Source organism: Anabas testudineus, chromosome 19, assembly GCF_900324465.2.
Source record: "Anabas testudineus chromosome 19, fAnaTes1.2, whole genome shotgun sequence".
In the NCBI taxonomy this organism is placed as follows: Eukaryota; Metazoa; Chordata; class Actinopteri; order Anabantiformes; family Anabantidae; genus Anabas; species Anabas testudineus.
The window spans coordinates 10699022-10758670 of NC_046628.1; the positions used below are offsets into that span (position 1 = coordinate 10699022).

General features: G+C 40.8%; 6 protein-coding genes across 8 annotated transcripts; 2 read left to right on the plus strand and 4 right to left on the minus strand.

Annotated features, from left to right (window-relative positions):
* Positions 1-4294: 4294 nt before the first annotated feature.
* LOC113156502 (neurogenic differentiation factor 2-like) lies at positions 4295-7688 on the minus strand. Of its 2 annotated transcripts, none has more exons than XM_026351680.1 (2): positions 7464-7688; positions 4295-5661 (listed from the first exon to the last, which is right to left on the minus strand). In XM_026351680.1, the coding sequence occupies exon 2, from the start codon at positions 5650-5652 to the stop codon at positions 4591-4593; it is 1062 nt and encodes a 353-aa protein (XP_026207465.1). In that variant the 5' UTR covers positions 5653-5661; positions 7464-7688; the 3' UTR covers positions 4295-4590. The 2 variants fall into 2 exon arrangements, with proteins under 2 accessions (XP_026207465.1, XP_026207466.1); XM_026351681.1 differs by lacking the exon at positions 7464-7688 and adding an exon at positions 6838-7350.
* A 4607-nt stretch (positions 7689-12295) lies between these two features.
* LOC113155888 (protein phosphatase 1 regulatory subunit 1B-like) lies at positions 12296-19443 on the plus strand. Its single transcript, XM_026350612.2, has 5 exons — positions 12296-12801; positions 16323-16406; positions 16929-17004; positions 17926-18054; positions 18153-19443. The coding sequence occupies exons 1-5, from the start codon at positions 12673-12675 to the stop codon at positions 18284-18286; spliced, it is 552 nt and encodes a 183-aa protein (XP_026206397.1). The 5' UTR covers positions 12296-12672; the 3' UTR covers positions 18287-19443.
* A 526-nt stretch (positions 19444-19969) lies between these two features.
* LOC113156518 (phenylethanolamine N-methyltransferase) lies at positions 19970-22092 on the minus strand. Its single transcript, XM_026351721.1, has 3 exons — positions 21921-22092; positions 21404-21614; positions 19970-20904 (listed from the first exon to the last, which is right to left on the minus strand). The coding sequence occupies exons 1-3, from the start codon at positions 22090-22092 to the stop codon at positions 20466-20468; spliced, it is 822 nt and encodes a 273-aa protein (XP_026207506.1). The 3' UTR covers positions 19970-20465.
* A 2239-nt stretch (positions 22093-24331) lies between these two features.
* On the plus strand, positions 24332-36205 carry aldh18a1 (aldehyde dehydrogenase 18 family, member A1). Of its 2 annotated transcripts, none has more exons than XM_026350752.1 (18): positions 24332-24457; positions 24660-24769; positions 25871-26022; positions 26666-26815; positions 27257-27361; positions 27494-27646; positions 28800-28890; positions 29315-29439; positions 29620-29764; positions 30439-30512; positions 30654-30753; positions 31072-31292; positions 31456-31593; positions 31678-31873; positions 32055-32176; positions 32315-32501; positions 33834-33929; positions 34041-36205. In XM_026350752.1, exons 2-18 carry the CDS (start codon positions 24679-24681, stop codon positions 34235-34237), a joined length of 2343 nt encoding a protein of 780 aa, XP_026206537.1. In that variant the 5' UTR covers positions 24332-24457; positions 24660-24678; the 3' UTR covers positions 34238-36205. The 2 variants fall into 2 exon arrangements, with proteins under 2 accessions (XP_026206537.1, XP_026206536.1); XM_026350751.1 differs by having other exon boundaries at positions 24392-24452; positions 27494-27652.
* A 1788-nt stretch (positions 36206-37993) lies between these two features.
* On the minus strand, positions 37994-39254 carry crygmx (crystallin, gamma MX). The gene is made up of 3 exons (XM_026351448.1): positions 39246-39254; positions 38480-38722; positions 37994-38269 (listed from the first exon to the last, which is right to left on the minus strand). The coding sequence occupies exons 1-3, from the start codon at positions 39252-39254 to the stop codon at positions 37994-37996; spliced, it is 528 nt and encodes a 175-aa protein (XP_026207233.1).
* A 490-nt stretch (positions 39255-39744) lies between these two features.
* On the minus strand, positions 39745-44394 carry crygmxl2 (crystallin, gamma MX, like 2). Its single transcript, XM_026351875.1, has 4 exons — positions 44375-44394; positions 41338-41356; positions 40489-40731; positions 39745-40020 (listed from the first exon to the last, which is right to left on the minus strand). Exons 1-4 carry the CDS (start codon positions 44392-44394, stop codon positions 39745-39747), a joined length of 558 nt encoding a protein of 185 aa, XP_026207660.1.
* Between the last annotated feature and the right edge of the window lie 15255 nt (positions 44395-59649).

Genomic DNA, 59649 nt, shown 5'->3' on the forward strand with positions numbered 1-59649 from the left:
TGCCCACTGCAGTGGAGGTGACTCCCAAATTTAGCTCGGTGTGCAGCCAGACAAGCTTCTCTAGGTGTTTCTTTTTTTTTTTTTTCCACGTCCTTTCTTCAACTGGTGTTTGTAAAAAGAGACAAAACATGTTGCACATCTATTTCTTCTGTCACTCACACGCGTGTTTTTGTAGTTGTAAGCACGCTGGTTAGCATGATGAATTCCTTAACCTTAATTATCACAGATTAAAAACTAAAGGCCGACCTTTGCCCTAAACCCAGCCTAAACATAATTCAAGTCTTAACACCCTGAGGTTCTGAGGACTGTCCAAAACGTCTTCATAGTGATGATGAACTGAAAATAGACCACACAGACACACACACACACACACACACACACACACACACATTTATTTAACGTTTACATTTTTGGGGGGAGTTGGTTTATTTCTGTCACTGTCCTCTTGCGCACCACAAAGACCCCTGTGCTCAGATTAGTCCCGTGAAACACTTTTTTTTTTTTTTTTAGCAATTAATCCCACAATAAATAATCCTATAAATGTTCATCTATAATCTGGTAAATGGGTGAATAACCCTCCAGATGGACATTTCCGTACTGTGGGCCTGCGCCTACGTTGCGCATGGGACGCTGCGATTTTCGCGGATTAGCTGATCGTTTTTAAAATCGCCACTGAGCTCTGTAGTGGATTATTTAATTACAGTAATTGCGTGGTATTTGATAAACAGTCATTTGAACAATTACCCGTGAATAGGATCCCAGTTAATTGATTTTATGGACTTCAAGTCAGTTAAGGCCATTTGTCAAAGACATTTAGACTAATTATTACATGATGTTGGGATCCATCCACTTGGCTCGTCATATATAGAATATTTACTATTAAACTCGGCGAATAGGAGTAAAAATATCTCACAATGAGGACGGAATCGGATAATTCGTTCAGCAAGAAAGAAAGAAATTCACAAAGGTTTTCAAGGGTTAACAAGGGTTAATTCACTGCAGTATAGTAAACCTGTTAAAGACGTATTTGATAATAATAATAATAATAATAACAAGAATAAAAATAATATAGTAATAGTGTGTGTGTGTTTTTTATTTTTTTCAATGGTTTATGTATAAAAACCGTTTGATCTTGATCGTCATGGCTTAAATGAGCATACATAGTTTAAAAGTCTGTTACAGGTGCGACCGACGGGATTTTTCTCTACATCTCTTTGACCCTGCACCGACGACAGATCGGTTCCATGCGTCGGTTCCTCTGCAGTCTCCTGCACAAGTGCGTGACCGGGAAAAAAGTGTCCCTTTGACCCGGGCCGCGTGTGGACACTCAGTCTCCTTTAACGGCGGAGAATAATGAACAGATGCTGACTGAATTAGGAAAGAAATACTGGGTCCCTCCCACTAGGGCCACTTTGGCAGGGGCCGCCTGGCTGCCACGTGGCGCAGCTGGCACCGGGTTGGTGATGGTGGGCTTTACTGGTCTCTGGCTTTACTGGTGCTCAGACATTTAGCAACTTGGCACCGCGCTCCGTCATCAAATCCTCTGCCAGCCGCCACCCATCCTCACTAAAAACTCCACCGGCGAGCTGAGAGGTTAGAGCAGAAAATAAAATCAGAAAAACGTGTCTCTCACCTTGTCCTCCGAGACGCGCCCTTCGCGTGGGACTGGAAACCAAATGTAATCATGCCACAGAGGGATGCTGGATAATATAGAATGATAAGATAATTTAATTATATCCTGCAGCCTGCAAAAATGTTGAAATGGCCGCCCTCATCCTACTCATACAAGTGTCTGAAGAAGAGGAATTTTTCGTTTGCGTTATTGAATCTAAAAAACTGAGGACGCACTCTTCTAAAAAAAAAAAAAGCTCCAGCTGAGAACAGAGAAGAACAAGAAAAGACCTAAAATTCACTGCTTTATATTAAGAGGCGCTTCCTGCCAGGTTAACCAAAATTATAAACAATTATCGTGCACAATATTTTACAGTAATGTTTTGTCATTGTTAATGTTCGTTAAATTAAACCAGTATATTCAGGGTCGTATTTTTTTTATGCCTCTTTTCTCTCACTGATCATTACATCGACCTATTTTAAATACAAACTTCACACGCTGTGTTTAATATGAAACTAAGGTTCTGGTTATGTTACAGGAAAAGCAACAATCTTTTAGAAAACATTGTGTGAAATTGCAAAATCCAAATGCAGCTTTTTGCATTTGTACCTTTCCAATTACTACATCAGGCTTTCAAATGTGTTTATTCATCCACCCATTTATTTTTGGTGCTGTTAGTAACCATTTGGACTGTGTATGTTGTTTGTGGAGAAAGGTGTGTGTGTTTGTGTTTGCATTTGTTTGTGCATGGCTCTCTGTGTATGTGTGTGTGTGTGTGTGTGTGTGTGTGTGTGTGTGTGTGTGTGTGTGTGTGTGTTCATTGTGCCATTGCTGGCCTTTTTCATTTCAAACCAATGGGCCATTGATTCACCTGATTTTGCACCTGCTCAATTCTTTTCATTCATGTGTGAGTCACACGGGCCTTTAACTGCAAAATGAAAACCAAATTCAAAACGTAAAAACGATTTTAAAATGATTTAATAAATGCACATTTTTGCACCGGGCACCACAGGGTTTTCATCCTGTGGTGCCCGGTGCTGATTTCCCCTGGATGTCCGCAACAACATATGGGACCCAGGGCAGTGGTCCAAAGATGGTGCCAGGTTCCACTAGTGATCTGAGAAATCACCAATAATATACTGATGCCTGCATGAACTCAAATCACCAAATTTTTTTATTCAAACACGACAAAGGGTTAAAAAATAGCAGGAATGCATCTTTCTTGCCATTTTAAACAGCCTGTATTTAACATTCTCATTTTGGTTCATCAAAATATAGAAGGTTAATCAGTTTGAAATTATGTTTAATGATGTGTCGTGACTTGTTATATTATTTATTCAAATAAAACAAACACACTCACCTGAAGAATCTGGACGTTCCTGGTCAGGAACAAACCGTCGTGCTGTGACCAGGCTCAGCTCCACCTTCAGTGGACTGGAAAACAATCTGAGCACTAGCAAATAAAAATGCATTTTGCAAGTGTTAGTGCTTTTTCTTCAGCTTGCTCGGACGACTGAGGCCTTTTTAGTCGCCCTCCGACTTGTCAGTTGCATTGTTGAATGCCCCTGAAAGTGATTAACACATGGTCCACAAAACAAGAGGCAAAGAGTTTCTAAGTATGTAACTGAGGATGTCAATAAGGGGATTCTAGTGTAAATGCTAATTGTTATGATGGTCAGTTGTTGCTGTATAATATCAGCTGTACTGTCGAATGTATCAGAGCAAAAACACTCAGCTGTGTGTTTTCTTAAACCAAGAAAAATAAAATATCTCATTTATGAAGCTCATTTATGAAATTGTTGGAATGTGAAATACATTAGTAGTATACGTGACTATGAGGTTTATATTTATTCACATGCTTATAAGCTGCCAATATAATTAGCAGTTTTGCAAATGGGGTTAAGATAAATAATATTTACACATCACTAACTTAAGAATTTCACCAAGCTGACACCTGAGGAAACATGCCTCGTAAGCTGGGATGAGAGATTAGAGTATGTTCTGAATCTGACCACAGAGATCATGTGATGTTAGTGTCCACTCTGTTAAACTCCGTCTCTTTGAATATGTTTCTTTGATTTCAACATCTCAACTGGTCGATATCCTGCATTAATTTGGATTATTGGAAAGTAGGAATTATATGTGTATATTAGTCTAATCAACAAGTACAGTGGGGCTACAGTATTTTACTTTCCGTCTGTGTCTTACTCTTTAACATGGATTCACCAGACAAAGGCACTTACTGCCCTGAACCAGTTCCTGTTACGTTATGACAGTTAATGACATTTAGGTTGCTGTCATTTAAATAACACTGTAGAGTCATCATTTGGAAAACTAAAGTTAGAATTAATCTCAGGATTTTAAAACGGGTGGAATTTTGAATAGAATTGAAATAATCTCACCCGAAAACCAAGCTGAGCTGTTAAGTTCAGGCCGTAGCTGTACAACCTCCTTAAATCACTATAGACTACAAGTGTGTTTTTAATGAAACTTGATGTGCAGCTACATAGTCTCAAATTATTAGTTTTTAAACTGCTATTGTCAAATTATAGGCTCTAATTATAGGTTTTGATCATTGAAACGACTAAGGCTGCTTCAGGCCTACAAACTGTATCCAGACATCCACAAAATAAATGTTTCTCTGATGTTCACAATAAGATTTGTTCCATCATTTCAGACAATTATAAAACATTTTTTTTTATTTCTGTTGTTCGTGTCATTACATGTTTATCATAGGCCTATACATCGTTTATGTCAATTGCACTCATTCTGCATACAGGGTAATACTGGACACACTTTGATAGGATGTACAACAGTATAGGGATGACATCAGTGGAATACAGAAGGTAATCAGAGGACTCTTTGTGTCATTTCCATCTCTCATCTTTTCAGAAGTTCATCTTGTTTCCCAAATAATATTACATGTAATAGTTTTGTCTTTACAAGGGCAATAAGTCTGAATGGGTCATGACAAGGGCTCAGTTGTGGAAAAAGGCATTGAGATCCTCGTAGGGAGGAGCCCTGTCATGGTGCAAGTGGACGTCGTGGAAAGGAGGAATGTTTTCCGAGTGCGCAGCAGCACCGCGCCCTCCCGAGGGCCCAAAGGGCAGGCTGTGGCCGGGCCGGGACGTGGTCAGTCCGGTGTAATGCATAGAGTAGTGATAGTTCCTATCAGTCTCTGTGGAGTCCTGGTGCCTCCCGGACAGGCAGATGGGCGGGCTGTGCTGGCCTTCGTAGTCCGGGCTGCTGTAGTCTGGGGACGTCCCGCCTGGCGGGTACACGGCCTCGTACCCAGATCCGTAGGAATGACCACGCAAGTTAAGCGCACCGGTCCCGGGCTGGTAATGCGGACTGGAGAGGCGGGAGCAGCGGTAGGAGTAGGCATGGACGGAGAAAGGAGAGCTGGGCATGTGCAAGCGAGCTCCGTCTGAACACTGCTCAGTCAGGAAGTTCCTGGTGTTGAGCTGCAAACATCCCGCCACCAGGTTGGTCGTGGGCTGTGACAGGCCCTTACACAACATCTGCACGTAGGTCACCACATCTGGGCGCTTCCCGTTGCGCAAAATCTCCCCGAGAGCTAATATGTAATTCTTGGCCAGCCTCAGAGTCTCTATCTTGGAGAGTTTCTGGGTTTTGGAGTAGCACGGCACCACTTTGCGCAGATTGTCCAGCGCGGAATTCAAGTCGTGCATGCGCGTGCGCTCCCGCGCGTTCGCCTTTATCCGACGCATCTTGGAGCGCTCCACGCGCGCCGCCGTCATCTTGCGTTTTTTTGGGCCGCGCTTTTTGGGTTTGTCTCCACTGTTCTCGTCCCCGCACTCCTCTTCCTCGGCATCATCGTCCTCATCATCGTCACCTGCCATCTCGGACTCCGCTCGGCTGCTTCCCTCCTGCGGCTCGTCCAGATCGTCCTCGCCGAGGTGACAGGGCTCGTGCTCTTCGTCCTTGTCTTTGCAGTCCTCGTTTTCATTGTCGTCCACCCAGTCAGCCGCGAGCCTCTGGACATCCGGCAGCACCTCACTGAACAGACGGCTCAACATTGTGGCAACCTGCAAGACAGAGGAACAACAGTTCAGGGGGACTGATGCGCGCTCTGCTGCTGTTTACGCTGTAAATGGAGAAAAACATGTGGCTCGACCCTAACAAACCACCATTACATACGGAAAATGTATTATTTAATACAGGGATTATACTCAAACTGTCTTTGATATTTATTAGAGACTGATTCCCAGCCTTTTAGTTCCATATATTCATATTTAATGTCATTATTAACTCTATCCATACATTATGGCCTACATCTCTTACATGTCTGAAATAGAGGCGATGATTAAATGCAAATATTTTATCACGGTATGTGGCAAACGCAAACAGGTTTTCATGTTTAGTTTGATGTAAATCCAGTTAATTATTAAGCCAATAACAAGCGAGGCCTGGAAACAGAAAGCTGCGTCTTAAATGTTTTTATATGTTTGTTTTTCCCGTTGTGATGGTTTAGGAAAAGGTTAATTTAAATTTGTCTACTCCAGTAATAAACTCGGATTATTTTAATGGTATAAAGCAACAGTGTGGGTCGCCCTCTCGTCCTGCACATGTGCCCCCGGTCTGTCCTTTCCAGCAGTCCGGCACAGGGATGCGGAGCTGGCTTCAGCAGGTCCCCCAGGGACACATTAGGGTGCGTGTCCCTCCTCCGTCCTATAAATTAGCAACCTGGAAGAATTCCTTCACAGCCAGGGCCTCACACAGAATCCCAGATATCTTTATGCCTGTAAATTAACAGGTTTATGAGAACTGCGCATTTAAAGTCTCCAAATAAGCCCCTCTTGAAAAGGTTTATGATAATAATAATAATAATGATAATAATAAGACACGTAATTCTGTATGACTATTTAACAAAGTGGAAAAACACTGTAACGATGATTGGTGCAGTAGGAGCCCTGTGTTGGACACAACTGGAGACCACGTAGGCCAACGAAAGAAAAAAAATCTGATTGGACATTTTCCTCTACTGAACTTCAGTTTGTAGCAGCAAGTTTGAAAACAGAGTTTTGAGATCTTTGTAATTTCACTGACGTTTTTTTCTTGTCTTGATTAAAAATGCAGAATTTAGGCTGTAAAGGCCAGATTTAAACTGTGCCCGTCGATTATCACGAATAGATCCCAGCTTCATTCATTGCATATACAAAAAAATGTACAAGTTATTTACCATCACGACATTTAAAACTCACCTGTGATTGTCAAAAATCTCGTTTCCAGTATTCTGAGCTCAGTTGTGCGTGTGGAGCCCAAGGACATTTTTTTTTTTCTAATCCTGTAGGCACAGTGTAATTAATGCCAACCAATACCTTGTCAATTAGCCCGTGCAGCTCTGTGGAGAATTCAACGCCCACAGTACTCTGACACGCATTGTGCAGAACACACAGAAACATACACACATAAATTAAAATGGAATATAAAAACACACTCAGTGCCAATTTTCTCAGGTAACGTTAATGATGAAAAATGCCAGAGTGGCATCTCTTAGGAGTCAGTGTGAATTCATCCAACGAATCGGACGCAAATGAACGTGGGCAGACGTGTTCAGCATCTTCTCGACCGGCCGTAAAGAACCTGGAGAGGAGATTAAAAGCTGATCTGATCTGATCTGATCTGATCTGATCACGCCGCATGCGAGAAAGCGAGGAGATCTAGTCCCTTATTCCAAGACAGGCTCAATGCGTAAAATTATCTCTGGCTGTTAATGAAACCCTGAACCCTCCTGTTCACTACACAACAGGCATGAACCCAAAGACAGAAATAAACACAGGTCCTGTTTCTCTTTGTCTTAATATTGATTGGGAATGTGTTAACCTACCTCCGTGGTGGAGCTCAGTGACGGGGCAAAGCGGGTTTGTTTACACCATCTCTCTCCGGGTGGGCATCACATCCACACGCCCTGCACGGATGCTTGTGCAGGCGAGGCGCTGTGTTCTGCTCTCACACCTCTCTCTCTCTCTCTCTGTCTCTCTCTCTCTCTCTCCTCTCCTCTCCTGCCACCCTACTCTTGTCTGTCTTGTCTGCTGCTGATGCCGCTGCTATCGTCAACCCCGAACGCGTGGAGGGAGCCGTGTGGTACCTCAGAGGCAGGACTGGGTGGGTTACATACCAGCTCTGATGCCAGGCCCATATGGCTGGCACGTCATTGGCAAGAGCCATCACATGAGAGCCGGTGATTGACGTGCGGCCGCATTCACAGAGACTGGCTTCCCCTGAGGGAGAGGGACTCGCCATCTGTCACTGAGCTGAAAGAGAAAATGGAATAAGGAGTGAATGGCACAAAAAAAAAACCTACTAGATTCAAACCGCTTCTGTTAGCTTCTATCTTTGGGAAAAATGGGGTTAATCGCATATAGGCGGTTTAGGAAAACAATTCCCTTACGAGAAATAATTATAGTAATCCTATAATAACACATTTTTTAATGATATCATTCAAGTATCGGGTATCAAAACGAGGCTCCTCAAGCTGAATCGTTATAGGATTACTTATAGGCTGATGATTTTTATTATAGGAAAAAGAAAAATGACAAATAACCGAAATAAGCCCTTTGGGACAATTAATTAAATGTTTAATGATAGAGATGCCAAAGGGACGAATACACACCGAATCTCTACAGAAATATATGGACGTTCAAGTTTTGAAAAGCAGAACATTCACAGCATAGCACAGATAACATCTACACAAAGGCCTGGGCTAAATAAGGGACCCGCCATAAAGATCAGAGTCAGGGTGCAATTGCCTAAACGAGTCAATTGAACTGAGCTAAGCAGAGCGTGTTAGTTTGGGTTGCCAGGCTTGGCACAGGTGCCTGTGGGCGGGCTGGTGCCAAAGGTGGCAGAGGCACAGATTGCAGAGAAGGGACCAGAAGATGGGGCAAGACAAGAGAGAGGGAGGAAGATGGAGTGGACTTATCATCATCATCATCATCATCAGGTTCGTGGGGCCTGTTCGGTTTCTCCATATTCAGTAACATCAAAGAATGAGAATGACAAGTGTGAGTTATCATAAAGGCTGTGCTGATGCAGCTGTGCTGGCAGTTAACAATACAACAAATATACAGTATTACAGTATATACTACAGTATTTTGGTCAAAATGCTACTGCAGACATTGATTATATTCAGATAGCATCATATCCTCCTTAAATCAGTTAATATATATAATGATGAAATCATAAGTTTGAATTTGATATTACATTAAATACATCTTTCTCATTAGAACAATCATTTAATTGCCATTTATGTATGATGTGCTGAATTCAGAGTGCTGTGCAAAACTCTGAAGCACCATCAGATATTTTGTTTTTTGGAGTGTATCTAGAAAATATAAGAAATATGTACACAGTGTAAGAAAACACTAAAATATTACATATGATAGGTAGGCATAAGTGGTAAATACTGTGTGACCTCTGGTAGAGGAGTGTGTAGAGGTCAAGGACAGAAATAAGAGTGGCCTGAAGACCTGTCAAAATGAGAGAATGAGAGGGTCTTCTTTGAGAGACCAGCAAGGACCAACAAGGAGCTGGCTCAGCATCTGGCAGCTTCATCTGGATGCCAAGTTGATCCTCAGTCCGAAGAAGCTTGATCGGGGCGGGGGGATGAACTATGTGGAAGGAGAACAGCCAAGAATCCACTTTTTATGTTTCTAATTGTTGTAACATGAAAACACATATATGAGCACCATGGTATTGCTAAAAAAGACAAAAAACAAATGTAATTACATTCTTAATATACTATTAATTTGATTATAATATTTTTATATAATATTTCTCAAAAATGTATATATGTCATTGTTTTATAAATTACGTTACACGTTCTTATGCAAGTTATGACCAAATACTAGTTTCAATAATTTTACATTTCAAAAAGAGCTTTAATAAAAAATAAAAACACTTGACATTCCCCCAGTTGATTGCACTACATTGTAAAATGTAATTTCATGAGGTAAGTTAATGTCATCATGTGATTTGAAGGTAAAAACAAGCATACAACTTAAACTTTGTATCATTACTGCTTGTGTTGGGGCATTTGAACCTTATTCTCTTCACATTTACTGGTTCTATTGGTTGAGTCACACAGGAGCAGGCAGCCTCGTTTGATGTGCTTCGTTGAGCTACATGTGGGTGACATCTACTGGTTTTAAATATCTAATGCATGTCTGAGAGAAAAAAAGACTGAATGACATTCAAAACAAACAAAAGAATAGGAAGAGGGGATTTCAGTGTATAGTAATGTGTTGTAGGTATTGTTCTGATAATGATTAAAATAGACTTTCCATATTATAAGGCTTTTTTCAGAATAGTTTGATATAATTATTTTCTTCCAGTACTGTTGATGTTGGTGCAACATTTGGAGGAGGTGAGTTGGCGCCTCCTGGTGGTGGTGTGAACAGTGACTCTGCAGCAATTTATCGATTACACATTTGTGATCCTGTGTGATCATGACATAAGAATATGGTCTCATAGTTTTTAGCTATGTGTAATAAAAAGCTGAATGACTGTTTACAACTAGATTTGTGCATTTCTAGATAAACAAAACTGTTCCATTGTTGTTTCAAGGACATGATGCAGCTTCAGTTGTTTCTGAAGCTGCATCATATTGTATGTGTTGCTTTTAAACAGCCATGATTTCATATTGGCAGATATACAGAATACACCATACTGGATATCACCATACCTTACTCTATAGCTACATAATGTCTCTCTGTCTGTCTCTCTGCCATTTTTTGTAACGCTTGCATATGAATTTTTCCACTTATGCTTAATGCTCTCCTCAAGCAGCACTCACACACAGACACATGCATACACACTACACTTACTGCATTGCCAACACTCAACACTGTGCAGAGAGGGTGTTGCCATGGCAATGAATTTCCCAACTGACTACCTTTTACATATTTACAGTAGATATATTGTAGAGAGACGAGTTTGATTTTAATTCTACCTTGAAAAACAAGGTAGGAGGAGAAAAGTGAATTTAGATGGTCATTCAGCATTTAAGGTCAACCAAAGAGGTCTGGGTTTCAATTCAATTAAATTGTATTTATATAGGGCCAAATCATAACAGACTTATGTAAAGGCACTTTACAGGGTTTAAGGTTTAAGACCTTACACAATATAGCTGTACACAGAATGACAGAGAAAACCTAACAACTCAATTTAAGCAAGCACTAGGACATAGTGGAGAAGAAAAACTCCCTTTAACAGAAGAAACCTCCAGCAGAACTCCGGCACAACCAGGCTCAGCGTGGGCGGCCATCTGCCTCGACCGGTTGGCGGGAGTAGAAAGAGAAGAGAGAAAAGAACAGCAGGCAACAAAAAACAACAACAACAAGCAGCAAAACACTGGGCAGGTCAGAAAGGCCAGTGTGGAGATATACAGCTGCAGAGGAGTACAGGGAGAGGGAGGGAGACAGAGAGGAAGAGGCACAACTATAAGAGAGAGAAGTTAATGATATGCAATGGCAGCATTTGAATAAATAGACAAGAGGATAGGAAGGGAAAGGAGAGAACCTTGTGGAACTCCATAACTAACTTTTATTTGCATAGAAGACTCATTATTACCATGCACAAACTGGAATCTATCTGATAGATAATAAATTTAAACCAGCCTATTGCTGTTCCTTTAACTCCAATGACATGTTCCAGACTGTGTAATAAAATGTTGTGATCTATAGCGTCGAATGCAGCACTAAGTGACGTTTCTGTGCTAAAAATCCTGACTGGACATCTTGATACAGATTATTCCAACACAGTTAACATAAATAATTGCATTATAATTGATTTGTAAAGAAATTCATGAAGAAATTACTGCTAAGAGTTGAGGGTTACTACTAGTTACTGCTCTTTGTCAATGTGGTTACAGTGCTGACAAGAAGCCTGGGGTTGTTCTTATCTGCTTCTACTTATGAGAAACAATATGTGGTTCTAGCTTATTTATATATTATTAAACTTTCCAGGTTGGGCAAGATTCATCTAAATTAGTGGACGGCACCTCATTTCCAGCTGTCGTGATACTTCATTCTGATTCACCACCTTCTTTTTCAGAGGGGCAACATTATAGTATAGTACTATTGTTAAAAAGAAAACAGTGTGTCATACAATTGTATAATACTGTGGTCAAATAGTTCAAATGCAGCTTGGCCCACTACACCATGTTCCCAACATTAAGTGTTACCTGCATTGTAACCTCCATAGTAGAGGTGTATAAAACCAACTTATAGGACGTATCTTTTTTCATCTCTAACAGCCCATAAAGTTGTGTTACTGTTATTGTTACACTTGTTTGACAAGTCTGGATGCTGGCTTTAACTGCTTAGTTTTATTTTTATTAGTTATGAAGTATTATTTAGCTTTATATTTGCTTTACAAGACAGATGTATATATTTATGAATTCTCCTCACATTTGGGCTGATTAACATTATTAATATGCCACAATTCAGAGGATATGCTTGATTTGCTTGTTTGGGACATGTCGACACGTCTAGCAGCGTCTTGTTTTCGGTCCATGTCAGAGGAAACACTGGAGCTTTCTGGGCCACTTTTGAATTGCAGCTGCGGCGAGTTTCCGACGGCAAGTGAAGGCATCAAGCCTCAGCGCGCTCCCCACCTTCACTCGTCTCCTTACCTCATCGCACAGCACCAGGTCCGTATAAACACAGCGGGAGTGAGAGACACAAACTGACAGTGCGTGTGTGTGTGTGTGTGTGTGTGTGTGTGTGTGTGTGTGTGTGTGTGTGTGTGTGTGTGTGTGTGTGTGTGTGTGTGTGAGAGAGCGAGAGAGAGATAGAGGCAGAAAGAGGTGTGAGAGAGGGCGAAGCAGCCACAGCTCATAAGCGCAACTCAGTAATCCAAACAGATCTGCTGGTCACTAACAGCTACAGTATCTTTAATAAACATAACCACCTATTGCAGTTTGGGGATTTAAGGAGGCATCCAGCTTACACAGGCAGTTCAATCGGAACTGACTCCACTTGGACTTTGTGCCGGACATCTGTGCGCTTGGCTGTGGAGGTGACAGGCTTAATGCCATGGATCCGCTGATGCCCGGAGAGACGGATGTGATGGAGCGAGAGTCAGACAAGGATGCAAGGAGGAAGATCCAGTTCTCCGTGCCTTCCTCCGTGCCCGTCCAGTTGGACCCGCGACAGGTGGAGATGGTGAGTGCATTGTTTAGCCTGCATGAATGACGGTGGTGCTGCGTGTGGAAAAAGGAGGTCAAACTGGGGTCATGCGTAAAGCCTTCTCCATGGAGAGGGTTCTCTTTGTGCAGACTAAAACTAACTTTTACAGTGGGGCGTTTATATGTTAGAGTATCAGCTTCATTTTCGTGGTTTGTTGGACTCCTACAGCACCTGGAGTAACATGTAGTAGTGCTGAAAACCAGAAACCTGCACGCATCAAACTTTAGCCAAGGCCTGGACACTGTACGCCCAGCGAGTGTTTTCCCTCTTCTGTGAAATCTGAGGCATATAGGCTTCACTGCCACCGAGGTTGACAGACAGTTACATAATGAGTCTAGCACGACTTTGCAGAACTCTGTATTTTGATGTTGCGTATTACTCTGTGGGCAGCAGGGGTATGGGCAGCACTGGGATTAAGCTGAGCTGTGCAGCTTCAGTTTTTCAAACCCCTTAAAAGTGATGAGGCATCTCTGCCCTTCAAAGGGAGTGGAGGAGGAGGTGGAGGAGGAAGCGAGTGAGGGATAAAGCGCTGTTAGTAATATTAAAAATGAGATTACTTTCCAAAATGTAAAATGTCACATTGTTAGTCATATAGTAGAAGGCGGTGGCGTGTCAGGTGTTTTATATCTTATGTTAACCATTCAAAGCAGAGCAGATAATGGACAGAGTGATGAAATAGTGCAGTGTGAACAGGAATAATCCTGGTCTGGATGAGCAATAGACCATACAGGTCATCAGTGTAAGGCTGAGATAACTGGATACCTCATAAAATGACAGCAAAGTCATTAGGTTTTGTATTTATTCCACTTTTAACACAGTCTCATTCACAGTCTTAGCAGCGAGCTGCTCCACAGAGTGAAATCTCGCTGGAGACCAGGGACAATGTCAGAAAACTTTGGAGGATTTCATCCAGCATCTGTTTGGAGAGCAAAATTCAGGCTGGAATGTAAAAATAAACGAATAAATCAATAATGCCTGAGCACTCAAATATTTCTCACACATCTGTCGTTCGCAGCCCAAATTCCAAACTCTAGGGCTTTGAACTACTTTCTTTGCCCCTTCTAGTCCATCGCCACTCCTCCATCTGCTTTTCTAAGCAGAGACACTTCTGTAGACAACTCAAATTCTCATGATGATTAGTCACTAAACTTTTATAAATTAATTAATTAGTATAAGAGAAGTAGCCATTTAGATGCAAAATAAAGTTTTATAATACATAATCTAAACTGCATAACTATGCACTGCATGCCCTCCTTCTCTTCTTTAGCTTACACTTGCTACAAACACAGCCAGGTTGTGTGGGATGAAACTCTACAGTACCTGTATCATGTTTTGCTCTTTTTCGTGCATCTGGTAAGAAGAAGAGAGTTAAGGAAGGAGAGAGGTTGATGCATCGCCAACCAACAATAGCTTGCTTTTATAGATTGCAGCAAGGGAGCTACTCTCTGTACGACCATGCTGCTTAGATTTTGATTTGACATTAGCTTTGAAATGACAAGCAGTTAAAATGGAAACATTACAGGTAGGAAGCTAAGTGGAGCAAGAGAAATACTGTAGCAGGAGAAAGAGTAGGACGAGCGGGAAGTTGAGAAAGACGTTAGGAAAGGAAAAAGAAGACAAGTAAGAAAATGAGAGGGAGAAAAATCATCAGCCAAGGAGAGGACTGATTAAAACCAAAGAGCTTAGCTGTGGATGACTGAGGCCTGAATGAAGGGCAAGTGCAGCTGATGCCAAGAACAAAATTTCCCTACAGCACAGCCAAGAGCTCTGAAACTCAGTAGGGTAACACAACACAGAAGAAAGTAGCAGGAAAAAAACACCTTCAGCATGTTCCCTCATCTTTGAGGAAGAAACATGCGTGAGATGAGGGATGTGAAACAAAAACATATCCAAACTGTTCCCCAGTGTAGCCTCACTAAGCTACTGCTGATATTACAGCTTTTCATACATGCACAACAAGGACCTGGACTACAGTGTTTGCAAAACACTCAGAAAAGGTCACTTTGTCTGAAAAGGCTCTCAGACAGGTGCGTAACCTGTTGTTTTGTGCTCTGACTGCACGTGCATCTGTGTGTGCGCCTGTTTGTGTGAAACTACTCACGTTTGCTCAGTTGCAGCCTTTAAAATTTTCATGCTGACACATTTGTAACCTGTAATTAGACGCCCTGGCATTCATATTTAAATGTGTTTCCCCGCGATGACGGCATGTTTCATTCTAGCGTGTGAATGATAAATATACATGTTAATTTCACACGCAGAGGGAGGCAGCAGCGGCAGCAGCAAGAGTTGCTTCAAAATGAACGATGCCCACACATTTGACACCTACGCTCTCAGCTGCAATAGGCTTGACAGCCAGTCATGTTGACAATAATCTTATGGTCATAACATGTTACAAAATAGAACAAGTGATTGATGTTTCACCTTTATTTATTGTTAGTCAGGCAGCAAAACTAGAAATAACACACTACAAATAGTAAAGGTAATTCAAATGGCCCTGTCAGTGTTGTTTTATTGGATCCTAATCACTGATGCACTTGGTCCAGGTGAACAGCTTGTTTTGCACAATGTGTTTGTCAACTGAACCACTGTATAACCAGCATTCTGTAAAGCAGCCTCAAAATGAGTTTAGGTGCTATTGGAGAATAAATGTGACTTAGTACTATTAAATATTGGAGTAACATTTCATTATTTGTGTAACAACTGATATGTATGACTCAGTCAATCTGCTTCACACATAGAATCCTGGAAAATACAGATGTATGTGCATCTGAGCTGGAAATTTATGACTGTTGTGGACAAATAAACAAACAAACAAACAAACAGAAATATACAACTATAGTAGCATGTAGTAGCTGTGATAACACCTCCAGCGAATTTGTCATAGTTTACACAAACCCTGTTGTATATTCATCTTACTGCAGCAGAGATTTAACGACTGCAGCACCACAAAATGATCTTCTGCTAGGAAATTATTTTGAAGAGAAAACTGAAAAACCTTGAAACCACCCAACATCAATCAGTGCGACAAGAGAGCTATTATTCTGCAGTAAGATGTTAGATTGTTCAAGAGCCTTTAAGTAGAAGTCAACATGCATCTGATTTTAAAATAACATAGTAAACGCACATAATGATTACAGCAAAGCGACGAGAACATGCAGTAAAATAGTAAGTATATTTAACTAATCCAGGCACCATCTATGACAAGATGTAATCCTGGCTCAGGAACAATCTGGGCAACAATCTTTTGCATGGTGTTATGTAATAATATGCATTTTTTCCTCATTGCATAATTGTCAGAAAAAAAAAATCCTGAGCGCGTACAATGCCAAAAATCACAAGACTGCTGCGGTTGTAATCACTTGTGCGTTGTTTGTTGTTTTTATGAGTCGAGTTATTGGTGATAAATAAAAAATTAAAACATTCTCAGAGAGCATGGTTTGATACAAACTCATACACGCTTAATCTCTCTCTCTCTCTCTCTCTCTCTTATTGCTAAGATTCGACGTAGGAGACCGACACCAGCCACACTCTTCAGATTGACTGATCCGCCGTCCCCGGAGGAAGACGGTGGCCCTCACCAGGTAGATCAGCTGGTGTCCGAGACAAAGCCAAAAAACTTTCCATACCAGTGAGCAATTTCAGTGGTTTTAGAGGAGGAGAGCGCACTCATTATTTAATATCAGGAGTCAATAAATAAGCAGGAACACAATAAGAAGCTGATTCTGTCAGTAACAGGAGTATCTTTTCTTTTTTCTTGATTGTAAGCTCAGTTTGGACACAACGTTAAGGCAGCACTCACAGGTTCTGTTGTTCTGTGGGGGCTGCAAAACACTATTTCAGGAAATATTGGAAATTCACATTTGGAAGCGGTAGCGTATTAGGTGGGATGAGAAAGAGTGGGTGCACAACAGAAGTAAATTCCCCTTAGAACTAATAATTTATCTCATTGTACAGTGTACAAGTATCTGGTGGAGTTTTACTTAATGTAAAACTCCTCTTGTCTTGAAGGGACCTATTGTATTTGCTTTCTTTCATGCCTCTGTATTGTAAAACATACATGATGCAGTTCTGTAAACTAGAATTTGGGTGTTTTGCTTCTACAGTGGGCTCTGGGGGAAAATGGAGCCTTGAAAGCCAAATTGGTCCACACATCAACGTACCAGCCACCATCTCTTAAAGGTAAGTCTCGGTTTTTCAAATTTGTTTAACAGATGACACAAATTGGAAAAATCATGTGAGGCCTCAGTGTGACGCAGCATCTGCAATGTGCTCTGTATCTGCTGGGAATAATAGCATATCCAAAAAACACAGTGAGGTGTGTGTGTGTGTATGTGTGCATGTGTGTGTATGTATCCATGCGAATGTGTGTTATGTGAGATTAGGAGCAGAGACAGCTGTGTAGCTGTTCTGGATTATCCTAGATTATAGGATGGGCACACATCAGTGTGGTCTCTCTCTTTCTATCTTTCTCTCTCACACACACACGCTTATACACAAATATATTAAATATTCGTGTTTTGGGTGAAATTGTGGATCTGACTCATTCAAAGATGTGCAGTGTTTTACTGAAATTGTATTGATATGGTATTAACTGTAGTATATTTTATTACAACATACCCATACATGTTTGCAAACCATCCATCAAACCATCCATCTTCTCTCAGAGAAAACCACCAACATATGTTATGATCGTTATGATTAAAGCTGAAATGACAAATAAAAAAACATCTGTGTGGTCTTAAAATCTTTTAGCTTAAAAAACTTTTCTTAGTTAGTCTTAGCCTATAATTTTACCACATGTGAGATGTATCTTAATACACATCAGTAAAGCACAGTTGCTCTGTATGGGAATTTCTCACCTCAAACGAGGTGCAAATTAAAATCTATACATATAGTATTATTTCATTGCAGAAACAGGCGGTTGGCATATTTTCATTGCAGGAAATTACAGCAAAACAAAGTTGTCATTTATTTTTATCTCTCACTAAACTGCAATGTACATAGTTGTTAACTAACTTGACACTTCGTGACAGGTGTACTCTGGGTAGTAATGATAAAAAAAACTCTTACTTAATACTCTTAATTCATTTGCATGTTTAGCTGTCCAGAGAATGGCCCAGGCCCACCTCTCCTCCCTAGACATGGCCTCTGTGGACAAAGAGGATACTTCGTCTGGAGAGGAAGAAGAGGAAGGAGAGCAGAAGAGCCAGCAGACTGGCTCATCACGAGGTGTGTGGCATATGATGGTCTTTCACATTGTTCCACTGCCCTTTCAACAACGTATGTAGAGTACGTTCTTACTTTCTAAAAACTCTATTTCTTATCAGATCTAAGAGAAGGAAACAAGTCATTAAGGGATCAGTGTGTTCCACTGGACAGTTCGACATTAAGTGCTGATCTCAGCCACCACTGCGGGGATAAAGAGAAAGCCAAAAAAAGAGTGGAAAAAAAGGGAGAATGACAAAACAACGCTATTCCCATGGACGCAGAGTGTTGGTGAGAAGCTGACCTGCATATAACTTGCAAATGTATGCACCATGAGTGTGCATGCATTGGTCTATGTGTGAGTGTGCGTTATATGGATCTGTGAGTGTGTGCATGCTTGCAAAAAAAAAAAAGAAAAAAAAAGCTTGAATGTGGAAAAGAGAGAGAGGAAAACAAGAGCGGTGCGAAAGGTCAATAATGTCAGTTTGAGGCTAAAGTTTAACCTGAGGCTTGTGAAGAGGATCGTGTCTCGGTCAGGCAACAAACCAGTGATGAACTCTAAACAGCCAAGGACTAAGTAGGAACAGTATTTTCTCATGCAATTAAATGTATTATAGAAGTTTCACAGGGCTCATGATAAAAGCATGTGCTTTTCCATGAAACTACTCATGTGTGAAGAGTCAGATTTAGAATTACTTATATTTGCTAAGTGTACATATTGTACAGTGCACTACTAGATTGGTGCTACACACACCTGAAGAATGATCAGAAATAGTAGAAGATGCATATAGGTCAGGACAGGACGTGAATTTAATGCAAAGGGCCAATCAATACACTGTTTGCTTGATATTAGCATATGTATACTGTTTATACAATTGCACAGATCTGGAGTGTAATAGCAATAGTCTTGTTCCTCCAGAGAAGCAGTCATGTTTGATGGTCATGGTGAGGTTGTTGTTTTATGGTATGTTTCACACAGTGGAGCTAGAAATTGTGAATAGGGGCCCCTGGGGTTAGCGTAGTGTAAAGATGTAATAATCACATGAAATACTACAGTATGATACACAGTGATGCTCAAATAACAGAGAACAGAGGGCTGCTTTCAGAGTTAAATCACAACTCTTTCAGTTTTACTTCATGAAAAAGGAAGTCTAAGGAGGTCCTATCATAGCTGTGGCAAAGTAGATTAAATCATATGAGGCTAATCCAATGAATCACCTAGCACAGTTTTTCTTGTTTCACACTATAAACAGACTTTTGGATCATTATGATTAGAAAGCTTGATCTGTTTGGGACAGTAGAGATGGGACAGTTGATGAACCTGAAAACTGTAAACATATTTATGATGAGCATGATGATCTTGATTCTGTATATAAATTATGTTTTGTGTTGCTAATAAAATAATTATAATGAGCTGCTGGTGTTTCTATGACTGTATGTCTGATGATTTCATCTGTTGAAACGTACAGTGCTCTAAGCGTATGTATTTTGTAAGTATATGGTGGCAGTCAGTTACCACAGCATTAGCACGTGACTAAGTGCATGTATTTGAATACAGATGTCAGCTGTGTGTGTACATAGACTTCACAGTTAATCTCAGAAGTAAAGTAAAAGTATTTTGGCACATTGCTATTTTATCTAATTAAGTCTATATACAGTATAAGTGTAGTTAAGTAGCAGTTTTCTCTGCTTTGGAATGTTTGACTGATATTTTCAGAGCATCTCACAATGGCCAGGTACTGACTCCCAGTGTTCAATACTGATAATTACACATCATATTCTTAAATTCATGTCTAAAATGATCATCTACAACCGATTGTTCCCAGAGCAGCAGTGACAGGGATTTTATACCAACACTATTGAAGATTTTACAGCATCCATAGCTTTATCATTCTATCTTTATTTATATTATCACATATTACAAAACAGAGCAGGCAACTTTTAACAGTTAAATAAAAAGAAGTATATAGTATATCAAAATATAGGGATTATAAATATCTGAAAAGCCACTATATAATAATGTTCTATGCTTAAAACAAAAACTGAAGCATTACATTCTTCATGCTGTAGTTGCTGTGTTTGAACTGCAGGAGGCAATGCCTAATTAGGATTGTAACACTAATAGTAATTTGCTGTAAGCAGTTTGCTGTTGACAACAAAAAGGAAAATCACTAACCTGTTGTAACAAGATGTACAGTATGTATATGTTCTATTTTACTACTTTTACCATACAGTTCAGTTTGATAATTATAAATTTAAAAAGGTTTACATAAAAGCACATTTTCACTCCTCTAAAAACAAATAATAAAACTAAATATGTAAATCACCATTTTTGTTTTTATTTGAATGGTTTATTGTGCTAAACCATTTTTATTTGTATCATTCCACCTTTTACAACCTTTGGTTATCACCTCGAATGTCTCCCACCTTACTATTTAGACCTTTTTTGCCTTTACAAAAAACACCCCAGTCACATCATCTACCCCCACCCTCATGTCCTGAGGCAGTGTGTAAACCTCCAGCCGCATCAGGGTGTAGCCACGCTCTTTCAAACTAGCACAAACCTGGGCTTCGTTCAGCGGGACAACTGGGATCTTTACCCCAGGCCCACCAAGATAGTAGCTCTCATCCAGAGCTCCGATGAGCAGGAGGTGACCTCCAGGCCGCAGGAGACTCCCAATGTGGCCCAAGGCCCTGTTGAAGGCTGCCAGGTCAGGGCTGACACTCTCCAGACAGAAGGAGGACACCAGGCAGTCTGCCCCTCCTGAAGGAAGCGCATCAGGGGCCATAGGTTGTGGGCAGTGTACATCAATAGGAAGGACGTCCTTGACAACCTTACGCAACTTTGCAGCTTTCTCTGACCATGCTGAAGGCCTGTTAGGGACAATTAATACGAAACAGTTTGTATCGTCTGTTACCATCCTGATTTTTTTCATAAAACCTTGAAGTCATAGTTTGACAATTTAGGAAATATGCTTAGTCATATTCTTGCTGCAAATTTATATACAACATAATGGGTTTCATACGTGTAAAGCCATGTCAGCAGCTATATAGTGTGGCTTAGCACACAGATTAGAAACAGATTGACTGTGTGCAAAGGTAACGTAGCAGCATGTTGTTTGGAAAGGCGTCAAACGTTTCTGAATTCACCTTTGCCTGTAACGCTTATTTACAAAGCTTAAAGAATATTATAACTGTGATAATAACCAGGATCTCTATATAATTAAGCATTTCTTAAGAATATTCTTTATTAAACAGTGATTCTATTGTTTGAGAACTGTTTGTGTTTTGTTTGTTTGTTTGTTTGTTTGTTTGTTTGTTTGTTTGTTTGTTTGTTTGTTTGTTTGTTTGTTTGTTTGTGGCGAGGCCATACCGTCGTCCTTCCAGCTTGCACACATACTCCATGTATGGTGTCCAGTCCAGGTTGTAGCCTCCCTCGTCCCGAAGCCAGCGCCTCAGCTCCTGACGGTTGATTTCCAGAAAGTCTGTGAGGATCACCTTGTTGAAAACCTCACAGCCACTCAACACCTGGTACAGGGTGGGACCTGATCCTATGTCCACCAACAACTCTCCACTCACATCTCCTGAGAAAGGTGGAGGAGAAGAAGAAGGTGAGACAACAAAACAGTTTACGGAGAATTCTCTAAAGCGTCTTAATACAGCTGCATTTCTTTGTTGTTCTTTGTACTGAACTTTTTACTGACAAAACAGGAGAAAGAGGAACTGGAAATGTATAAAAAAAAAGGCGTAATGAGAATAAATGAAAATATGTAACATTAATATGACATATAACATTTCAGAGAACTAAACTAAACTCATTTAAGTGAAATATAAAATACTTTAACCACTAAACTTGGCATTAAGCTACATCCATTGCCCTCTCTCCTTACCCTCTGTGAAGGCTCTATGCAGGCATGCCAGTTTCCACGGCACAATGCTGTCTTTTCTTTCAAAATCAGCCCGTGGTGGAGTGTAGTTATACTTCAGATAGGATGCAGGATCAAATCTCTGGTAGCAGGCTGCCATGGCTGCTATTCCACTCTCTGCTCCCTTCTCTTCCATCGTCACTTGGCTTTGTGGCTTCCCTCCACCCCTGGCTGCCTTATATACCTTGTACGTGGGCGTACCTGTGTTATTATGTGTATGTCTGTGCTTTGGGCTACTCTGAGCTTCATGGTCAGAGATAGTGATCCTGTTTTTGGGCCTGATAACATTTGTTCTGTTCACATTCCCCTCCCTGAGGCACTGATACCATCGGATCAGGGGGCTTCCTCCAACACTAGACCCACTAATGTACTCCTTACATGGCTTCCACCCACCTCTCAGAGGCAATCTCTATCTCCACAATCACTTTAAAGGTCCTTTTACACTCAAACGATAGACCAGGTTTGTCTCAGGAAACCCTGTTTGAAAGACACAGGCTTATCTCAAAGACAAACAGGTTCTGTCGGGAATTTCACTTTGGTGATGTTTGTATTGAGTGGTGGGGAGATGCAGAACAGTGAGTAGTAGCAAGCAGAGGAAATGTCGACATGTTGACAGGTGATATTAGATGATTATAAAATCAGACCCCTATCTCCTCACTTTACTTTAATTGTATAATATTGTGAATAGTTTGTGCTGCGGAATGGGAAAAATATCTTTTGATTTGTTGGGATTTCTATAATTCTCTTCAACTTACTGTGTAAACTATCTTACAGTGATTTTAGTTTGATTTGGTACAGGATAAATAAAATGAAGTGAATTCCTCTGGATGTGAAATGGGCCCGGCTGCATTTTGGGTCTTTGAGTTTAGAAATTCTCATTTCATCCAGGTAACCATGTTTTTTTAAGTTAAAAAACGTGACACACACACACACAAACACACACACAGCTTACAGTAGTTAGTGGGTAAGTAGAGCCAGGAGCAAGGTATGGGTCAGTTCCTTCCCCTAAGTCAGATGGACAGATAAAAGAACAAACAGGAGGAGGAACACAGAAGAACAGATAAAAGGCAAAAGTGGACAACAGAGAAAAGAACAGGACCGATATAATGGAATAATACACATTTAGTGAGAGCTACAGGAGCCAATTTAGTTATCTATGGTCCTAGGGGCAGTGGGAGTCCAACAGTGTCAGTCAACTCTGCTCTGGGTTAGTCGTCATTTTGCCACAGCAGGACAGTGCAGGTACAGAAAACTTTCATCACTACTGCAGCCTTGTCCTTTTTTGTACCACATACTGTAAATGAAAGGTAACAAGATCATGAAAAAACTAATTAGGTCATCTGGGTCCTGCAGCCATGTCTTCCTCTTAGGTGGTGGTTATAAATCAAGGGTGAAGGACTTCATGGAAAACTTTAAGCTGCAGTTGCTCTGCATATTAAACATAGCGGAAAAGAAACATAGCAAAATAATAATTGTATAAGTTTATGTGTTGAGTGTAGCAGTAATCATGTAGCAATCTCAGCTCTGTGCCTACTATATATAGTTAGTTTATGTAGTCAACAAGCTAATACACCTTACTGCTTTATGCATGGTAAACATGACTTAACATCACCTCAGGGGCTATCCTCACAGAGCACAGAGCAATGATAATGTAGAATAATGTGTTTTTGCATATAACTATGATGATGCTTGACCCCTTAAAAATACTTTTGGGATCACACTTTGAGTCCAGAGAGCATTATTTCTGACATAGGAGATTTCCAATGACGCCAATGCTTTTCCTCAAACATGACACTAATGCTTGAATAACTTAAGCATTAAATGTGCACTGTGAACCACGTTTTCCAAGTCTATTTACTGACTGATTTACTCTTTCCCAAAGATCTATATGCAGATACTCTGAACACTGGGCCTACGCAGTATTTTTACACAGAGCATCACTGGATGTACCATGAGTACCAAATGAGTGTTTCATTTGAAAGTCAAGGTGTATTATGTCTAAAGGGCGCTGTACCACCCTCTAAATGTTACTACTATTACTACTACTAATAATAATAATGATAAAACCTACATTTTTATTATGATCATACATTTGGTTTTATTTTGAAATCTCAGCAAACACACTTCCGCTCTTTTCCTCACTTCGCCGGCCGGCCTGACGTCATATCCGGTCACTTCAGCGCCACTTTAGGACGCTATCTCTGTCGAAAAACAACGTTTTAAATATAATGTCAGAGTGGGGAGTTTATTTTTAGTCTTTTACGTGCAGCAGAAATTAATTCACAGACGCTGGGGTGTCCGTGTGGAGTTGTTGCAAACTGCACTGACAGTTTCATCAGCAGCTTTTCCAGTCGGGGGAGGAGTCGTGCACATCCAGGAGCAGCCTCTGCACAAACTATTGGTGTGAGAAATTTAAAAGGTGCAAAAAAAGGGAAAAAACATGAACATCACCCAGTAGAAGACGACACAGGACAAGATACACTTGGACTTCAGAAGGTTAAGTAAGAACAAACTATCTTTCATTACTTGATCATGCAGGGACACAGCTAACCCATATCTGATGACATGCACATTAGGATAACATGGCAGAGGCAAACTTGAATTGATGTCATTTAAGTGTGGTGTATTAATGCACATTCCACAGTTTTATGTATTTGATTGTGATCCTCTGCACTTGCTGGTCTCTGTTTGTCTTTCTGACAGTAAAGGCATTAAAGTGAGCATGATGCTGCAGAGGCTGACTCTGTGTTCAAGGATCCCACTCTGTGCACCCAGACACACATGCCGACTGCTCACCAGACCACTGACACAAGGCAAGCAAAGCTGCACTACTGCCTTATCACATTAAATGAGGACATATGATGTGGTCCATTATGGTTATCCAATAGCCTGGATTAGAGAAAGTGCAACAACAAACTTGTGACCCCAGTCTATTTAGTGTAAAAAGAAGTTTTAAAACTTCGTTTGGGTTTTTAATTAAGTTTAAGATAAGAGTAATTTGATTAATTCACAATACAAACAGCATTTGAATTCTATCTTTTTCAAATGTTTGCTGGTTTCCACTAAGTAAAATAAAAAATATATCACCATATATTAAACATTGTGTTGTTTGGAGTGTTGCTTCGACTAACCAAGAAATTATAGATTTGCATTTTGAGCTTTTTCTGCTTTATTGACAAATATATTGGTTGGTGATTAATAAATAATGTAAATAACTACGTAGAATATTGGTTTTTGCTGGAAGTAAATTATTGTATGTCCATTACTGTGTCAGCAGAGTCAGTAAAGTATGTCCAGGCAGAAGTGCATCAGATAAACTGCTGTTGTAACATGCTGTGATAACTCTGAGATTTTGTGCCTGCCGCTCTAGTGTGTACAAGATATCATGGGTGTCTCTCTCATCCGCCTCATTGCTCCAGAGAGATGTGTAATGTCAGCATAGGCTTTCTTCTTGCCCTGCTGATGTGGCAGTTTGAAGGCTGTAATTATCTGTTTCCCAGGTTGCAGATAGATGTAATGGAGGGCTTCACTGTGTTTGTTTCAATGGAGCGAAAGCCCTGCAGAATATGCACAGCTACGATGAGTGATTTACCAGTATATTGATGCAATAAAGCACATGATTAACACATGATTTTGAAAGTGTTGAACTGTAGGTGGCACCTACAGTTCAACACCACTGTTTAGTCCTTTTGATTACTAGTGTGCACATTGTCAAAAGTTAACAGTCTCTAGGTGAGACTAGAACAGTTGTTTTAAATAAGAGCTGTAATGTAAATTAGATGAAGGCCAAGGTCATTTCCTCATGAAAATATGTCTCTCTCTCTCTTTGTGTTTTACTAATCAATGGAAACAAACTCAAGTAGGTCACTTTGATTTTCACCGGTAAAGGAAAGCTATCTTGTCCCTCTACATAGCCCCCCAGGGCAGAGCCACTGGTAGCCCTTTTGCCCACCGCGGTGAGCTGCGTCAGGCCAAGAGGATCGTAGTCAAGCTCGGCAGTGCTGTGGTGACTCGTGGTGATGAATGTGGTCTGGCGTTGGGGAGGCTGGCCTCCATTGTGGAGCAGGTGAGGAGCACGTAACCAACACACACCTAGTGTTTAATGAATTATATAGGAACTTTTAAGTCCAGTAGAAAACTTTTAGGGAAGAAAATGAATAGGAATTATATGTGGGGACACTGTTTGTGTGATAGGTAAACCATCAGTGGTTATTTTTGATTGATGAACTAGGTCATATTCATACGTATTGTTTTCTCTTTACCCTTTTTATGGAACGGTTGCCTATTTAATTTGCCTTCAACTCGTCCACTATCCATCTATGAGATTTATTGCAATACTATACTATACTATAATCTTATAGAAAAAAACAAAACATTGTGTAACAGCATAACAGATAGCACAAGGTTTAATGATACATTTGAAGTCACATTGGAAGTTGTATATTTTAGACCTCCTACTTGTAAAAGTACAATAGAACGGCCCTCAAAGTCAGAGCCCCAACTGGGCAGCTGACCAATTTCAGATACGGCGACAGCATCCACAGAAAGTTTGTTCAAATGGAAACTTAGAAATATCCAACCTCTGATGTATAACAAATGCAGCACAAGAAGTAAGCTGCTTTAAAGCAAAATCCTTAGTGAGGCTGAGCAGGAAATAAATGTTTCCCATCTGTGATCCAATACTTCTAATTGGTTGTTTTGTTGTCCAGGTGGCCATGCTGCAGAATCAAGGCAGGGAGATGATGATTGTCACCAGTGGAGCTGTGGCGTTTGGCAAGCAAAGATTAAGACATGAAATCCTGCTGTCCCAGAGCGTCCGACAGGCGCTGCACTCTGGACAAAATCAGCTCAAAGACATGGTGAGAAAAAGTGGAGGAATGTGTGGAGGCATCAGGCAGTGTCAAAGTATAAATACACACTGACTCACGTAAAGAAGACATTACTGTAGTACTACTTCTGCTGCTGCTTTTAATCATATATGTAGATGTGGTCACAGTGTTTTGGCACAAACAAAAGTTTCTCGATTTGTTATTTGACCAAATGTACAATATGTGTCACAACTATCGTCTGCCAGTCCACGTGTTATTTTGTAACGGGTCTCGATTGTATTGTTGGACCATCTCTCCACATTCATACGTCATTCCCCCTGTATATAGATACATCTATTTTACTCTATATAAACACAGAGAGCACTTCACTGGCATGGCATGGTTTAGTTGAATTGTTGTCTTTCAGCAGCCTGATAATCTCTTTACGCCGAGAATCAATGTGACCAGATGTTTACTGAATTTATGTTGCAGTCTCTGCCAGTGCTGGAGGCTCGGGCCTGTGCTGCTGCTGGACAGAGTGGCCTGATGGCCCTGTATGAGGCCATGTTCACCCAGTATAGCACTTGCACTGCACAGGTACTTATATATCTCACAAAATAACTGCAATGTTAAGTGTAAATATTTTTTTTCCATGCAGAGTAGCCTTTTTCTCCCTCACTCACTACTCTTTCTGAATTGTTTGCTCTTTCCTCCCTGCTGTGTCGTCAGGTCCTGGTAACGAATCTGGATTTCCATGATGACCAAAAGAGGCAGAACCTGAACAGCACACTCCAGGAGCTGCTGCGCATGAACATCGTGCCCATCATCAACACCAATGATGCTGTGGTGCCTCCACCGGAGCCCAACATCGACCTCCAGGGGGTAAATGTGGGTACAGATAGCATGGGGCCACAGCTGGTGGCGGTGATGGTAGCGGTGGCAGAAAGGATTCGCCACAGACCTGTTTCATTAGCTACAGGACTTTTGCAGTATCATTTACACATGTTGAAAAACCTGTGCTGCCCAGCATCACCTCACCAGCTGCGCCCCCCTCAAACATTAAAGGACCATACCACTGATTTTGCATGTTTAAGCCAAATGACCACCATCCGCTTACACCTTCCACTACCAGTGATTTCAATACAACAGTTATTAGTTTAGTTCTAAGACAAAGTTTTCTGACATCACAGCAAATGTTAAGTGGCTAAATGGCTGAGCTCTGTTGTCAGAGCATCATTTCAGCAAATTAATGTGCCACTGGAAAGGATTCATACTTTTAACACTATTAAAACTCAAAAACTAGGAACTTTAACAAAAAGCAGCACAGATGTGTGCTTGGTAGAGATGTGTTAGGTATGTTTAGCCTCCTGATGTGATTGTGATCACTTACTGAAGTAAGCCGAAGCCAAAGAGAGTCTTGAAAGTGTGGAGAAAACAGCATGTGGGATTTATTAGACTGCAAAACCACTGGGATGGTCCTTTCAAGGCATGTGCATGCAGAGAAGGGATGGATGGCACAGCATGCAGCCACTGGGCAAGAGATGCTGTCAGAAGAGACCAGGACTAACTTCTGTAGGTAGACGGCACCTTTTCCTCTTCTGCTGCAGAAATCACTAACATATCTTTTTCTTGGAGATAATTACACCTCACTATCTCTGTCTTTTTTAATCAATAGGCGATGGCCGAACAGTGTTACCCAGGTATTCGTATTATAAAATACAAGACCAGAAATAGTGTATTGGCTAAATTTGCAAAACAATATTATGAAAATATTAAAGGGTTTGCAATTAATTTTAGTCTAGCTGAACTTATGTGCTACATTTTCCCTGATGGCCCTGAAGAAACTGCTCAGTAATAGGAGGATACTTTGCACAGTTTTACAGTTCATACTGTAAGTGTGTACAGTGGGTGATTTCTTCTATTTAGCAGCTTGCACCTCTAGCCTTTAAGAAAAGGCTCAGATAAGTAGATGGCAGATGGCTGACTTTCTGCCACTGCTTCAGGCGCTTACATCAGCAATTTTCTGGTTCTGTAGGTGATCAGCATTAAGGACAATGACAGTTTGGCGGCACGGCTAGCTGTAGAGATGAAGGCTGACCTGCTCATCGCGCTGTCTGACGTGGAAGGTATGTGTGTTACCACAACAACGGTCTGGGTCAGCTGTTAGGTAACAATACCATCTGTCCACACTCTTCACCATGAAAAAAAGAAAAACTCCACTCCTTTCAGGGTCAATTGAGAGTCATGAGAGAGGCAAACACAGGCCTTCTGCCTTGATATTTCACATCAGCGCTGATGAGGTTGACACGAAGTGTGGGCTGTGGCTCTATTCTGCATCAATTGAGAAGAAGCAGATTTTCCTGGCGAAATAAATATTGCACCACTCTGACAGGAGGGATTCTTTACCTGAGAATCACAAATTAACATTATTTATTTTATTGAAATGAACACTGAAGGCACCCAGCTACTGTCATGTGTTCCGTAGACTTTTGTGCTTCATGCTGTATATGTTTGAACAACTAAGTTGCATAAGAACTGCTAAATTCTTAGGACTGTACAACAGCCCTCCTGGAACAGATGACGCCAAGCTCATCGATATCTTCTACCCCGGAGACCAGCAATCGATCACTTATGGTACAAAGTCTAGAGTTGGGATTGGAGGCATGGAGGCCAAGGTATGCTGTGGATTTATAATCAGTCAGTTAAAAAGTATTGTTATGTTAAAAGCCTTATCTTAGTAGACGTTTATCAAATAGACAAAGTACACGTCTTCTTGTACTATAGATTTTCACAGATTTTCAAAATAAAGACTTGAAGTAGAGACTTTAAAAAGACCTTTAAAATCTTGTCTGCAGGTCAAAGCTGCCCTCTGGGCACTGCACGGTGGTACTTCTGTGGTCATTGCAAATGGCACCCACCCTAAAGTAACCGGTCATGTTATCACTGACATTGTGGATGGCAAGAAGGTGGGAACCTTCTTCTCAGAGATCAAACCTGCTGGTGAGTTTGTTTCACAGACCTCGGGTGTTCTGGTGGCCATTTTGTTGAGGTAATCTGAAAGGATACCACTCCATGCTACATATTACATATCATATGGTCAGTCTGTTCCCACAGCAGCTGAATATGGCTGAGAAGTGATCACATTGGTGACTGTACTGGCCAGTCTATTACAGACAGAATACAAGCTCACTACCTCTTCCCTAAAGAGTTTTTTGCATAGTTTGGAGCTGTGCTTTATGTCATTTACTTATTGTAGAACAAATGTGCTCTGCTCAAGTGCTATCCACAGATCGCATTTCCTCAGAAATGTTTTTCTTTGTGATCTGAACACTTCATACTGTCCATGATACTTTTTTTCCAATCTTCCCGTGTCCAGTATCTGTGCTCTTTCCTTTGTATAGAGTTATAGGGATATAGACTTATTATCTTTGCAACACTATTTATTATTTGGTAGCCTATCAGAAACACCTAATTATACAGAATACTGTAGCTCAAACTCTGTGTGCCAAATGTCCAGCTAACACCTCTCTAACATAATTTACATAAACATTGAACCTTCATGAAGGTAGGATTTATAGCAAGGCTTTTGCAGCAGACTAGTTTTATCTAGGTGTACATACAAACATCACAGTGGGTGTTGACTGGTGTCTGTCTCACCCCTGATCCCTCACTAGGTCCAACTGTGGAGCAGCAGACAGAAATGGCTCGTAACTCTGGAAGAACCCTTGCATCACTTCACCCAGACCAGGTAGTGCTTGGTTTTATATCTTTTATGAGCACTCATAACTGAAATGATTCAGCCTTAATTACATGTAGAGAAACACTGACCTCTTGTGGATTCATGTACTATGTGCTCATCCTGCTTGTATTTGGTTGACTGTGTTGACAGAGGAGTGAGATCATATGTCATCTAGCAGAGCTGTTGACTGAAAGGAAGGACGAGATTCTGGTTGCCAATAAGATGGACATGGACCTTGCTATCAGTGCAGGTAGTAGTCTTTATAATATTATTTTAGTGTATGTGCATGTTCATTTCAGACAAATATAATATAATAGTATAGTAGTAGTATAATATAACTTATGTATATGTATGTACATGATATGTCTCTGGCAGGATAGAATTGAATCTAAATTGTCTAAAATATTGAATAGTCCAATTTTAACTGATTTTAGGAGATAAATAAATAATTATAATACAAAAATCATATTTGTCCACCAGAGGGCGACTTTTATTTTATAAAATTTTTTGTTTCCTCTCATTGTCTTCAAATGGCAAAGTATAACTCTGCATTTCGTTCTTTTCGCAGGTAATTTGCCACCAGCCATGCTGAACCGTTTGAGTCTGTCAACAGCCAAACTGAACAGCTTGGCCATAGGTCTGCAACAGATTGCAGTGGCTGCCCAGGACAGTGTGGGTCGTGTGCTGCGCAGGACCAGAGTGGCTCACAGTTTGGAGCTGGAGCAGATCACTGTACCCATCGGAGTCCTTCTGGTCATCTTTGAGGCCAGACCTGACTGTCTGCCACAGGTATCCATGTGGATACAACAGTTATTTACAATATGGGCATTTAGAAAATGTTATTAAAATGTCACTTTGTTAATGTATGTACACTCTAAATCTCTTTTTTATCTTGAAATGACTGCAGTAATAACACAAACCCTGTTTTTTTGTTGTTGTTTTTTTAATCCAGGTGTCAGCATTGGCAATAGCCAGTGGCAACGCCCTCCTTCTGAAGGGAGGCAAGGAGGCAGCAAACACCAACCGTGTCCTCCATCAGCTTACCCAGGAGGCTCTTTCTTTGCACAGCATCAAAGAGGCTGTGCAACTGGTAAAACTACTGACACATTATTGAGATACAATTGAAACTTTATGTAATATTTCATATGTGGTGATCTGGTGATTTTGTTACTAGGTGAGCACCCGGGAGGAGGTGGAGGATCTGTGCCGACTGGACAAGGTAATTGACTTGATTATCCCTCGAGGTTCATCCCAGCTGGTAAGAGACATTCAGCGGGCGGCCAAAGGCATCCCAGTGCTGGGTCACAGCGAGGGAATCTGTCACGTCTACGTTGATGCAGAGGCCAGTGTGGACAAAGTCATCAAGATCGGTCAGCAAATTCACATGTCTCTACTGAACTGTGTACATTTCTATTGTACTGCTAAATTAGCATGACTCATCAGTCAACAAATAGACAGTAAACTGTTGCTGGTAGGTCAGTTGTTCCACATGTGTATGCTGAATTACAACTGACAGTGAACATATAATTCAATCATGTTTTCCTGTTACAGTCAGAGACTCAAAGTGTGACTATCCAGCTGCATGTAATTCAATGGAAACCCTGCTGATTCACCGGGACATCCTGAGGACCCCTCTGTTTGACCAGATCATTGACACACTACGTAATGAACGGGTGAATCAACAAATTCAGAAATTAGATTATATTTGAGTTTTGAACAGAAAATAATTGAGTATTAAAGTTCAGATACTTCACCAACCAGCCAAGCAACAGGACTTTTTTGTTATTATGTTTTTTTAAATGTGTCATCAGGTGAAGATTCACGCAGGTCCTCGGTTTGCCTCCTACCTGACATTTAGCCCTTCAGAGGCCAAGTCATTGCGAACAGAGTACAGCGATCTTGAGTGCTGCCTTGAGGTGGTGGACAGCATGCAGGAGGCTGTGGACCATATACACAAGTATGGCAGTTCCCACACAGATGTGATCATCACAGAAAACGGTATGTGGCCCAATGGGTTAGTGCTATTTTTTATTTTTATATCTTAATAAATTGCAACACTTACCATTGCACACTGCATTTTAGAAGCACATGCAGAAATGCAGCATGCTTTACCATGAAGAAGTGCCTCTTCATACTGTATGTAGGTGCGTCTGACAGTTCTGACACTCTTGAATCCCTTTCCTCTTCCATCCTTTTCATGTGAGTGATGAGTTGAGACTTGTCAGGTAAAGTGCGCAGCCTCCCCGTGTGACTCCAAGGCAGGGGACAAAGTCCATTTAAATGTAGAACAGATGCTAAGAAACGCTTTAAAAGCCTTGTGCTTATTCACTGGGTCATGATGAAACACATTTTTGTCTCTGCAGTGAGCCATCACACTATATCTGTGTGACTCCTGTTGATAGAAACCACTCTGTGCAGCATTCAGAGTATTTCTGGACTGTGAACATGTGAATAACATGAAATTGTGATGGGAACTAAAGGTGTGTCATAAACATCTAAGAGTGTCTTAACTTTTATTTTTGCTCAATAACACAGTTCATAACAGAAAAAGTGTATATAGAAAAAATGCATGGAACGACTGAGGTACAGATGCCTTATAACTATATAGGATTTTGTACTCTTGTCATTAGAAAAAACAAAATAAAAACCATGAGCAGCATTTGAAGATTTTTGGAGAAAGTTTCTTTTCACATCTCTGCATTGAGGAATATTCTCACAGACTGTGGAGGATGTTTTGCTGCCACCTAGTGACTTTACGAGGTACCTCATTAAATGTACTCGTCAATGACAGCAAACCACGAAGTTGATCACTGACTTGTGGCTATTAGGCATAGGAGACACAGATAATAGAAGTCATTTAGTACGTGGGTATATTAATGCTAAATCTAGGTAGATAATAAGTAGATTAGGTAAAATTAGTAGATGTGACATAGTCAAGTTGCTGATTCATGAAACAAAATGTTTTATTTGAACATAACTTTATTCACCTTTTTATCAGAATTTATATTTGACACTGACTTGATTTTATAGACGTTGAATTTCTCCTGATTTCCTTTTCACACAGTCCAAGGTGATGGAAACGATGTGCAGATTGTGTTTTTGGGTGAATGTTCATATGGCATAAGAGCTTATGGCACTGGTGTACATTAAAATGACATAAACACAGGTATTTGATTACAGAGTGGCAGCAAAATTACCTGTAATTAAATCCTCTAAACTGCAGATTTAGTTTGAAGGTTTTCCTTTTCTTCAGTGCATTATTTCATCAGTTCTCCTCCTTTTTGTTGCATTTGTGAGCTAGTAGACAGAGAAGCTGTTTGTCTCTTACAGAGAACACAGCAGAACAGTTTCTCCAGAAGCTGGACAGTGCCTGTGTTTTCTGGAACGTCAGCTCACGTTTTGCAGATGGCTACCGCTTTGGACTGGGTATGTGGTGGTCATGATATCATCTGCCTTTACCCTTTCCCTGCGATTCTTTCCAAGCAGTACGACTATGATTTCTTTTCAGATAAGACATGTTGTTTACTTTGTCTCTAGGAGCAGAGGTTGGTATTAGCACAGCACGTATACATGCACGGGGCCCCGTCGGTCTGGAGGGGCTGCTCACCTCCAAGTGGGTCCTGAGAGGTGACGGGCACACAGTAGCTGACTTCTCTGAGCACGGCACCATGAAGTACCTCCATGAAAACCTGCCTGTTGGGCAGCATTTAGCTGGACAAAGGAACAGCAACTAAACTGCAGACACTGTAAACACTCAAAATGTCTTGCATTACCCACCAGCAACTCTGCAGTTAATGACTAATGTCTCGGTTTTAAACCGGTTTTAAATCAGCACAACCAGAAATCCCTGTTATTCCATTATACCGTTGTTCATTGTTCAAGACTTTACTGATGTTTTAAATTCTACCTCAGCTTATGATGCTTTTGAGTTAGAAAAGTCAAACTAATGTGTTATCACAACACACAATACCGCCCCAATAATACAGTTAAGTAAGATGTCTTATTGTTATCAATAGGTGGTGGCATTTCTCCTAAATAATATTATTAATTCACACAAACATAATTTTGCCTTTGCATAGCCAACAAATATGCAGTTATATGACGGTCATGTTGTATATTTTATATACATTTGTATTATACATTTTAAATTCATTACCAAACCAGAGTTACCACATTTCGAGTGAGTGGCTCCTCTAACCTGTGACACTGTCGTTCACATTTATATTCTGATAAGTTTCTGCATGAATTCAAGTGGATGATTGCTCATTGGCTCATTGCCTAAAAGGCTGATACTGATTGTACTTTAAAATAAGTGCCTTCTTTCTTCATAACATCAGTTACTTCTTTCTATTTTTTGCTGTTATTCAGGTTTCTGTATATTTCTAAATGTACAGGTATATTGATTAGATGAGATGCTGATCTAGGTGATTTCAGACATAGGTTAAAAACACTACAGGGGGACATTTGATAGTAGAAATGTTTACTTTCTCTTGCCAGTTTCGCCAGTTCTGGCGTGTTTCAGAATTCCTGCATTAAAACTCTATTACATGACATAAATGTATCAGAAATGTACCAGTTTAATTATCTAGCAATGCAAGTTGAAAATACGCTTCAACATCTTTAATGCATCAATTTTATTTACTATGTTTTTTTAATTTATTTGATCACGGTTACAAGTTCTGTTCATTTTTCCATGCTTTGCTGCTTTCCTGTTTGTTCCCTTTGGCGCCCAAAGCCTCTGTCAGAGCAGGAACAGTAATTGACAAGCTGCCTCCTTCAAGCTGGAGGGGAAAATGCGACTGCTTTTAAATTAAGCTCTGTAACATTCCAGCCTCTGAGCTCCTATCTGATGTGTTGCAATGCGCATTTAAGGATTGGTTTGGGTTGTTTAATAACAGTATTGTACGAAATTTAAAGAAATGCTGAAAAAGAATATTTTTTGGTTATTTTTCTTACTTTCTTTGATTTCTGCAGTTGAAATGTTGATGATTTTTACATGTATATTCATCTTTGTCCTGGCACTAGTCTTTCTACTTTCACAAAAACACAAATTAATGGGGGAAAAGTCGTACTGATCTGAAAAACAGATGTCTAAAAAGGCCCTTTTTAAAGTTGCCCATAGGGGAATTTGCATTGCTGGAAGTGGGGCAAGGAAGATGGAAGACAATACTATAGAGGTTTAATTATCCAGCCATCAGAAATGAAAAGAGGGAGAAGGAGAACTGAGACTAATAATGGAATCACAGGCTTATGTTCTGAGTTTCTGTTTCTTTTTCTTTCCCTCTTCTATCATCTAAAGAATTCATTCTCCAAAACGCACTACTTACCCTTCAATCAGCTTCCCATCACAGAGTCCAAAGGGTTCGGAGATGAAGAGGGAGACAAAACTCGGATCTCACTCTTTTGTCCTTTTTATGTGTGAAAGCAGTTGAAAAAAAATCATCTAAATGACTTGAGGTAAAAACAGAACAATCCAGGGACACTGAGTATTGCCTGTTTGATCCATCGTGGTATTATTGTAGGGTTGTATTTTTCAATATCACCTGCACCAAAGGTGTTTGTCACAGTAACAGTACTGTTACCAGAATAGTACAATAACAATTTTCTACTTGGGTAATAAACAGAATATTAAGGTGTTTTTTGCTTCATAATATAAGCCTTCCTACAGGATTCTTGTTGAAATGCATTATTTTAAAATCAGTACTGAGTTTTCATTAAATTGATTGTATCTTAGCAATAAAGAATAAGTCTGTATTTCAGATTATACAAATGTTTCAGTCATTACAAACTGAAAAAATGCTTGGACCATAAATTTCTCTTGAATGTCTACTTACAGACGGATGATCCCAATGGAGGATGAGCAACTATGTCAATAGAAAATACAGTATATTCCTATATTTTATATTTTTGCTGTCATCACCCCAGTTCTGTCTTCAACTTGTTTTCCAACTTTATTGGAACCACAGTCAGATTTCAGGAGTATGAGAAAATGTATAGAGCTAAGTAGATTTTAAAAACATGACTACACTGAATATTTAAGGATGTTTACAGATTCTTTGTCTTTACTGCTTTTTTAGAACTATAAACTTAAAATGCAAATAATCTTAGTATATTCCTATTAAAACACAAATGACAGACTTGTTTTTGTAGTAAATCTGAAGCACTTTTGAATTTAGTTAATTTTCTATGCCACTGCCATGTCACAACCTTAAATTAACTTCCTGGACAAGGCTGAGGCCCTGGCAGCCTGTACATTTCCTCTCGTCTCTTATCCGGCTTTGCCCTAGATCCTGGCTGATCACAGCTCAAGTTGCACCCTGTTGATGGTGTGTTGTCTGGTGGGTATTGTTGTCCACAGATATAAAAAGGATGATGAGAGCAAATCACTGGGCTTGTACAGCAGAAATGACAAACCTTTAATTGAACATTACTCAAGGCCAAAACTCGTAATTCTTGTTGTTCTTGATCTTAAGAGACTCTCAAATGCACTCCCCACTGGGCTTAATTTTTTTTTTTGAATCAATAATTAATGGTCAAACTTATTTATTCATGTGTATCTTCACCAATTACGCAGCATCTAATTAACAATTTCAATAATTGATATTTATTTCTAAAAGGTTTCAGTATCTTGGGCTGATGAAAAATGCATGAGCAGGGATGTGGACTGGGTTTTGTTTTTTGTTCTGAGAGAGCTTGATGCTTGGGGCTAATACCAGGCCACTTTGACTCCGACTCTTTGACTTGGCACTGATCCTGTGATGTTGATCTAATATGGGCATCTTTCATGGACCCAATGCGCGTATTCTGTACCATGTGATCTCATAAAGACTCCTACATGCCCATCCTCAGACACCCTCTTTTGGTCTTTAATATCGAAGTTCAAAGAATAAGCTTCTGTTTCCTTGATAATTTTTCTTTGTGTTTGTAGAATGGCAGTATCGTGGCAAACTGTAAAAACTTTTGGTCTTACGAGGACCTCTGTGGCTCCACTTCTACATCTAACTCTGTGGCCTGATGAAACCAAAATTCAATCACCATATTCAAAAGAAAAATACCCCTCAGATTTCTGACAAGCCATAACCCCTTGATCTTTTGATAGTGACAGCTGCAGCATTCAATATAAAATGAACAAAGGCTCCATTTAGTTTCATCAAGTTTACGTTTATTGTGATTCCAGTAGGACAGGAGGTTGGGGACTGTCGGGGCAAACCATTTTACTATGGATTGAAGGAAGAAAAAAAAAGCTCAGCACTCTTTACTATGAGCATTGCTTGAGCACTGAGTTGGGAATAAACTTTACCCAACAAAGCAAAGCAACCCAACAAAACCAGATCCCAACATCAGACCAAAACCCTCATCATTAAAATGTATGACTTCAGGTTTGGACACCACAATGTTGCGTCCACACTGAAACAGTGCTGATATTAGGGGAACAACAGCGTGGAAAACCTAATATTGGGGCTGAATAAAGGTTTTAAAAATGCTGATAATCAGTTGACCTCAGTGACACGTCTCAGAGAGCCAATAGTTGGGCTGGTGCTTCCCCACTCGCTGTGCCTCCTGTACTCTCCAGGAAGCAAGAAGTACTGGCGTCCCCTGTAATTGGGATGCTCATGCAGCATCCAGTAGCCCTCCATGACATTAACAGAGGAGATGTCGCGGGTGTGGAAACGCTCATGCAGATTTGGGCAGTCTTCCATTAGCTCCAAATTCTGGCCCCCAAAGTCAGACCGCTCAAAGATCTTCATCCTGTAGCTTCCATTGTACTGCGAAATAAATGTAGGAACAAAATCAAACTACTATTGAAGATAAATATGTTTAACTGACTACAGTCAAGTAGAACAATATGGTATGACAATGTGATGGGCGATAAAAAGCCACAGGTACTGGCACTGACTGGTGAAAACAGGACTAGACTTGAGAGCTAAAGGATCCTAAACGGGCAGTTCTACAGAAAAACTTTTAGAAAAACTCACAGGTGGCACCATACGGCACGAGCGGATGCAGTCATTGAAGCCTGCCCAGCGTTGGTAGTCGGGGTATTCACCCTTGTGCAGCATGTATTGGTAGCCAGAATAATTGGGCTTCTCATAGGCCACCCAGCAACCGTTCTCCACTCTTATTGAGTTACAGCGGCTGAAGTAGTGTTGCATATCAGAACAGTCACTACTGCACTCATAGTGACGACCCTGGAAGTTCCTGTCTTCATAGAAGATAATCTGCATGGGACAGATGAGTTGACATGATCAACACAGGTAATAAAGATATATAGTATATAAAACTGCCCCCCAGCTGTTTAGGATTTCAGAAATAATAACTTTAACTCCAATATGTTAGTCTACAGGTTTTCTGAACCAAGTTTGCAGATGATGTACCAGAAGCTCAATTGAGTAAAACAGTTAAATATGGTGTAAGAGTCTTCAAGACCTTGTGAAAAGTTCTTGATCACACAAATCAAACCCCTAACGTCGGATGAACAATTGCAGTATTTTTCTATCCACGGCATATGACGAAGGCTTGATAACATTTTTTATTATGACTTTCCAGTTTGTAGTGTTTATGCATCCCTGTACAGTATGTGTGATGAAATTATGTTACAGTAAACAACTGGCATTTAAAGGACAAAAAAAATTAATTTTGTAGGCCTATCCAGCATTTATTTAGGCCTTAGATTAAAATGATCAATATATTACTCATCAAACATTGAGTTTGTGTTTCATATAGTTTAAATTGCAAACTTACCTTGCCCATTGTAAATGTGTGAAGTTCAGACCAGACCAGGTGCTGGGCTGTACTGGACCTCTTTATAGATCCTGCTGGGATCAGGGCTTTGCAAATGTGAAACAAAGCTTTGTCGTGTCAGCACAGTACGCTTTATAGACTGCAGAATACTATAGGACCGGTGAGCTGCAACAGCCGCTTTGTCTCTGTCAAAGCTCCGTCTCTCTATGAAAAATACTGTACAACTGCACTTTCTCAGACAGCTACAATAAGAGTTGCAACATCTGCCTTTATTGGCATGAATGCCACCTACATGCCGCCCGTGAGGATAGACAGATAGGTATTTGATGTGACATAGGTCATTAAGCAGCAGAAGGTTTTCATTGATCTGCAGCTGGACAAAAAGCGTTATTGTACTTCAAACTCATGTTGAAATAATGTGTTCAAATAAGGTCACAAAGGCCAATGTTATTTTAAAGTCAAATGTTTAATGTTCATTTGATTTGCGCATGGGTGGAGTTTACACAAGAGTCCTCATCCTCCTGAATGAGCCCACCATGGGGTTGTGGCATCCCCAGTCACCACAGGCCCTGTACTCTCCAGGGCGCAGGAAAAACTGGCGCCCCCTGTAGTTAGGGTGCTCGTAGAAGATCCAGTAGCCCTCCATGATATTGCAGGAGTAAATATCACGGTAGCGGAAGCGCTCGTACACATTGGGGCAGTCATCCATGAACTCCATTGTGTGTCCCAGCAGGTCGGGCCTGTTATAGATCCTCATCCTGTAGGATCCTCTATACTGAATGTGAAAGAAATCAGAACATGATTATTATGCTATTTTGGTAGGTGTGAACTCTAGAGAGCACTACGGCTTTCTGCCCTGCGCTAATTCCTTCAACTTTGAATTCAAGTGAGTACCTGTAGTACTTGGTTGCTTTAAGTAACTACAGATGACAATGAGCATCAGCCCTTTTCACAGCATGACAGTTTCCCTGCTAGTCACGCAGACAAACAGTCAGTGTGACTAGCAGAATGAGAATGAAGATGCCAAGTCTTATGGGGTATCATATTCCTTTTAAAGGATGACTGGGTCTCCTTGTGGGCCTTGCAACAGACACTTTTATGCTATGACCTGCCTGAGTATCTGTAAATGACATCAAAAGGCCAGTGATTGACATCCATTTCTAAAACGGCATTTGATGTACAAGGTGAGCAGCGGGGGGTGGTGGGGGACTACCAATCTTATCTGTCTGTGTGATTGACTTACAGGAGGGAACATCTGGCAGGAGCGGATGCAGTTGTTGAAGCCCATCCAGCAGTGGTAGTCAGGGTACTCGCCAGGGCCGAGGATGTACTGGTAACCCATGTAGTAAGGCTTCTCATAGGCCACCCAGTGACCGCCGCTGACACGGATGGAGTTACAGCAGTTGAAGTGCCTGAAGGTCTCCATGCAGTCGCTGCTGCACTCCCAGTGGCGGCCCTGGAAGTTGCGGCCTTCGTAGAAGATGATCTTGAAAAGGAGTGACAAGCAGGCATGAGTGAAGTTAATGTTAGGTAAATAAATTGACTGGCTGCTATACTCCTGAATAGACTGCAGGGGACACTGCTCTCCCTTGAACAAACTAAGTTACTTTTTCCTCTGTCCTCTGTGTGTGCAAGCATCTCCACTCAGCTTTACACTAACGCTTACATATTATTTTTACTGTTTGACAGGTGAAAATTAAGCAATTTGAACCTATTATCTGGGCTGATTTTTACGTAAAGAACTTTAAAGAACACGCATGCTCTATATGGACGACTGACGTTCTGTCAACATCTCAAATTTAAGGAGCCAGAAATTGCTGCTGTCGTACACTTTGAGAGAATCTGTCATATTTGGATACGTTTGAATTATTCTTCAGAGATGCTTCCCTTTTTTATTCTTCCTTCAGAAGTAATTCATCAACTGCTACAGTAGCCTTCCATTCAATTTTTGTAGCTAATATATTTTCCCACATCAGTTCTTTTGCTACCTTTCTTCCCCTCAGCTGCATTTTTATCACTTTTTCCAAATCATACCATTTCCCTATTTCACCTCTTTGCCAAACCTGCTGCCATATTGCATGTGAGCTCATACCTTTCCCATGGTTGTAGGGCTGTGGATGTTTGCGCACCATAGCCCTAGACACACTTGCAGGTCCTTTTATACTCTCCCACAGACCATGAGGCCTCTGACATGTCAGGGACTACTACTCTTTACCTTTTCAGATGCTAACTACTGTTCCCTTTGTCTGACGGCCCATGGGTACCTTATCTCCTGTCTGCTAGAGTTTACCTATAGAATTGATGCCCCCCTCCCAAAAATGAATGCCATACAAGTGCTATGCTGTGTTTGTATGACCCTTGTTCTGCCGTGACCTTGTGATACAGCCTTTTGAAACATCACACAAAGGACGTATAGGGATGTGGCCCCCCAACAACAAAGCCTTTAAAGCGTACAGTTGGTTAGGTCATTTTTGGGGGCTTTCTCTAAACTGGTACTTAACCAGCTCATGATTTTCATTTCATTTCGTGCCATGCTTGCTACTTTTAATCCAGTTCCAGTTTAAGTCAGTTTGGATTGCTACATTTCCTAAGTAGTATGGGTCAAAATGTAATTGTTGTTCAATTCCTGTTAAAGGAAAGTGGTGCTGATACTGTGGACTGAGTCAAGCTTTTGTGTTGATGTAATCTACAGTGATCTGTTGTTTCTCTTTGCTTCCATAGCCTGCAGTTGTGCTGTGATGCCAGACGGGACTGGTCTGTTTGCAGATGTACAGACAGAACTGCTCGGTGTGTGTGTGTGTGTGTGTGTGTGTGTGTGTGTGTGTGTGTGCGTGTTTGTGTGATATAAAAGGAGGGGTTTGGGGCATCTGTGTGTTTGAGTCTTTGTATAAAATGATAGATGTTTGGACTTGAGTCTTTGGCTTGTAAGCATAGCCCAGAGCTGAAGGGGAAAAGGCCAGAAAGAGTTGCTGCCATGCATTGTGTTCCCAAAGCCCAGCTGATGCCAGAAAGGTCAGTCTCATCCTTTAGCCTTTCATCAGGATAAAGAGCTTGTGCCCCCTCTCCACTTTGTGTGCTTTTTGCTGCTTCAACTGTGTAAAAAGGCAAATGTTTTCAGAAAGCACAATAGCCATTATGTTCCTGGGCAAAAACATTGCTACTGTGGTAATATATCCAAAGCCATATGACACTGTTTCAGTGTTAAGGAACAGCGTTGATAAGATTTTGGTCCTTTGATCATTCATCGACTCGCAACTCTCATAGGCTTCAATAGGTTTCATGTTTGAAGCTGCACTCTTTTTCTATGACATAAGTAGATCATTGATATCCTTTCATCAGACTGTGCAGCGTAATTGTGGTAGATTATCAGATGGGGATGTTGTTTTGTTTGGTGGGTTTTTGAAGCAAATATTTACTCCGGGAGGAAAGGTTTTATCAAAACATATAAGAAACAAATGTTTAGATTTTTCTCATATGTTTATTCGTGGATTAATGATTTCTTTCATCATGCCTATTAAATGTAAAATCTTTATACTCGGTCTTGATGCAAGGGGGCAGCAGCGTGACAAGGAAACTTCGGGTGGGAGTATACCAGTTCCATGGTTGCTGCTCAGTCTGACCTCTGACCTTTAAATTGTATTGTAACTGAGGTGCAATACAATGTCTAAACTGAGAAAAACAAAAAGAGACATTTGATTACCTCCACTATCTTTATCATTGTTCTAGTTTTCATCATCGAGGAACAACAGCTAACCCCAACTCATTAATCAGGACCTTGGCTCTCTCTGTGTCTCTGTGGCTTCCAGGGGGGAACCTTGTTTCACAGTGTCTCAAATGATCATCTTTAGCTGAGCTACAAGACATCTCTTCCTCACCCTGAAGGAAAAGTAACATCACAGAGGCCCTTGTCTCCTTTCTCGGTTCCCCCCGGAGGAGAAGAAAGCTACCCGCTGTGGAGCATTCCACTCTTCATCTCCGAATGATGGAGAAAGAAACAGAGTGGGGGGCTAGATTTGCAGCTCTATTGTGTCCGAGGATCTCATTGTGCAATCTGTGTAATCGCATGGGAGATGACGACAGTATTAGCCCGCAGAATGACTGTCAGTTGGGGACCTCTGTGATTGATGTGCACCCCACAGAGATAGGAGAAACTCTGACAGATAGCAACCCCGGTACTAGTTAACTTGCAGCCTTTTTCATCTATCTGGTTTCCCAAAGAAAAACCCATTCGTGGAGCTGATACCTAATTAGAATGTGAATATGCAATTCACTGAGTAAAACTCATTTCAGGTCAGAGGGGACTTCTTTCAATTCAAAACAAATCATATTCCCTTAATCCAAACTATGGTCCCCCTGACCCTTCTACATAAAATAAGTCTCACCCCTAAAATGTTGTAGAGAGAGATAGGAGAGCAGCCGTGCTCGCGGTGCCTCCAATGTGCTCTTCTACTAAGCAATCATTACAAAAACACTATGGTACTGAGGTGTAAACAAGGGGTCTATGTGAGTTTTGCTCCTGAGAACTGGCTAATCTGGTGCTGAAAATGTGGTATGATCGGAAAACTCTCGCCAAAAAGCCTCCCACGCCGGGAGTAGAATGAGGACCTCTCTTTTGCTGAGAGATCATCCTCTCCATTCTTTCTGTCAGAAAATCTCCAGGCATCCTCCTTCTCTTGTCCCTGCCAGCACACAAGCTCTATCGGGATTGCCAGACGCAGGAGCCACTATGAGCCTGTGCCAGGGCCAGGATTTACCGCGATGCGTCTGATGTGCTCCATCTTTTTGCTGGGGGATAATTAAAAGAGGAAATGGTGTTGGAAGAACAGAGTGGAAAAGCAGGAGGAGGGGGCTTGGACTGAGCAAATGGATGCAGCTGTCAATTATGTTGAGTTGTTGTTTTTCTTTTCTATGACATTTTGTGTTGAACTGTTCCCCATCAGGATTTAGTTTTAAAGTTTGTGGTAAATCTCCAGTCCGTACATGTAATTAAAAAACATTTAGCCTAATTAAGAACTACTCTTGGCAATGAAATCACCATAAATATTTATGTACAACTAGGATTTTACCTGTTTTATAACCCTCATCTGTTTACAGTGAATGTAGTTTTTTACACTTAAGTGAGAACTAACAGTAGTGCTACAGAAAACATATCACTAGAACATCCCTCTGCACACGAGTTACAACAGATTGTTTTTTTGTTTGATTTTTTAAATATCCCAGGTTTAAGAAAAACTACTTTTTTTTCATCTCGTGTTCAAAAATTAAACCTTAGAAGTGTTTTGCAAGAGCAGAATTTTTGTTCTAGTGCATTTTCTTCAAGTCAGTACAAGCTGTCTTCCAGGAAACCTGGACTGTTTAAATCATTCGTGCATCTTTCTTTATTTGACTGAATCAATTTGGGATGCTCCAACATACAGCATGACCCAAACTCTGCAGAAAGCAGGACAACTCCTTCGTCTCTTAGCAGACACACCTCGGGGATTGATGGTTTTTAGTTGCTCTCACTCCTGATCTCCACTCTCTGTTTTGACGTGGCGTGTCTCCATTGCCCCCAAAGCTTTAAAGGTTTAAAGAGCAACTTTTCACCCTGTAATCCAGATACCTTTCAAACAAGTCGCGCTGTTTACTGACACATGACAAAAAAGTTCAACCTCCTCTCATGTCTCTGCTTACAAGACTGTAACTCACCTCAGAGCCTGGTAGTCAGTCCTCCTGAGCGCCCTGAACAAACAGCACCTCAGTGGGAAGGGGCCCCTGCCTTTCACCACTCACTAAATTTGTAATCAGATGTGATGCTGTTGTTCACTTCTTCAAATTTGTCATCAAAGCAAATGTGTTCTGACAACAGCTAGTGACAAGTGCACCAGAGGAGAGGCAGTAAATCAGCTTTTTCACACCGCATATCAATTATTGATCATGTTGCCCCCCTTTCCCTCCCCACCCCCGCTACCCCTGCAAGTAGACACCTTGTGATAATGAAATACATCAATTTAAAAAATAAATAATAAACTGGGGTCGGCTCCATTGTTGCAAAGCCTTAAGAGCTTGATTGACTGCCTGCACATTTTCCTCGTTGGCAGTCAGGCAGATCAAAGGAGGGTTCCTCTTATTGCCCAAGGCCACTTGCAATTTATTTAGGGGAGCAGTGCTGCTGTCCCAGCAGGTAACATTATTGGGCAGAGACACTCAGGATAATCATAGCTTTGAGGTGCCTCTCAAATCCCACCTCTGCAGGATCTTTCATGCTCGTGCAAAAAATACATGCATATGATTTACAAAAACCTTTGCTTATTATACTAAATTAAGCCACAGATAAAAGTGCACCCACATAGAAAGTCCCATAGCTTAAAGGTCAGACCTCAAACCTTTGCTACTCTAAATATGTAGGATTATATTGGCTCTGGTTAAATCTGTCAAGATGTGTTGGCTTAGATTGGACTTTATTTTTAATTTTAGAATCAATTGCTACTTCAATTTATGTTAGATTTTCACTAATAAATCAAATACGGCAGATATCATTATCACAGCTTAAACCTTTTTAGTTGACAATCTAGTCAAAATGTTTCATTATGTGGCATGAAATAACAATTTTTCTGTTCAAAATTATCTCCAATATCTATAAATAAGAGAAGGAATTAATGATTTGAGGGGATAAACACAAGTAAGATAAGCCAGTCATATTTTATATGTTGAAAGTCTATAGTGTGTGGAACCTTGATTAATAATACACATGAAAGAGCAAAATAATAAGATTTAATTATCATCCAGCTGCATTGTTTTGCCTGTGATGTTTAGAATAAACCTTAGTCAGTTTTTCTACAAGACACACTTTAAACAAACTATTGTAGTTGTTAATCACTTTTATTCATTGTGTAAGTTTATCATTTTATTAGGAGTTAATAAAGTGTGAAAGAGATTCAGTTTCATCTGATTAAGATATATTATTGTCAGCTTAACACATAAAGAAAAATGTATTTGAATTGTTTACATCAATTTTTTGGGTCTTGGATCAGTTCAGTATTTGCAAATAAACTCTTGCAATAATCTAGATTTTGTCCTCAGATATCAGCCCTTTGTGAGGGGAGGAATTTAAAATAAAAGCTATGGGTGTATGTAAATTAGTTTGATTGATCTTATTAGAAAGCAATACAGATAACACAGGCTGCTAATATTACTTGAAATAAGATTATTTTTGTAAACTTTTTTTAGGAACACTGTTCAAAATTACTTTTTCATTTAAAAGTCAAAAATAATCAAAGTCTGTTTTTTTTCTCATGATATATATCAAATAATTTTTTTGCAAATATAAGTAGAATAACATTTTAAAAATGCATAACAAAAGCAATGAAGGCAATCAAAATTAGCATCGACCTGTTTGAAGTCTTCGCCTTATTGATAATCCTTATTTCTATTATCGGGAATTTATGAGGAAATAACCTTTTTCTAAACTGGGTTTACAAACAAGTTGAGCAACATATGTAGTATTTTTGTTCTTTCTGTTTCAATCCCATTTCAATAGCAGCATAGTTGGTTCACAGCTGGCCACTTTCAGCAGACATGCGTTTCATTTGCCTGGAAGTTTCGGGCACTAGAGGGCACTAGAAGCCAAAGCACCGACTGTGTGCAGGCTGGCTGTTATAAGTTGATTAAAACACAGCCAGATTTGTGAGCAGCTTAAATGTGTTTGTTTGCTTGCATGTATACATTTGTGAGTGAGCTTGGACACAGTTTGACATTGTCGCAATTTCGTGTGGTACCATTCTGTGCATGTCAGTGCCATCGCTCATGTCTGTACTGAAGCCTATCAGTGCTCAGGCATAGTTTCACCAAGGGAAAAGTTATAAAAAAAAAAGAAAAGAAAAGCACATTCACTAAACGACTGACATGACCCGTGTCCCAGCACACATACTGGTTGTCCACTTGTTTGTAGAAACAACAAACACTACAGCTATAGTGTGCACACACACACACACACACAGCAGCTTTATGGTTGTTTTTCGAATGCTAGTTTCAAACTAACTTTGACGTACACACACACACACACATAGAGCACGGTCAAACAAAGTCTCAGACAGACAATGAACAGTTAGCTTTGTAGCAGATTCAAGCCACTGTGTGTTTTTGAACTGCAGATGTGGATGTTGACTGAAGGATCAGTGCACAAACTGCAGGACTGCAGAGATGGCAGTTCTCCCATAGGGTCTGGCACAGCCTGGGCCTTTGTGTTGTACCCCATTTACACTGTTCGTTTAGCCATGTTGAAGTGTGTTGTGTGGAGCGATCATTTGAAAGTACATCCTCAAGCTTGTGTGTGCACATTGCACGCCATATGCCATTTGTTTGCTTGCAGTAAAAAGGCTTCTGGACGGCCAGCAATTTAAAAATGTCATCCTGGCGCATTCAGGAGAGCAGAGCAGGAATCTAAATTGAGTTGTCCATTTTCTTGTTGGTATTGGAAGCTACACATCTTAGATTTATGAATTCTTACAGCAAAGGCTTATCTCAGTGGCAAGCCCAGGTTTCTATTTCTACTGGGAATTAATTGCACAACCAAAGCAAAGGTATGCGAGATGGAATCAAGTATGTTATTAACATTCGCGCACAGTTGTTTTGTGTTGAAGTATAGGGTAGTGAGATGCAAAAGAGGCTTGACTTGATCTGAGTGAGGCCTCAGAGGAGCAGAGGAAAAGCACCAGTGCCCCTGGACTGCGGCGAGAACGGGCCCTCAGCTGAGTCCCTAGAAGACAGAAAGCTCCACTGTGGAGTTTCAACCAAATTAAAAAACAATGATACACCAAGGGAGAATCTAATGCCAATTCCCATCATCAAGACCCACATTCTTCACTGTTTTGCTTTTAACTTTTGTTTTTTTTTTTCTCTCTGACTCTCTGACTCTCTCTCTCTCTCTCTCTTTTCCCTCCGCACTGTTGTTTTCTAGTTTGTTTTCCACCCGTACTCCTCTGGCTGTCGCCGAGCGCTACAGCCACTTTCAAAGGCTCGACTGTCACGTGCTGCCTTTGAGTCCCGTTTGAAATTTTAACGTACATGTTGTCAGGGTGCCGTCAGGAGTGATTGACAGGTTCGTCCCAGAGCAACACCGGGCTTGGCAGGCTGGCTGTCTTTTGTCAGAGGCAGCCGAGGAGAAGCAACAAAGGAAAGGAGCAGAGGAGGAAAAAACATACATAAATAAAACAAAACTGTTCTTACCCATTTCTCAATAAAGACCAAATTAGATTAATCTTAAGGCAGAGCAAGGCAGGCAGGCAGTTGTGGAAAAAGACTTTATTTTTCTGGCTTTGTTCCCCACCATTGATTGTGCACTGCTTAGACACCCTCTCAACAGGACACCAAAGGCAACACAGCAAGAGTTGTATAAAGAGCCAGCTGTACACATTAATGTTCATTATCACCTCTCTTCAGTGCGGAGAAATTCCAAAGTACAACGTTCGTCCCGGCGTCACCTTTGTTTGAAAATAAAGATGTGATGTCTGTGGCCTTGTCAGTTCCTGGTAGCCACTTTGAATCTGGCTGCAGGATTCAAAAATTCACTTGCAGTGATTTTTTTTATTTTTATTTCATCATATTTGAAGGTGCACTTTGAAACATTTTCACGCAATTGAAGTTAAAATATTGTATATATGAGAAACTAATGCATGTTTTTGATCAATGCCAAAGACTCAACAATACGAAGTTCAGACGTATCTCGCTGTCAGGACTCACCCGCCCCCTCGCTGTGACTGAACCTCTCATAGATGGAGAAGAGGGTGACAAAATCAAACTCCATCTTCTTCCTCTATACGTTCAACGCGAGCAGTAGATTTTGTTTTAAAGCAAAAATAAAAAAATGCACAACACAAACAAAGCAAAGCCGGCATTATTGTTTAGTCTTGTTCCCATAGATCTCACTTGATTCTATTGATTCCTTTTAATTAGGTTATTCTGTCTTAGTAAATAAACTGGATGTTGCTTTTATTGTCTCTCAGTTACAGGTCACCTTAAGTAGCCAGAGCTATTGTAATTTCCTATTTAGAGATAAAAGTAATTTATTACTTACTGTCTTGTAAAACAGTCCAAAAACAAGAGTGCAAGAAAAAAAATATTCTTTGCCACAGAGTCTTTGAGATTCATATCAACTGTTAGCGTTGGGGTTGCAGGGCATTGCAGCTGGGCTCGAGGCCCACAGTAGCAAGCAACCGCTCTGCTAAAGTGTCTTTGAGCAAGACACTGAATCCCTGCCAGCTCCAGTCTGATCCCTGACCTCTCTTCACTACGAGCACAAAGCACAAAGAGACGTTCTCTGAATAAAATCAAAAATAATGAGAATAGAAATGTAGGTTCATGCGAAAGTTTTGCAGAAGTTTGTTTGAACAGTGCAATAGAGCGGTAATGATTGATTCAGTGGTGTACATGAAAATGAGGGCATTAACAAGTCTCGCCGCTTTGAAAATCAAGGACACTGTTGTCCCATCTCCCTTTTCGTACAAGTGCCGCTCGGTGTGAAGGGAGTTGAACATCAGCCACAGGAAATGGAACACCAAAATACAACTGTACACCCGGTGTTGAGCAAGCTGTTCCTGTCAGTGCAGGCTCGCGATTACAACATGCAATCTGTGCAGGCCACATTGAGATGTAAACATGATACAGAAGAATGAGGCGTGCTGCGAAAAGACCTTGGAGCAATTTCAGATCTAAAAGTGACCATGAAGCGAAGGAAAGGCCTGTTTTTATTGAGGGTTACTTACAATGAAATGACTTCATTTCGAAGTCCCACGTCTTCCTGTGTATATAAAGGCAGCTTGTTTTGGTGAATGTCAGACTTGGTCTTCTTGGCTTTCTGTTGCAACTCAAGTAAATAATTCCCTGTAATTAGATATTTTTACAGGTCTGTCTACTTCAGCCACAGACAACCTGTGTCAACAACTATAGATTGGAATCAGAGGAGACCGAGTAAGTCTTATAAAGAGCAAGGCTTTTGCCTGTGTGCAGTACCGCACATGATGGGATGAGTGACTTCCACTCACTCGCTGAAAGGTTAGGCTTTTTCCTTCTGCCGGTATCTTTTTAAAAGAAAACATGTCTGCTGTTTGATAAGTGCTTGACATTTGACAATCTTTTCAGACCAATCAGACAAGTTTTTTTTTTTAGTTTTTTTTTATGTTGGCCGTCTGGAGGAGCAGCAACAAGGAAAAAACATACAGTATTGTCACTTTCCTCAAGGTTTTCAAAGGCAGGATTTTGCCACAGCTATCAACATCAGATACCACGGGTGCTGTGCTCGATTTTTCTTTCTTTCATTTGTGTTTATTTCTCTCTCTCTCTCTTTTTTTATTTATTTTTTATTTTTTGGTCTAACCCAGTCTGCTGAGACCCCATTGCTGCGATCAGTGCTGAACTGAAGAAAAATCACTTTCCAGTGTCAAAAGTGTCAACCACCTTAACCTTATTGCAGAATTTGCCACAATCTGAACCTTCTTCTTCACTTCTCTGCAGTTTTCAGAACCGGCTCCGCTGGCTGCACTGAAGCGCTCGGTTTTGTTCTCTGTGGGGCATTGTCGCTATATCTTTCTTTCAGAGTGTGTTCTACTGTAAATTATCAACTGTATGTTATCTTGGTGGAAAAGTGAAGAGCTAGAGGGAAGCAACAAAGCCACCAGTCTCTCTAGTTACATAATTCATGTCAGCCATATTCAAATAAAATTTATCACATTGTCAATCATCGAGGAGCAAACGTGTGTGTGGCTGTGTATGTATACAGTGTGTGTGTGTGTATATGTGTGTACAAGAGCACGGGTAACTCTGAAGTGATAAATTAATAACGTCCTACCATGGGAGCATGTGAATGAGCATGTTTAGTCATTCTGTTTGACAACTGAAGGAAACGGCCTATTCCGTGGGGTAGAAATCAAATTTCACACTTTTTATAGATATTGTTCCGTCCTCCAGATGTTTAAAATATGGAGTCTTGCTCTGGCAAGGAAGTGGCTCACACAGTACTTTCCACTGAAGTAACTTTTGTTTGGCCACAAACCAGGAGAACATTCTCTCAAGGAGAAAAACAGTATGTGGTCTGAATGTCCTTGGTTTAAGATGAAATTGTTTATTGGAGAAAACACTGGTTCATGACTGACATAAACTGGAGGACCTTGAAATAAAATGCAGCACCATATGCTCGTTTGCAATTAGGTTTTCTCAACTTTTCATTTCAGGGGTACAGATGACGTTTTAAACAGATCATCTTAACTGTAAATATTTGTTTTACTTGGCATAATTCAAGTGCATGCCTGCAAACACAATAAAATGGCTGAATAAAGAAAAAGTTGTTCTTTTTTAATTGTATACACACAAACAAAACCTATACTGCGCTGCACCAGCCGTCCCACACCTGCTCTCCAGTAATCTCTTCTTCTTCGTGATCTGTCTATTGAGGAAGATCTCCCCAAATGCATAGGCTTGAACATGTGAGGAGTGACTGAATGGATAATTAAAAAAGACTGAGAGACACGCAGACTCCTCCACTGATTTCGGCTCTGAAGTCAGCCAGCCAGGTGTCGAGTGTTTGGGGGATATCGTTTGAAAAACTTGTGAGAGACAGAGAGAGAGAGGAGTGTGACTGATTGAGACTCTTGAGCGATTACGAGCAAGAATAATGTGCCACAGATAAACAAGCCCTCACATCTCAAAACTGGAAGTCGAAAATGTTGAACGTTTGAAAGTCTTTTTTTAAAAAGAAAAATGAGATGAGCCATCCTCTCATCGGGCATGGGAAGCATGTGTTTTCAGCATGTGTATCGGCACAGACAGCCTACCACCATATGCACCTTCTACCTACTCTATTATGTCCTGCTTTTCACAGGCGCTCCGATAGAAGCACTGCTGCTGTCTAAACGGAGGTATGCCAAACAACTCATTCTCTTTTTCCCTTTCATTTCCTTTTGTGTAGGGCCAATCTGACCCCTGTCTTGCACCAGGTGTGCATTTCCTTGATCCCGCTCTCCTTCAACCTTCCCCTTCATATTTACACCCCTGCCGCCTGCAATGAATGATTCACTTGGAGAGACTCCCTTCCTCCATCAGAAAGCTTTGCAACTATACACTACAGCCCAGCCTCCATTCCTCTGATCTCACCATGTTGTGTAACGCTTGAAAAACCCTTGCATTCTCGTACTTGTTTCTTTTTTTTTTTTCCACGCTCCCTCTCTTGCTCTTTTTCTGAGTTACATTCAGTATTGACTGTTTATGCTTTTTAATGTTGTGGAGAGGGCCTGGGGCTTGTGGATGGGGGAAAAGCGCTCTTCTTGACACACTTACGCCCCCGTAGTGAACTCTAGCTCCCAGCACTCTAGCAAGTACACAGACCTTCTTCTTTTTCCTCTCCCTCCCTTCTCTGTCTATTTCGTTCCCTCGTTCTTTCAACAACTGGGAGCTCCTCTGAACATCAGCACCCTGTGTAGCTCCACTCCAAAGATCACCTTATGGAAGATTAAGATGCTCAAATGCTCAAGCAAAATATTTACACAATAACCCCCCCTTTTCGCATCAAAGCAGAGGCAGTGGAGTTGAGTGGAGTGATCTCAGGGGGGTGTTAGAGGGCGCCAGAGAGTGCAACAGTCACCTCTGAGCAGAGAAGGCCTCGGTCAAACCTGACAGGGAACAAAAGTGATCTCTCCATCTTTAGGTCCGCCATTTGTCTTCCATCTGTCAGCCCACCTTCAGATCCCCTTTTGACTCATACTCTCTCTCACACACTTACTTTACCGATCGATTGGCTGAAATCTCTCCAGCCCAGCTGTGATGAGGAATGACTACCACTGATGCTTAATATGAACATGCAGACTCTAATGCTTATTTGTCTGCTGGTATATTTAACTCGTTCTTTCTCTTATCTGGCTGCCAGAATATATTTCTTACTTGGATAAGCAGCTTCATTTTGTGTGGGTATTCTCAGTAGATCAGCGTAGAAATAAACTGCAGCATTTGTATACAATGAAGCCAGACCAGTGAGCCATATGTTGACTGCTGTAGGCAGTGTGGGTCAGCCAAGTGCCTCGAAGAAGTCTCTGGACTCTTTTTGCACAGCTACACACCAAATAAGATCTTAATTCAACGCAAACTGTCATCGTACGCCTGCAGCTAATTTAGAGTGACAGCTAGCTGCTCCCTGAAAGGCCGATCGGCTCTTTGTGCTGGTGCTGATACTTGTGATGGCCATCTTGAGAGTCTGCAGTGAATGTGGGCAGTCCGCGTATTATCGCTGGATGTTCTTCCGTGTCCCTGCTGCTTTGATATTCCGTGATTGACTCCTCACTGGCATTTTCAAGAAAGAATAAAACAGGAAATTTCAAGTCTTGTACATCTTTCATGTCTTGTTCATCTGCTTAAAGAGCATTTCATGGTCAAAAATTGCATTCAGGCGCCTCTTGTTCTCGGCAGCCGCTAATAGAGTCGGTTTGAAGGCTGTTTGGAGTGTGTTTAATGAACACTAGTACACAGTCAGATCCATCAGCGCTGGCTGGTTGGCGGTGACAACCAGATCCTGTAATGTCGATGTTTGGAGATAATACTACAAATTAAACAAGCACATCTGTCCCATTGTGCCCACAAGGGAATATACGTTACAGTTTACGAAACAATGAAATACAGCTCCATCCCAACATGGGACCAGATACAGTAGATAGCTATGATAAGCACCACTAAATGGGACTGTAATGTGAAAAAAGCCGGGGTCTGTTTCTTCTCCTTAATCACAGAGCCCGGTGACAGACCAAAGAGGATGCTTTCACCGTCAGACAAAGAGGGAGAGAGGCTGAATTTGCGACGGCTAGTCTAGCACAGGAGGGGGACACTGCCCCCCTCCATCCCATGCACCCCTCCCATTTCAACTAAAGGAAGACATCATTATGAGTAAATGACATGAGGCGGTTGGTTCTGTTCCACTCCTGGCCCCCCCAAGGACTCTTTTGCCCCACAGTGTACCCTGTTCCCATCCTGCTTTGCTGCTTGCCACAGGCCTTCAGAAGCCCGGGCTCGGGCTGCAACTCAAAGAGATGGACGCTCGCACATTATTGATTGGACACTCGATAAAAGGTCATGGGGGCCCTTCTCTGCTGTGGGGTCCAGTGCTGTGAGTAAGCCCCTCTTCATCGAGCCACACACACACACACACACACACACACACACACACACACACACGCACACAGCACTGTCCCCTGCATCAGCCACCTGGGGGATAAGCAGAGCTTGCAAACAAGCTAATCATGCTCTCCCTTTTTCTCTCTCTTTTTCTCACACACACACACACACACACACAACAGCTCCTGAGTGGCTGACAAATGTCAGAATGGCTTGTATGGGATTTTTAAGAAAATTATTTATTAATTGAACTGGTTAATTAGGTCCCTGAGGCTTGCACGCTAATTGAGAGCCACCGAGCTGGCGAGGCAAGAAAGCCAAAACAAAAGCGATGGCTCAAACAAACAGACAAGCGCTTGAGGAGCGCTAACTCTCACACTCAACACACAGCAAAAACACACACATACGTTGCACACAGACACTCATAAATTAACGGGAAAAAAAAAATAAACAAACAACTGTTTACATTTTTTTTTTTCTTCTTGGGCTTCCCCTTTTCCTCGCATAATTTTGTGACCTGCCAAATGTTCTCCTCTTCTTGATGTTCCAGCGATGGAGAGAGACGCGCAGCCACTGAAATCTGCCACATTGCACAAAGCATCTGTCTCCACACAGCACCCTGCATTCATTAAGTTTGTACCAATTAGCAGCCATAGCTTATAGCACAAACATCCATTTGTGCCTCCCACTTTGAAAAATCTTCCTAAAGTGAGTGTGTCCCTCAATATGCCCTTGTGTCACCCAACTTTATCTTCACAAAGTCTCTTTTTCTTGCATAATTAGAGAAGAAATCCATTTCTTCTTCTATCTTCTCTCAGGCTCTGTCTTTGTCCCTTTTTACAAGGTGCGCTCGAGTGCACCTTGAGAGCGAGCGTGCTTTTGTCAAGAAATCACACCAAGGTTGTCTGAAAGACTTATGAGATGGAGTCATAGGCGGAGGTTGGTTTGGGGACCAGAACACAGAGGGAGGCATGCTGACATTTCGACAGTTACACCTGTTTCAACAATTATCCCGCTCTCTGATAAGAGCTGAACTGCTTGGATGTGTGCTTCGCAGAGTTAACTGAAAGTTTTCATTGGTGACAAAGTCTTGTGTATTCTAACTTCCAAGCCCCAGTTTCATAGCATTTGAAGGTTGGGTTATTGTGAAAGAAAAAAGAAAACTAGCTGATGCTGAACATTATAAATAGAACTCCCCTTTTGTATTTTAATTTAAAGTGCAACATAGGAACATAAGAGTTTGATCTGTGGAGCAGACTTAAAAGACACTGGAGCCTAATTGGTAACCTCACTACAGTATTGAATCTCCATGTCAAATAATGGATGATTTAGTGACTTCTGGTAAACACCCATGTTGACAGTGAATATGCAGGTTTAATGGTGTGCTATAGGGCTTATTTTCACATTCTTATCACGAGTAGTGGATTTAATTAAATACCTCATAGTGTTTCAAAATCACATACAGCAGCATACAAGCAATTATACCATATTTCCTGTATTGTGTTCATTTTCTCTAATCTGAACATAGGTAAGTAAAGGACAGTTTGAGGGGGTTAGCGTGCTCCTCATGTAAAATCTGGCAAAAGCTCCACACATTGTAATTCTAATCATCGTAGCATGTTGCAGTCTCAACAAAAGGTCAGTGTTTGATATCAGGGGTAATTTTTAAGGCCTTTAAAACAGTCCTCCTTAACATTCATAAGCATACATGACCCCAGCAGCTAGAGCACTATCACACCATGATTACCCGCTTAACACTATCGCGTTGTGAAAATTGCCCCTCGCCCCCTCCCCAAGTAAACTCTGCCTCTGACCCACATTCCCTCACTCTTGAGGGACCGCTTGCGCTCTGTCTCGGAAGGGAGAGTCGGCTGATAGGGCACTGGGGTCAGATACTATTGAGCGATGCTTCAAATAAATGTATGAATAAATTACTTGATAAATGAACGGCTGGACTGAAATCACTGGAGAACTGAACTTGACCGAGTAGTTGCAGAGTAAAAGGAGGAAAAAAATACGAAACTCTGCTCTTGTCTCAGTTGCGAAGCATACAATTTAAATTTCTTACTAGAAAAGCACAGTTTTGATTGATTAAAAAAAGCTCAACTGGAATTACAAGAGAAACTCCGAGACTGAAACTCAACGTGTTGTACAGAAATTGTTCTCTATAGTTTTAGTTTGATCAACTAAAAATCAAGAAGAGAACCAACACTACAGCAGTATTGCAGTATGACCTGTAAGGCATAAAATACATACAGTAACATCCAAAACTCTTTAACTCATGTTTCAGTTCACATAATAGCCCAGACCAGCTGCACGTCTATTTTCATTAAATCCTGTGGCCTATGAATTCAATTCAAATGTGGACTCTTAGTGCATTTTTTTAAATGAAGGAGACATTTATATTGAAACATGGTTAGTTTGGACATTTCCTTTCCAATTTAAATTTTATGAACCTGCAGACAGGATGATGCAGTGAGTATGTTTAGTAACTTGAGGCCAACTGGGAGCCACAAAGTACAGTATACCCAACACTGTTCTTCTCTTACGACTTTGAAGTTCTTGAATCCAACGGCTGCTGCACATTAGACAGATCTAGTGCTTCAGCCAACACAGCTTGCTGTTTGTGTTGATCGTGGATGTATGTTGTTGATCCATCCATGTGACTCCATCAAAAATCAAAAGAGCTGCACTGCACGTGTGGAACATTTGACAGTGTCTGAACAGTCATGAAAGAATATTATTGTTCACATGTGACAGCTGACAATGTCAAGTCTGAATTCAAAGTTGGTGTTGCACTGAATGTGGACGTGTGAACAGAGCACAAGTTACCAACTCGAGTCACTTCTCCGGCCTAACCTCCACTGTTGTGTTGTGGCTGATCAGTGAAGTCATCCTGATTGTCCAAAGCTGTTTAGCTACTATGCTGCTCTGTTCTTCACACACAACATCTATTGCACATCTGCCTGTGTCGCTATTTCTGAGGATTTTTTGGGGGGAGTTTGTCCAATGCAAGGGTCCAAAGACACGGGATGTTGTTGTTGTTGTACAGATTGTGATTTGTGATGTAGGGCTACAATAATAAAGCCTGATTTGAAAATCAGAATCATGCATAAATTATAGCATTTAATTCTTAAACTGGACTTTTTTTTTAGTAGCCTACTGTACTTTATATTATTTACTCTGTACTTTCTTTCTCTTTTTGACATTTTGCACATGCACATCAGCATGTTTTCTGTTTTCACTACTCATAAAGGATCAGACGAAATATTATCCAATGTTTTTTTTTTTTCACATTTTATTAACAATCTACTGTAAGATCAGGATGTGGTGCTTCAGTAAGAATCAGTCTATTATACCTGTGATTGATCACAGGTATAATGTGTGCGTGTGTTCATGTGCACATACATTGTACCATACATAAGTCTAAATCATATTTTAAAATCATTTAAAACTAGATTGCCTTGCAATCGCATTACAATAATTATAAAATGCTTTGTCCACTTTGACTATGATACTGACCACAGTGTCATCTACAGCTGTGTCCTCAGTTGATGAAAATCACAGCCAGGCCCCTCAGTCCCAGTCCCCCTCAGACTGGCACCGATCGATCGCTGGTTGTTATTGACATGACACCTGCCGAGCAGGGCTTTCAGCTATCGAAAACCGATGTGACACATCAAAAATAGGACGCCTGCTTTCATGTTTGTAAACAGTATCGATTTGCATAATAACCTTAAAAAATGAGTTCCCCGGATTAGGCAAGGACAAACCTGTTTCAGCGTTTGTTATGATGCTTGCAGCATCTGCCTAATTAGAGAAAGAAAGGCCGAGGCTGTGATCAGCTTGAAAAACAGGCTGTGATCGGCTTGACAAGTGGGTGCATCGCTGTCAACACCTTTTGGTTTGCCACCGTTAATGAAAGCCATTTTCCATTAAATAATAAAATAAAAAACACACCTCGAGACTTCTCGGCAGACAAAAGCGCTGATGCGTCACTTTTACACGGATGCAAATTATTGCTGCGTGTCACAATCATTTATTCATGAGGAGAGTGGGGGGGGGGGGCTTCTTTCAGGTGGTGGGTTTACCTGCGCCACGGAGGTGAGAGAGAGTTGTCATCCTGCAGGAGTGATGAGGAGTCATGTAAGTAAAGAAACTCAAGATCCAGACGAGTCCAGTTGAAAAACATTGAACTGCTGCTGACAAAATCACAGAATGACCTAAAAATAGCTGCAGTGGCAAGAAAAAGTATGTGAACCTTTTCTAAGTTAATGGTTTTCTGCATTCATTTAACATAAAATGTGATTTGATCTTCATCTTAGTCAAGAGTATTAACAAATACGATGTGCCTAAAATAATAACACAAAAACAATTCAGATCTTTCCAAATAGTTCAATATAATTTAATTAGTCCACGAAACATTTTGCCAATGCTGCTGTGGAGTGTCAATGTGCTCTTTGGCAAACTTCAGGCGTGGAGCAATGTTCATTTTAGTAAGCAGCAGCTTCCTTCGTGGTGTCCTGCCGTAGACACCCTCTTTGTTTAATGTTTTAATGTTTTACCTACTGTAGACTCATGAACACAGATGCCATTTACAAAGAAGCCTTCAAATCTTTGGCTGTCACTCGTTGTTTCTTTACCTCATTAATGAGTGTTTGTTGTGCTCGTCGGGTCATTTTCACTGTCCGCCCACTTTTTGGTAGAGTAGCCACAGTCTCCATTTGTAGACTGTTTTCCTGACTGTAGACTGGTGAATTTCTAAAGTCTTTGACATCCCTTTGTAACCTCTTCCAGTTTTATGTAAATCAACAATTCTTGATCCTAGATCCTCTAAAAGCTCCTTTTGGCGAGGCATGGCTCACATAAGTGTATTCTTCTCACTCGAAAGGCAGTTCTGATCGACACATGTAAACTAATTTTCTTAACTTATGCTAACACCTGACCTTTGTATTATTATTTTAGGCACATTATATTTGCTAATACTCTTAGCAAAGATGAAGATCAGATCACATTTTATGACAAAGTGATGCAGGAAACCAACTGTGGCCGGTTGGCTACCAAAAAAAAAACAATGATTAGCAGCAGATGACTACATATAGTAAGATAAAGCCAGTTATAATGGCAATAGCTTGTTAACCACTAGAACCATCAACACGCTTGTACCTTTAAAAACGAAGCATTACATACATTTGCACGGTGCCTGCAATGAAATCTGCAATTCTCTAATTCCTGTGCATTTTCATACTTTTACTATTCTGTGCTGCAACACACA

Coding starts and splice junctions, on each gene's coding strand:
- LOC113156502 (XM_026351680.1), bottom strand. CDS start 5,652: ATGTTGAGCCGTCTGTTCAGTGAGGTGCTGCCGGATGTCCAGAGGCTC.
- LOC113155888 (XM_026350612.2), top strand. CDS start 12,673: ATGGATCCGCTGATGCCCGGAGAGACGGATGTGATGGAGCGAGAGTCA. Junction 12,802..16,322: donor ACCCGCGACAGGTGGAGATG/GTGAGTGCATTG, acceptor CTTATTGCTAAG/ATTCGACGTAGGAGACCGAC. Junction 16,407..16,928: donor AAGACGGTGGCCCTCACCAG/GTAGATCAGCTG, acceptor TTGCTTCTACAG/TGGGCTCTGGGGGAAAATGG.
- LOC113156518 (XM_026351721.1), bottom strand. CDS start 22,092: ATGGAAGAGAAGGGAGCAGAGAGTGGAATAGCAGCCATGGCAGCCTGC. Junction 21,615..21,920: donor GCATAGAGCCTTCACAGAGG/GTAAGGAGAGAG, acceptor CACCTTTCTCAG/GAGATGTGAGTGGAGAGTTG. Junction 20,905..21,403: donor TGCAAGCTGGAAGGACGACG/GTATGGCCTCGC, acceptor TGTCCCTAACAG/GCCTTCAGCATGGTCAGAGA.
- aldh18a1 (XM_026350751.1), top strand. CDS start 24,679: ATGATGCTGCAGAGGCTGACTCTGTGTTCAAGGATCCCACTCTGTGCA. Junction 27,653..28,799: donor TCGACCTCCAGGGGGTAAAT/GTGGGTACAGAT, acceptor CTGGTTCTGTAG/GTGATCAGCATTAAGGACAA. Junction 31,874..32,054: donor GGACAAAGTCATCAAGATCG/GTCAGCAAATTC, acceptor TTCCTGTTACAG/TCAGAGACTCAAAGTGTGAC.
- crygmx (XM_026351448.1), bottom strand. Junction 38,270..38,479: donor CGTGCCGTATGGTGCCACCT/GTGAGTTTTTCT, acceptor TTTATTTCGCAG/TACAATGGAAGCTACAGGAT.
- crygmxl2 (XM_026351875.1), bottom strand. CDS start 44,394: ATGTTTTCTGTAGCACTACT. Junction 40,021..40,488: donor CCTGCCAGATGTTCCCTCCT/GTAAGTCAATCA, acceptor TTTCACATTCAG/TATAGAGGATCCTACAGGAT.